Source organism: Hordeum vulgare, chromosome 2H (assembly GCF_904849725.1).
Source record: "Hordeum vulgare subsp. vulgare chromosome 2H, MorexV3_pseudomolecules_assembly, whole genome shotgun sequence".
NCBI classification, from domain to species: domain Eukaryota; kingdom Viridiplantae; phylum Streptophyta; class Magnoliopsida; order Poales; family Poaceae; genus Hordeum; species Hordeum vulgare.
In genome coordinates, this window is record NC_058519.1 from 654,239,575 (window position 1) to 654,311,663 (window position 72,089).

Sequence of the window (72,089 nt, forward strand, 5' to 3'; positions counted from 1 at the left end):
CAGGCTAGATTCCTATGGCTTAGGATCGGGGTCCCGACAATGTTCATCTTCTTGCTCAACTCAAACGACCACACTTGCGTCTTCTGGTTCATCCAATGTAATGATCGATAAGAGATGTCCCACACACATTTTCATCACTGAATGCCTCGAAGCATCGAACGCCGCCTCGCAAAACAAGTAAGCCACCGTCATCACTGTTGATACCGTGATTAATTAGGAATCATAGGCTAATTATTTTATATATATATATATGTATTTTAAATATCTTAATTATTCGGGCGCGGAGGACGTATACTCCGACTGAATGCTGATAGGAATTTAGAATCTTAGTGTATATTGATATGAAATATCAATTATATGGGCAGGGAAGACCCCTCCTCAAAAAAAATGCAGCATGTATGCGTACGCATATCAATAGCCAATGCACACACATGTGCATGTTTCCAGCCAAGTATGCCCGCATACACATATCAGCAGGCAGTGTACGGGCACATGCATATCCAAAGATTGTAATATTCTTGAAGATTAAAGTCCAAGACAAAATCATGACGAAGAAGAAAATCAAAAAAGAAGACAATGTCACCTCCATTGGCAGCCAAGACACGGTGTGCAAACCTCTCCAACATGCACTCAATACCCTAGAAAGAAGAGCTATAATGGCTACAAAGCCTATAAAGCCTAAAAGGCCTAAAAACTAGGTGCATGATGGACAAGGAGAAAGAAGGAGGAAATAATAGAGGAGCCTTCTCCCGGAAGCCATCCAAGAGGTGCTCTCTTGCCTATAAAAGGAGGAGCCTTGCTGCGAAGAGAGACACCAGACGGAGAAGAACCAGCCAGAGATAGAGCAGAGAGTTGCAACTCAGCTAGCAAGCTCTTTGCTCAAGTAGTAGTAGTAGTAGTACTTCCTCATCGTGTAATAAAGAGCTATAATATTTAGAGCATTTGTAAGCTCGCGAAGGTAGTTAGAAGGTAATTTCTTTATCCTTGTGTAAACCCTTCGGGGGTTCCCGAAAGGGAAAACCATATGTAAATTATGTTGTGGAAATGATGTAGTTTCGTGTTTCACTTGGTATTTTATTTTTGAATTTATGGAACGAGTTCTTATGCTAGGGATCCTATAGGAGAAAACTCTGCCGGTAGTTCTCTGTGTAGCCTTTTATGGCATTTGAATGAGAACCTTATGGTCGTAGAGAAGTGTTCCCTTCGGGTGGAACTGCCTGGGAAGACGATAGGAATTTACTCCATAAATTTGAAACTAAAACATCAAGTGAACGAACTTAGCTACACCTGAAACAACATGATGATAAATATGGTGAGTACTGAGTAGGATATTACACCACTGCGTACACCTCAGTCGTCTTGTTAGCCTCGACAGCCCCTCAAAGATCCTGCAATATAAGCGAAATAATTTAAAAACACTTCATATTAAAATAATATAAAATAAATAAATAACTTTGTATTTACTTTAATAACTCGTATACGTAATCACGTATATCAACATTAAAACCTGAATTTGTAACTTAATATAGTTTAGATTTATTATAAATATTTTATATATTCTGTATATTTGGTATCAGGTCCAGCGTTTTGAACATTGATAGGTTAAAGTATTTAAATTTAGAAGTTAGCGCAGGTAAGGTAATAAATACTAAAGAGAATATTAATATAAGGTGCTGAAAAAATCCTTCTGAAGAGCATACCTCGCATACATCTCATAGCCAGCTAAATACAATTGTCGATTTGATATATAACTTTTACATATCTTGGGGGAAAAGACAAGATAATTTAGACCAAAAATTTGAGAGTTTATCCAAAGAATACCAAAAGCTTGCGGATAAATATTCTGGTCTGAACAATAAAATCGATCTCGCCTTACATAAGCTAGAAGAAGCAAAGGCCAGGCAGAACGTACTTTGCAAGAATAACGATTATATTAAAGAAGAAGTGTTGTCAATTGGCCGTTACCTAAGTAAAGGCAAAGACTCACTCCCTTGCACAGAAGCAAGACAAGATATACTCGATATAAAGAAGTTGCTACAAGAAGTTAAAACTTTGATTGTCTCATAATCATATGACTGAATATAGCCAAGCATTAAACGAAGTAGCCAAATACTTGTCACCTCCTGTAGGATTTTCTGATCACGACTCACCAAAAGAAGACTCTAAAATTATAATAAGACAAAATAATACAATTCTTCAGCTATTAATTCAAGTTTTAGACAAGCTAAAAAGTGTCCAAAACAACAAAGAAATTGTGCTATCGTCATCTGGAATCGTAACATCATCAAGAAATATTAATTCAGAAAAATGGACATATCTAAAGGCTTCCTTAGAAGAGATAAAACCCTCCAGTTAGTAAGGCAAGACTCAAGACCACTCGCAATGAAGCATAGATTATCATGTAAAGCCGATGATATTGATAGTATTGAAGAAGTTATAGATATTCAAAGAGACCTCGAAAGATATCAAAAGGATACCCTAAGAAAAATAAAACCGCAACAGGTATATCACATGGGTATGTTTGAGAGTAAGAGCGGGTTATACCGAATATCAAGAGAAGTAGAACTAAATGTGTTAACACACCCAGTTGATTTAAGAATAGTAAGCAAAAATATTGAAAATGAACTAAAATATTGTGGTTACAAATATATTCATCAAGGTATGTATATTATAGGAGTTAAAGGTATGACAAGAAAGAAATTAGGAGCAAAGGTGCTTATAACTCTATTAGATCGAAGGTGGGAATCAGTAGATAAAGCAGCATTAGGATTTTTAGAAGGAGACATGAATGAAAATAGGTTAATAACCTATATAGCTCCAGACCAAATGATGCCTGTAAAAGAATTTATTGAAAAAATGAGTTTTGGTTTCCAAACTAAGGGATATGAAGATTTTAAAGGAACAAATTTGTTAGTAAGCATAGAATTTATAGGAAGGCTTACTAACAGAAGTAACTCTAGATATAGAGTTAATGTGAGCGATGTAATTGATAGTATGCAATCAAAGGGTATTAAATTTATGAATCCACTTAAAATTGGTTCTGAAGAAAGAGCGGGAGAAGAGTGGAAGATTGGTGAATTAATAGAGAAAAAAGAATTAAAGCAACCTGAAAACTATATAAGTTATCAAAATTGTGAAGGAAGTAGTAGCATTAGATTTATGAACTATAAATCGGCATCAATAGAAGACGCAGAATCCTTTATGTCAGAAACAGAATCTATTGACGATAAGAATAAAGGTGTGACCGAATGCATGGAAAAAGCTAATTTAGATGATGAAATAATTCACTGGGAAAATAAGCTAAAGCATATAGATTGGGAATATAAAAATTCTATGACAAAAGATTGGCCTAAGATAAGAGAAAGAGAATTGTTTATAATTAGAGAAATTGCAAGGTTAAAAAAACTAAAAAATGAGAAAAAGTTGGTAACTAGTAGTTCAATTATGCCAAATACATCATCAATTGAAAGGGGAGAACATGCTGGTAGTAATAGTGATGCTATCACTAATAGAGATAAGAATATTGCTCAGGAAGAAGAAGTTATTAGTGAAGAAGAGCAATGGGATATAAATAATAAGTTATTACTAGAAAGTTATGAAGAGGAAGAGGAATTAGTAAAAGATATGTGGTTAGAAGATGAAAATTATAATGATTCGGAGCAGAATAGTGATTTTTATAACTCACTAGATGATGTGGGACTACAAAATTTAGACAATGCAATGGAAGCTATGGAAGCAGAAAGTAGTAATAAAAGAAGAAAGGGATATGGCGAGTCTTCGGTAAAAAGAGAAGGAGAGAGAGAGACCTACCAGATCAGCTGGACAATGGCCTCCAGAAAAGGATGATTATCAACCTACATATATCCCTGGACAATATAGATATATGGGTGCTAAAAGAAGAGATTTTGAAAAGCCAGCGCAATTTCAAAATTATAAGAATGATGGCACTATTTTAAACCTAGCAGCTCATGACCCGATAGATTGGCCGAATATAATCAGCATATGGAAAGGTTTAATAGTTCAAAAATATATACAAAACCAGTATAATATAGGAACTAAGGTAGAAGATATGTTAACATATCTTGAAACATTTTTAGGAGAATCTGTAAAAGTTCTATGGGAACAATGGGTAGAGACATATCCTAATCAGTATGAAGAATTAAAAAGGGCTGGAAGTAACCCTAATAACTTTGCAAATGTTATTTCAAATATGATCATCGCAGAAGACCCGGAATTAGGATATACCTCACTACAAAACGAAAGGTTGAGAGAAATAGAAAAACTAACATTAACTAGCTGGAAAGGAATAAAAGAATTCTCTCAACATTATTTATATAATGCTACGACTGCGAAGCAAGGGTTTAATGTAGGTGTTGTAAAAAGATATTTTAATAAGTTGCCAGACCCTCTAGGATCCATAATATTTGAAGAATATAAAAAAGAAACAGGCGGAAACGTGGTAAATATATCTCAAGCCATAACATTTGTTTTTAAACAATTAAGAAAGGTATGTACAGGCATACAAGCCCAAAGGTCTATGAAGAAGTCAGATTACAATTTCTGCAATAACATTGTCCAAATACCGCTTACGTATGGAGAAGAAAGGCATCGGAAAAACAAATATTATAAACCACAAAGGAGAGATAATAGAAATTTTAGAACAAAGAAAAGATATTTCTTGAGAAGGTCCGATAATAGAGCCCCATTCTTGCATAAAAGAAATGTAAGAAGATATAATCCTAAGAAATCATATGATAAAACATGCAGGTGTTTCATATGTAACTCTCCCGATCACTTAAGTAGAACTTGCCCTAATAAAGACCAGAAAAGGTACTCTAGCAAATATGAGGAGCAAGAGAGAGTATTAATAGTAGATAGTGTTAATGAGAATATTTTGGTATGTGATGATGAAATAAAAGACGACGAGCCAATATATTCAATCATAGAGACAGATGAAGTAGAAAATGAGACTCCAGAATATGAATCAAGCGATGATGAAATAGACCTAATTGATGAATTAGCCGGTTTAAAGATCGAAATGATGAACCAAGTAGATTGTGAACATGACTGGATTAAAGGAAAAGGGGATTATAACATAAAATGTGCCTTCTGTATATATTATCCTAGCCAAGATAATAGATTCACATGTAGTTTATGCTTAAAGCAAGCATGTACCTCCTGTCTAAAAGTCAGTAATCAAAAATGGAGACAGGAAATAGAATGGGAGCCAGAAGAAAGAATATTATCCAGCAGGGTTAGAAACTTAGAAAATAGAATAAATAAGCTAGAAGCAGAATTAGAAAAGCTAAAGGATGAATTAGAAGATAATAAAGAGCAAGATAATAAGGTTGCAAAAATCACAGAGATGAAAGAACAAATGATAACAATAAGGGATAAAAAAGGAGATAAATTAATACAATTAAAAGATGCAATAACTAGTTTTGGAAACAAATATATTGTTCGATTACCATTCAAAGAAGTGTTAGGGATAAGAATCCCAGTTAGAATAGTTCTAAAGCCAAACATTTCTTATAAAGTGTTAGCGCTACTAGATACAGGTTGCACAAAGAACATCATACATGATAAATATTTCATGAGATGTCCAGAAATAGTTGAAACTATAGATAATAATAAAGCTGAAGTATCTACCGATATGTCAGGAATAAAGAAAATCCACAACCAGTTAGCATATAATATTGAAGCATACATAAATGACACGAAATATATAATAGATGAAATTACAATAAGATATTTATCAGTAATAAATGATGACATGATAATAGGGTTAAGGTTTTTACAACAGTCTTTACAAACTACAATTATACATGAAGAAGGGGTTACATTTATCCCTTATCAAGATAATCTCCCATACATATCTGAAGTAAGAAAGCAAAGAAAAGCTTTGCAAAATGTAGAGATATCTAATTTGGATGGAGAATATAGTACAAGTCCAGAGGTAGCCCTTGAATTCTGTAAAGATGAAGAACTTAGTGAGACCATAGAAGAATATCATATAGAAAATACTAGTACTGAATGCATAGCATTACAATCATTTTCACCAAATTGGTATAGAGACATAAAATCCAAAAAAGATATAGATAAGATAGTGCAAAGATTAGAAAACATACAAATTATAGGGGAAATACCGATGAAACATTGGGAAAGGAACTCTATAGTTTGCAAAATAAATATTATAAATCCAGACTATATCATTAAGTCAGGGCCAATAGAAGCTACTCCTAAAGATATTGAAGAGTTCAAAATGCATATTGAAGAATTATTAAAATTAAAAGCAATTAGAGAAAGTAGAAGTCCTCATAGGTCTGCTGCTTTTATAGTGAGAAATCATGCTGAAGAGGTGAGAGGTAAATCCAGAATGGTAATTAACTTTAAAAGGCTTAATGATAATACGGTAGATGATGCATACAACATACCTAATAAACAGGAATGGATCAATAGAATACAAGGAAGCAAATTTTTCTCTAAATTTGACTTAAAAGCAGGGTTTTGGCAAGTGAAAATGGCCGAAGAATCCATTCCATGGACTGCCTTTACTTGTCCCCAAGGCCATTATGAATGGCTAGTAATGCCATTGGGTCTAAAGAATGCACCTCCACTATTTCAAAGGAAAATGCAAAATATATTTAATGAGAACCAAGCCTTTATATTAGTATACGTAGATGATTTGTTAGTATTCTCAAAATCATATAAAGAGCATATAGCCCATCTCGAAGTGTTCTTTCGCAAGGTAGAACAAAATGGGCTCATATTATCAAAAAAGAAGATGGAAATTTGTAAAGAAAGAATAAATTTCCTTGGTCATGAAATAGGAGAAGGAAAAATATATTTGCAAGAACACATTGCAAAGAAAATTTTAGAGTTTCCTGATAATATGAATGATAAAAAAGTTCTACAACAATTCTTAGGAATTGTAAACTATGCAAGAAATTACATAGATAACCTAGCAAAGCTAGCCGGACCTTTATATGCTAAATTAAGAAAGAATGGTCAGAGATATTTTAATTCTGAAGATATAAAATTAGTAAAGGCCATCAAAGAAAAAGTCAAGAATTTAAAGCCCTTAGAATTGCCTCTAGAAGATAATTATTTTATTATTGAAACAGATGCATCTAAAGTAGGATGGGGTGCTATATTAAAACAAAAACCTAATAAATATTCCCCGAAAGCAGATGAAAAAATATGTAGATATGCTTCAGGAAGTTACAAGTTAAAAACGGTAAATAATATTGATAGAGAAATCCTTGCAGTTGTAAATGCAATAAATGCTTTTAGGTTATATCTAGGATTCAAAGAATTTACAGTGCGAACTGATTGTGAAGCCATATGTCGATATTATAATAAAATTAATAGTAAGAAAAGTTCAACCAGAAGATGGGTCTTATTTGAAGACACCATAGCTGGGAATGGTTATAAAGTTATTTTTGAGCATATTAAGGGAAAAGATAATACTTTACCTGACATATTTTCTCGTGCATCAAATTTGCAGAAATGAAGAAAGGATTATTCCCCACCAGGGACGAATGCTTCTTCTTTGGAGAGGAGAACAGGCTGAAGATATTTCAGCCAAATACCTTCAATTTCAAGCCAAAGGCCCATATCAAGCTTGATGAAATTCAGAGGTGCATACTGGACAATTTCTGGTTCCAATATACCAATAAGAGAGATGAAAAAGGATATATGCTATCAATTCTAAATAGCTTGGCAGAATATTTTAACCAAATGAATATGAAGGCGGCAAAACTAGAAAGGGCTGAAATACAAAAAGGAGAAATATTATATGTTTTGTTTGACGGAAATAAACCCGGAATATATTTGACATGGGAAGACATCATGATAGAGAAACTAGATGCAAAACGAATGGGACAAGACTTAACATTCAAAAAATATGAAGGTATTGATGAGGCCTTGTTTTGGGCAAGAAAAATGATAGGGGAAAACTATTATATTGACCCCAAGGCTAAAGATTATATCCAGAAGAGAAAGAATGCAGATAACAATGCATCTAATATGCCAATATTTAAAATAACCAAGGGAGAATCATCAGGAAAGAATATAAAGGAAGAAGGTTCTCCAAAAAATTATACATATAAAGAATGCCTTCTGAAGGGCCTAGACCCTTTGGATAGTGAATATATAGATCAAGAAATGGACAAAAGATTTGAAGAATTGTCAAAAATAATGAAGAAAGAATTAAAGGAAGAGATATTAGAAGAAATAAGGGTTGAAATGAAAATAAGATTTGAAGATATAAAGAAAGAATGTGATATGAAGTATGATTTCCATCTCTTAGATGAGGATCATATGGATATCGCAGGGCATGGGCAGCCACCTGAGTAAAACCCAACTTCAAATGTCACTGAATTTGAATTGATATTACTATCAATTATTCGGGCGCGGAGGACATATACTCCGACTGAATGCTGATAGGAATTTAGAATCTTAGTGTATATTGATATGAAATATCAATTATATGGGCAGGGAAGACCCCTCCTCAAAAAAAAAATGCAGCATGCATGCGTACGCATATCAATAGCCAATGCACACACATGTGCATGTTTCCAGCCAAGTATGCCCGCATACACATATCAGCAAGCAGTGTACGGGCACATGCATATCCAAAGATTGTAATATTCCTGAAGATTAAAGTCCAAAACAAAATCATGACGAAGAAGAAAATCAAAAAAGAAGACAATGCCACCTCCATTGGCAGCCAAGACACGGTGTGCAAACCTCTCCAACATGCACTCAATACCCTAGAAAGAAGAGCTATAATGGCTACAAAGCCTATAAAGCCTAGAAGGCCTAAAAACTAGGTGCATGATGGACAAGGAGAAAGAAGGAGGAAATAATAGAGGAGCCTTCTCCCGGAAGCCATCCAAGAGGTGCTCTCTTGCCTAAAAGGAGGAGCCTTGTTGCGAAGAGAGACACCAGACGGAGAAGAACCAGCCAGAGATAGAGCAGAGAGTTGCAACTCAGCTAGCAAGCTCTTTGCTCAAGTAGTAGTAGTAGTAGTACTTCCTCATCGTGTAATAAAGAGCTACAATATTTAGAGCATTTGTAAGCTCGCGAAGGTAGTTAGAAGGTAATTTCTTTATCGTTGTGTAAACCCTTCGGGGGTTCCCGAAAGGGAAAACCATATGTAAATTATGTTGTGGAAATGATGTAGTTTCGTGTTTCACTTGGTATTTTATTTTTGAATTTATGGAACGAGTTCTTATGCTAGGGATCCTATAGAAGAAAACTCTGCCGATAGTTCTCCGTGTAGCCTTTTATGGCATTTGAATGAGAACCTTATGGCCGTAGAGAAGTGTTCCCTTCGGGTGGAACTGCCTGGGAAGACGATAGGAATTTACTTCATAAATTTGAAACTAAAACATCAAGTGAACGAACTTAGCTACACCTGAAACAACATAATGATAAATATGGTGAGTACTGAGTAGGATATTACACCACTGCGTACACCTCAGTCGTCTTGTTGGCCTCGACAGCCCCTCAAAGATCCTGCAATATAAGCGAAATAATTTAAAAACACTTCGTATTAAAATAATATAAAATAAATAAATAACTTTGTATTTACTTTAATAACTCATATACGTAATCACGTATATCAACATCAAAACCTGAATTTGTAACTTAATATAGTTTAGATTTATTATAAATATTTTAAATATTCTATATATTTGGTATCAGAGTATATATATATATATATATATATATATATATATATATATATATATATATATATATATATATATATATATATATATATATATGCCCATGGGTCTCAATCAATACAGCAAACTATTTCACCAATCCCCTTCTATCCGTTCTACATGGTGTCAGCCTCACCTAGATCCAAACCCTAGCAATCGCCTCCGTTTCTCCATCACGCCGTCCTCAGGGTGGTCGGTCTTCCTCGGGTCCGGTAATGACCATGGAGATCGACCATGTGAAACGCCAATGCCTTAGAGTTACCGTTCATCATAAATCCATCAATGAAGTTTGGCGACCATAAGTTCAGCACCATTCCATTAACAAGGTTGTAAAATATGACAAGGCTGCCAGATCGGCCATCACATTCCGATATATGTAAATAAGAGCTTAGCTTGCTTTTTTCTAAATAAGGGCTTGATTAAAAAAATTGTTTTGTTGGGGTCCTTTTTACTTTTGTTCCTGGACAACTATCCACTCTTGACGTTTGCAGGGTTTTCTGTGTCGGTTTGGTTTGTAATCCTTTGACTAAATAATATGAGCAGGTACCTTCTAAAAAAACTCAATTGCCTTCGCTTTTATTTACATGTGATTCACACAAAAAACCCACTTTAACTCTCACCCGGCCTTGGAGGTCCAAGAGCTCTTGAACTGTCGTGAACCAGAGCATTCCACGACTGTTCCATGCCAAAGTTTTCATTGCTCTCCGATCTTCTTGGAGTGTACCCTCCCAGGCCGCCGAAATCACACTCTGGTTGTTGGAGGACAGAAAATAAATCTCGGTCGGCAACGCCAATGAAGGACAAAAAACGCTCTCGATCAGCCGCGTCATTGGAGGATAGAAAACCTTAACTTTCAATCGCTAGAGGACATTAAATTCTAGAAACAAAACACCCTTCGGAAATGTTTCGCAACTAAGACCGATCCTACTTCATGTGATGTTCTTCATCCATCAAACTCGTCCCATAAGAAAGAGACCAACGTGTTTTATAGTATTTCATCTGTTTCAAAATAAATATCTTAATTTTATATTAACTCTAATACAAAAATATACTAAAATTAAGATATTTGTTTTGAGACGGAGGAACTAATATATAATGCGTACGGTAAAAAAAGGTCAAATAGTGATTTTAGCCCCAACGTGTGTCCTACGTGGGTGAGTGGATACGAATCAGTGCCCAATCAGCGACCGCCATGTCGCCGGAAGCACGTCGAGGCGGCTGACGTGGGGCCCGCACCGACCCGCGTGGGCCGACGTCATCCCCGCCGTCGCCGTCGCCGTCTCGTGGCCTCGTGGGAGGATAGAGGAGGAGCCCCGGCGCATCTGGATCCGCGCCGCAAAGCTGACTTCTTTCACCGCCGCACGCATCCTCCACCTCCTCCTCCTCCCCGCGACCACCCCGGGGGCGCTATATCACGCGGCCGCCGGGAGGAGGTGCGCCGCCCCGTCCCTTCTTCTTCTCCTCCTTCGTAGCAGCTTCAGCAGCGCCGGCGGAAGAAGGATGGCGGCGGCGGGGAAGAGCACCGGTGTGCTCGCGCTCTTCGACGTCGACGGCACGCTCACCGCGCCCCGCAAGGAGGTGACGCCGGAGATGCTCGACTTCATGAAGCGCCTGCGCGAGGTGAGGCCCGAATGTGACCCTCTCCTTCTCTCGTTTCTGTTTCTTTTCTCTTCCGTAGTATTTTCAGGCCATGTCGATTGCTCACTGTGCTCTGGGTGTGGCTCTCTGGTTTTCTTCAGAATGTGACCGTCGGCGTGGTGGGGGGATCCGATCTGGTCAAGATCTCCGAGCAACTCGGCAAATCAGGTATCCAGCACTGCTTGGATTCAGCAGTACACTCTGCTTGGATCCAGAGTTCGTCATGACTCCATTGTCTGCTCGTCTTGTCTATAAGTGTAAGCAGTTGCAAGCAATTTCGTTTGATGTTTATTCTCTCCTCTGCAGTCATCACCGACTACGACTACGTCTTCTCCGAGAACGGCCTGGTTGCACACAAGGACGGCAAGCTCATCGGGACGCAAGTAAGTGCCCGTGCCACATAATGCGTGCTGTTTTAGCACGAGCATGCCGAGTTTACCGGAGATGTTGCATAAGTATCCACAGCTGAATTTTGACGGGTGTTCTTCACTCTGCAGAGCTTGAAAACGTATCTTGGAGATGACCAGCTTAAGGTGAGCCTATGTTGCGTGGCCTTGTTTCTTGCGCTGTTGTTGTAGGTGAATTTTGAGGCCTTGGTAGTGATGTTATGCGTTCTTTGCAGGAATTCATTAACTTCACTCTTCATTACATTGCGGACTTGGATATCCCAATTAAAAGGTCAGTGCAGAATCCTGTTCGAGAATTCCCTTGGGTGCTAGCCCTTTACTGACCGGGTAAAGTAAATGTTTGCTCAGGGGTACATTCATAGAGTTCAGGAGTGGAATGATCAATGTGTCACCTATAGGGAGGAACTGTAGTCAAGAAGAACGTGATGATTTTGAGAAGTATGATAAGGTACAGATTGCCTTATAAGAACAAGTAATTAGTTATAATTAGAAAGGGGAAATAGCTATTAGAAAAACATGGAACTGAACCGACTCGTTTTTTTTAGGTACATAATGTTCGGCCTAAAATGGTGTCAGTGCTTCGCGAAAAGTTTGCACACCTGAACCTGACCTTTTCTATTGGAGGGCAGATCAGTTTTGATGTAAGTGTTCTAAACTCTTAAATACCTGCTAGGAATATTCAGTTTGGTATTTACTACTGCATCACTGAATTCAGGTATTCCCACAAGGCTGGGACAAAACATACTGCTTGAGATATCTCGAAGAATTCAAAGAAATCCATTTCTTTGGGGACAAGACCTACAAGGTAAAGAAATCCCCTTTTCTTTTTGTGAATTACCTTTCTGCACACAAGATGATGTTTAACAGAGTTTTCGAGCCACTGTTAACGATATCCCATTTAATTACTACAAACTTAACTATAATGTATCTTTCGTGCGGTATTTTTCTGATTTGTGCTTCTTCTTTTTTCCTTTCTATTTGATAGGGTGGAAATGATCATGAGATATTTGAATCTGACAGAACTGTTGGTCACACAGGTATGCTGGCTGTATGTTAAAAGCTAACACTCTCATGCTTATGAAACCAAGAAAATCCATTTGATAAGTTTAAGTTGACATCCCTGAATTAGCAATTGTCATGATAAGAAAGACCATAGGCCATAACTTAATAGGAGATTTCTTGGATGGCCCTTTAATGAACAGGAGACAGAGAACATCTTTGTCCAACTGTACAGATTATTACTCTTAGATATGAAACAAATGAGCATGCATATTTGGCATGGTGAAACAACAGTATTGCGGGTTTTCATCATCATATTATTTGCATGACATTCTACTCTTTAATCATCTGGAGTAGCATTTTTAGGTCATATTTCTTGAGTAGAGTATTGAATTGAACACGCATCATAGCATGAATGCACCTTCAGAAATATAGCAACCTCCCGTTGTGATTTAGTTGTGAAACATTACCCTGTTACTTGTTAGTGAGGTTAAAGCTGGTGTCTGGTTCAATTTTCAAGCCAAAGCTCAGCCCATGATTTGTTATCATCTAGCTTTGGTGCTGACTGACCGTTTACATGTGCAGTTACCAGCCCCAATGACACGGTGCAACAGTGCAAATCCATCTTCCTGTCGGAGTGATCGCCGGACTACCATTCATTTGTTCACCCCGCACCCCTCGAGCGCTCCCCGTTTTGGAATAATTCCTCTGTAGATCTCCCTTTGAACTCGGTACATCTTTTGCGTTCCTCCCCGTTGGGAGTAGTTTATCGCTATTGTTGTTGTAAACAGAACTATACTGGTATACATACATTCACAAACAACGGATTTTGTATGGGCACATTTGGCGCAAATGTATGAGGGAATGTTTGGTAGCCTACATGATGTAAGATGTTTCCTGCTCGGCCCACTTTTCGTTGTTTCTTCATTTGCAAATGTATGAGGGCATGTTTGGCGCATTCCATTGATTACCAAATGGGGTTCAGAAGCAAAGGCAAGAGGAAGCTAGGGGTTGGTTCATCAACCCAAGTGCAAACATGAGAATTTAAAGAGACAGATTCACAAAAAACTGTTCACCAGTTCGGAAAAGTATCCCAGCGGGACGGCCTTTTATTTTATTTAGATTTTTCCCATACGTCTTTATTTTTTGGCAGGTTCTATTTAATTTCAGAAATGTTCACTAATTTGGGAATTCAAAAAAAATTCATTAATTCACAAAAATGTTCACCAATTCAAAAAATGTTGGCGAGTTAAAAAATATTCGCGGATCCAGAAATTGTATTTAAAAAATGTTTGAGAGTTGGAAGAACATGTTTGTTACTACAAAAAAACTGTTCACAAATTTGTAAATATGTCCATGAGTCGAAACATTGTTCACAAAATTGAGAAAGTTTGCGAACTAAAAATATGTTAATGAATTTGAAAATGTTCATAGTTTAACGAGGACCCACGAAATTGAAAATGTTCGTGTATTCAAATTTTTTCATCAACTAAAAAATTGTTCACGCAATTGCAAAAGTTGTTGAACTCAGAAGACGTTCATGAATTTTCAAAAATGATGACGCGTTTAAAAAATAGAAAATTCGAAAATGTTTGTGGATTGAAAAAAGTTCGTCAATTCAAAAATGAATCACAAAACTGAGGGAGCTACCAAATTCGAAAAAATGTTTGTGTATTATTTTGCAGATTTCGTGGGCCGAAAACGGCAGCATGCGGGCCTGTGCCCAGCAAGGCAGCAGCCCGGTCCCATCACTTCCTCTCCTCTCGCTCAAAAACGAAGAAAACATAAACAGTTCCTCTCCTGTCGACAGAGAGAGGCGAGGCGCCGCCGCCGCCGCCGTCGGCCGCTCCCGTCCCTCCGCCGTTGTCCTCTCCCGTCCCCCGCCAGACGTCGCCGGCTCGCTCCCCGCTCTCCTGTATGCTGTCGCGTAGACGCCGACCTGCCTTGGCAAGTGAAGCAAGGTGCAATTGACCTTCCTGCGGATCTGGAAAGATGAAGCTGAATAAAATTGATGCATACACTGCTTCTGCTTATACTGCCATGGATGTCAGCCGTACAATTGGTGTCGATTCATGTCCATGCCATTATCTCCATTGATGCAAATCATGCAATCATGCTACCTGCTTATATACAACTGAATAATTTGATGCCATTGCGTCCAAATTTGCGCATGTGGAATGTATTTCCTCAACTGGAATGTTTTGCAATGGAAAGGGGTTGTTTGTCCGGCTCAGGAAAAAAAACTCGAATGCTGTGCGACTTGATTAATTGACCTATTTATGTTATTCTATTGTCGAATTTTCGTTGTAATTTCTAGCCTCCCAAGATGGCGGAAATGTGTTTACTAACAACGGTTGTTTGTAATACTAGCAGGAAGATGGCGCGGCGGCACGCCGCGTCCGTTGATCACGTGAGGGATGAGCTACAATAAAGGTAGGACGCCATTACAGCTATGACGATGATGGCTTAGAACTTTACCGGTACATGACGGATCAGCTACAAAAGAAACGGATAAACAGACACATACGGATGAGAAGTTCAGTCTCAAAGATGTACGCATATATTTACATTACTAAGAGCGGTATTTCTCCAAGCATCTTCCATTGCCCAAAGCGTACTTCGTTTGGTTCTAGGATCTGTTATGTTGTATGTCATTCATAGTCCTTTCCAGCAAATTTTACAATCCATATACATCCAACCAAGTTTTCTGTAAATTCAATTAAAAACATGCTTAGGTCTAAGTATTAAATACTGGTAGCAATCATAGTTAGATAGATGTAAAGTACCAGAGTGTTAGCAGGGTCTATTCCTTCTAGGGAACTGATGGTTGTCTCCACTTTCTCCCACGGAGTTTGTCCGGGATTGAGTACTTCAATTCGTATGGTTGGTTTCTGACTCTAAATGATAAGAATGCGCATTATGCCGTAAATACATTGAAATGTAAAATAATCAGGGTAAATTTTGCACTATGGTACGCACCTGTCCAACATTGCTTTCATCCTGGGAATATCAACATTTACGTGTCATCTTGTAGATGGTGTTCCTACATAATATATGTTTTTTTTTGTTTGAGCAACCCGTTTGAGCTTTTTGAAGGGAAAAAAGATTAAAGAAAGTCTGACAATTCTCCTATACCTGCATACTGATCGAGCATCATGAGAATAAACATTATGATAACTGGTTCTCTCTTTGATAAAGTGCATAAACTCTCTGCATCAAATTTTTGTGCAGATTCACCCAAAAGCGTGACAGTAGCATTTTTTCTACAGAAATTAAAGTTTGTAATGAAGTAATTGTTTGTCCTACAATATGATAATGTGTATAAAGATGGTGAGCACACAAAGCCAGAGGATGAGAGACATATTTTCCATCAATGATAGTTATCTGGCGCCTTGGTTCCTTGGCAGCACCAGTAGAAGGCAATAGTCGATAACGGTAACCATCAGACCAATAATATTCAGCAATTTGGACACATATAATATTAGTTGAAATCAGAATCGCATGTATACTTAAAGCTTATGCAGAAGGCTAGCTAAAGAGTAACTTGACATCAGCTCCTTGGATCCAATATGTTTTTCGAGCTCTGAAAATGGTAATGCATTATGAGTAAGTAAGGGGAAACCTACTCACAAGGTAACAATAGGAGCAACAATTGTTGTTTTTATGAAGGAGAGCCTATGTGGATGATCTGTTGCTCTGTAAGTATTTTTGGGCCTTTCTATGAGGTAGTTTTGAATCTTGTACACCGATCCCTCATTGATGCTTTTCTTAAACTGCTCCACTCTATCTTTTGGGACAACTCCTTCGTTTACTCCTCCTACATGATCGACTTGACAAAAGAGCTTAAGATGTCTTCACATCTAAAAGAGGAGCATATTTTAAAGAAAGCAAACTAAAACACTCGTAACTAAATCAGGTTGATCAGTATGAAATCGTCCACTTTCATATGAAAGCATATCGCAAATTTCTTCCCATTTATGAACATGTAAATATAACAAAAAGATCCGGAGCTCCATACCCTCAACAAATAGCCATTCCATCATGATAGTTTTGCACCATATAACGATTGCCACCGGTAAAGCAGGAATGCAACATACTCTGTACATCCAGATTTTTTCCAGTAGTACTTCCTTAAACCATGGCATCTATGATACCTTGATATGTTTCAAAATACTGCTCATCTTGTTTCAAAAAATGATAAGATAGGAGACTTGCTTCCGCACAGGAATAAAATTAGCTGCAACTTGTTGACAGAGTCGTCCACAACAAGTATACCGATTGGTCTCATTTCTTCGGTAATGAAGATAATAAGCATAATCTGTAGCATGGTAACATGTTTACGGGCTGATGAAAAAGAAGAAGCTTGCCTAGAATTTTGACGATGCCTTCGGCTAGCTGCCCGGCGCCGCAGTGCTGATATTCAATACTAACCTGAAAACTTGGATCACCATATGGAAACAAAAATGGATACTGAAGAGGCATAAGTGATGGATTCAAATAGGAGATATGCTCTAGTTCTCTGGAAGTAGCTTCTGCTATAACATCAAATTTATGACACTGAGGTCTCAATTCGCCAGCAATGAGATTTGGCCAGAACATCTATCCCCATGAGCAGCACCCTCATGTCCAAAAACTGAATTGTAAGATTTGGTGCATCAGCATACTTTAACCTCTGGCGAGCCGTTTTGTACAACTTTTAGTCTTGCCTGATCGATGCATTCAAAGGAACTTTCTCTTTTTCCTATTGAAGGCAGCTTGCACAGGATCAACATACGGCATGGGAAACACTAAAGAAGAAGGTGCACATTAACCAAAAAGAAGGCAAAAGACCTATGAAAACATGACTAAATCATGAAAAACAAAATGAGACAGGGCATACCCAAAAAGAGTGGGATGGGCACATGATAGGCCGAAAACCAGAGATAAACGATGGTCCAGCTGTGCAAGAAGAATCCATATGCTATAGCAAGGAAATATGCCTAAATGATGGAGGCAATGGTAGAAGAAGATGCCAACAATGCAGAAAGTGTAAAAAAAACAAAGAAGAATCAACATGAGGCAGTAATGCAAAATTTAAATATCACAAAGAAACAAAGAGAAGAAGTCAATCTGAAGAAGCCAAGGGAGCACTTTTCCTAGCCGGGTTCTCTACGCTTCCCCTGACGAATATCTCGACGCCAGCGCCGCGCTTCAGCCGGATCCCGGATGGACGGCCCCATCTGCAAAAATAAAATCTTAGACATATGAAAAGAAAACTAAAATAGATGTAGATGTAGACATACACAAAGCAAACAACTGTAGCAGCAGCTATACGAACAGAAGGAGCAGCCGCAGTGCGCACATGGAGACCAGGAGATGAAGAACGGGACATAGAGGAAGAATCGCTGCCCACACTCATAGTGTCCGCCGAAGAACAAAGCAGAGAGTTTGTGTACAACTTGGAGCAGCGGATGGATTAATGGGCGGCGAATGACGACTGACCGATGCCTCCTACAGCACCTCCACCAACATGAGAAGGCACATCAGCCAATCGGTCAGGCGAAGAAAATGAAGAAGTCCCACCCGGAGAAAATCAATCGACGGATCAAACCAGCAAAATAGGAGACTGAGAGGAAGCAAGAAACGGGGGATCAGACCCGTCGACCCCAACATGTGCACGGCAGCACGGCCGCGCGCTCCCAGCGGCAAAAGAGCAGTCGATCGCCCATGCCCACCTCGAACAGGTCAATCAGCGGCCGCGACCATGGAGCAACCGAACATAGAGGAAACTACACCACCCCTCGAGTGCTACGCCGAATCCTCTAGGGCTTGGTATAGTAGGATGGAAAGCCCAAAAGGAAAAGGGGAACCCAGCCAAAACGTGGCAACATGCAAAGAAGGGTGTACGATCCGATCCACCGCATGAGGGGAAAACCAGCCGGCCTAGCACAGTAAAAAAAAGAAACCTGAGGAAAATCGTGTAAAAAATCGGGAATACGTGTCAGCACCTGGCAATCCATCGATAACATGGTGGGTGAACCTGGAGGGAGCTTGCTTAGTACCTATAATATATTGTATTATACTTCTTCCGGGTCTATTGGCTCCCCTTATGTTACTTTGACCATTTATATGACTATAAGAAAATATGATTTATATGCTGCAAAAGGTATTACCGTTGGATTTTTATCTAAAAGAGGATTCCCACCGTATAATTTGTGACATATAGCTTATATTTTATTAGTTAAATTTATAGAAAAAATTTATACGAGGAGGTCTAATAAACCGGGACGAAGTGAGTACATAATAATATCATGTATGGAACTCTCTTTCTTGTCTGGTGTCATGTATGGATCTGTGTTTCTCATCTCATTGTGTGTTATTGCGAATGATTCCTGTGATTTTACCAAGAGAGTGCCAGCTCTATGCGTAATTTGACTGTTCTCTAGATTATTATTAGAGAAAGGTGTAACAGCATCCGGATGCCTAGACACTCTCTATAAACAAAATAATAAAAAATAATAATAAAAAAAAATATGAAACTTTTTGCAACATATAAGATGATCAAACTTTGTAGGTTCTTACAAGTTTTCATGTCAAAATATCATGTAGAGAAAGGTGTACAAACAAGTTTCAGATTTGGTGCTAAAAGTGCTCAAAATTTGAAGTACTAATTTTTTTTCTTGTGTTGAGCTCCTCAAATATTTTTTTGGCACGAAAACTTGCAAGCATCTAGAAAGTTTGATCAACTTTGATCTTGCAAAGTTTCAGATTTTTTCAATTTTTTTCTAGTTGTTTCGGTGTTACTGTTCATAAAGGGTGTCTAGTCATTCATGTGCTGAAAATCCACTCTCTATTATTATTGTGTGTTTAGGATGCGGTTTAGTGCTTCCAGCCTGTCTTAAAAGCAAGGGATACTAGTGTTCACTTGCAACTGGATATGCAGAAGTTCTATGTAATCTCTACTTGTGTCGTCGTGATGGTTCAACCTCCGCAATGGTTCGACCTTTCGATCCCACCTTCCTTCGTTCGACCTCCTCCTTCCATGTAAAAAAAAAACGGCAAGAAAAAAAAAACCATCGAGAACACCCTGCTCGCCTCGCCTACGCTAGAACCGCTCCCCTAGCTAACAAGAAATGCTACTGTAACCCTCCCCTGAGCTGCAACCGCTCCCGACGTCGCTCGGTGTCGCCCCCGCCCCTGCGCGCTCGCCGCCGCTCCCGACGTCGCTCGGTGCAGCCCCCGCCCCCGCGCACTAGCCGCCGCTCCCTGCGCCGCTCGATCCCGCCCCCGCCCCCGCCCTGCCCCATGCGCTCGCCGCCGCCCCCATCCCCCTCGAGATCCGACCAAGACCAACATACACGAACCACCAGCCATGGACGCAAGCTGGAGCGGCGGCGTTAACCTGAACGCCCCTCCGCCCGCCGGAGGCGACTGGCGGTGCGCAGCAGGGTCCTCTTCCCCTCCCCCTTCCGTTTGGTTTGATCACTGGCATTCAATTGCGCGCGAGGCGTGGCCCGTGCTCCGATCGCGCGGCGCGTATGGCGCTCCCCGGCGGCCCCGCCACGCCGACGCCGGAGCAGCCGGAGCCGCTCAGGCTGGCGGAGGAGGAGGTGCGAGAGGCGGAGCTGTTCGAGGATGCGGTGGACGTCTCGCCAACCGCCTCCGCGCACCCGGTGACATGGCGCGAGGGCGAGGCTGCACCGTCGTTGTCGCCGTCGATGTCGGTGTCGATTCCGCCGCGCGGCGAGGCGGGGGCCGCGGACGACGAGGAGGAGGCTTACGAGTCACCTCCGGCGTAGGGAGCGTCGGGGCCTCCGGGGATTGACGGCGCGGGCTGGTCGCCTTCGGTTTCCGAATCGCGAGAGGGCAGCGCCTCGCCGTCGGGGCAGCGCCTCGCCGTCGGGGCAGCGCGCGAGGGACGCGGAGGAGGGGAATGGGGGGCCCTGTCGGGGGCAGCAGGCTCGCCAAGGATGGAGGACTCGAGGTCTAGGTCCTCGTCGGCACCGCCTTCGCCCGGACCGTCGTCGTCGCCTGCGCCGCATATCAGGCCGCACCCGCGCCACGTGCGGACCAGCAGCTTACAGCGGTTCCGGCAGCAGATGCAGCGCCCGTGGAAGTGGGGCCCCGTCGGAGGTGGAGGAGGCGCCGAGAGGAGCCCCTGGGAGCAGTTGCTGCGCACTACGGTCAACATTGAGGCTATGGCGAACCAGAAGCGGCAGTGGTGCGGGTACAGTGCCTGCTGTTATGTTCAATCCTGCTCATCATACTTGTGCATTCGGATGCAACTTTTGTCTAGCCGGGTGATCTGCATAGATAAATGATAGATGTAGTGGTAAATCAATGCAACTAGCTCGAGAGTCTCCGCGTACTTAGAAATGGGCAGGTTCACACTGTAAGAAGATGTAAAACAGCAGCTGACAGATGAAGTTCTAACACTTTCTTTTTTTATTTTCACTGTTTGTTGTATACGGTTCAGCAACAGTCACTGGTCAGATTGGTAAGCAGATGATCGAATTACTATAGCATACTTTATTGTTTGGGGCCGCATTGGAGAATTTTTGCATACTCTTAGCAATGCAGTATGCGCGATGATGTTTTCTATTCTCTTAGTACATTTGGCATCCATGAACAGTTTATCTTTGAGGTATTTGAGTGTGTGATTGCAGAGCAGCCAAAGTGAAGTTATCTCTTACTGCTTGGATATAATTGCTAAATATGTCCAAGCATGTTTTCTTGAGAGCATATGTCCAACTACAAGCATGCTTTCCTGGTGGAGTGTGGAATTTCTCCTGCAATTTTAAGTTTATAGAGATAGCTTTGAGACTTAGATACGTTCACCTGCTCCTTTAGTTTCTCTTGCAGTTTTTATCTGTACTTAGCTGAACTTTCCTTTTTAAAAGCTATTTTTTATGTCTCTTGCAGGATCAGAATCAGTTTAAGGAACCATCATCGCTCTTTGAACATTTTTTCGTAGTTGGACTCCATTCTTATGCAAATGTTGCAGTAATTGAGGATGCTTTTGCAAAAAAAAAAAACTTGGGAGTCTAATGTGGCATGTTCAGAGGTTGTTGATCTTAGTAAAATTCAGTACCATGGACCAATACCAACCATGGAACCACAGGTGGGATGCTTTGTTGACTAGGTGTTCTTCTGCTTTAGGGGAAATTGTCTATTAAAGCCCTGTCTATTTTGCAAATGTTATTTGTAAAATAAAAGTTTAGCTGAGAATACACTCGGCTTCTCTAGATGATTCGTTGTAGTTATCTATCCTCTTATTTATCTTTTGGTTTTCTGTACATTACCTGTTATGCTAAAATGTAGTGTGTGACTTTTGCGAGTTGATTAGGACATACTTAACATTAAGAGAGGTTTTTGATCCTATTGGTTAGGAAGCTGGATCATGTCATAGTTGCATATTTTCAAGGACACCGTTCATCCATCCGTAAGTTTATTACTCACAGACAACAAAGGATACATACTAATTATCTCCAAGGTCCGGGCAGTAATCAATTGTAACTGTATTTATTGGTAATGTGCATGTAACTGTTATTTCCTATTTTGTAGGTTCGTCCTCATCCTCCCCCTCTTCTTCTTCTTCCATCTTTATTTTCTCCTTTTGTCTTGGTTAGATAGTAGAGTTCTGTTTCATATCCATGTGCTTATGTCGCAAGTCCGTGTTTAGACGGGCTAGGTAATGGGGGTTGTGAACGACATAGTAGTTGTATTGGCATACTTCACAATTTTTTTTTGAATGAAACTGATTTTTTCAGTCAATTCTTTCGGCTGTTGACATGAGGCACACAATTCTCTCGTACATAATTTATGCTAAATAAGTGACACAAACCGAGTTTTGTAGTTATGTGCTAACTCATACAAACATATTCTAGCAAAATGGAAAGAAGGTACTAAAAAGTAAGCCATGACCCTACAGTTTCTCAAGATGCGTGTCAGTTTGGCGGCACGACTGATAAATGTGTCATTTCTTATTTTTTTGAAGTGAAACATTATGGTTTTTATATGAAACTCTAATAATATGTATATATATTTGGTATGCAGATAACATTTATGGTCAAGCCACGGCCAATTGAATGAAGGTCAGTATTAATCTGGGCTTAAGATCTCAAACTTTGTTATCTAGCTATTGTTGAAACTTAAGGAAAAATAACTCACTGCCATCTCATTTCATGCAAGATTAGTGACTAGATATACATTCCTAGAGGTAAATAATATCAGTTATTTACCGAGTGAGCTATCAGCTTTGGGTCCTTCCAAATTGAAGCTCAAATTTGTTGGCATTTTCAGGTGTCAGGCAATTCTCATGTCTAATTTATGCATGGTTCAAATATATCATTGCTTGATCTAGCTATATGGTTCTCAATTATTTTCTCTTGCATTGACTACAAACCCTACGCACTACGTATTCATGAGAAGAAAAGCTGGTAGATAACTACTTACTATATTTTGTGTGGTGTAGAAAAATAATTTATGTATGCTAATATATCTCATGGTATCAACTTAATTATCTGTTTCTACCATTAGTGTTACTATTTCGATAACCAGTATATCTCGGGCATTGCAATACACTGCACTCGGATGATTTTGTTGACAAAAAAATTGAAGCACGATGATTTGTGCAAAAAATTATGTACGTCCTAATTTTTTGCATCACAATTTTAGTATTTGTGTTGAACATGAGAAAACCTAAAAATTGCTTCAGAGACAAACTTGTAATATAGAAAAGTAGCACGTAGACAGAATCAAATCCGTTCGGAGAAGCCGATGGTACCTTCTCCCCGGTTGCTTGGAGAAACATATTTAGAGGAAAGCATGAGATAGACATGAAGTACTTGTGACAACATAGTCCTAAGCATGTGATCTACACACTGCATATAATGATATTTTGATATATGTTGCCATACATAAGTTTGTTGTTTCATGGAAACGCACACGCATTCAACTAGATTTATCTTTCTTGGACTAGGAATAAATCGGGAAGAAGGTGGCGTGGTCAGGTTATTTTTTACCTATCGGGACAACAAGATGACGACACAGAAGTTACATGCAGAGTAAAGGGGCAATATAGCATGACTAATGTATGAACAAGGAAGATGAGGGACGACAAGTTCAAGGAGAAATACCGGTTAGAGGGGTGCTTCATGTTTGTAAGAATAGAGAGAAGGTGCTTGTATTTGTGTTGTGATTGAATATTCCGTGCAATGTGATATTTCATGGGGAGGAAAATGAACATTTGTTACAAATTTATTTGTTGGCCTGTGGCAACGCACGGGCAGTCTACTAGTAAATTAGTAAGTGCTCAAGGAAAACATACTAAAGTGAATACATGAACTGTTAATCTTTTTCTATAGATATTGAGGAAAGAGCTTAATGGTCAGGACAAACCTTTTTTTTTTTGTAACTAAATGAAGTCGCATGTACTCTCTTCATTTAGTATCGTCTTGTAATGTGTGATCACGAACGCAGTTGCTTCTTGATTGAAATCATTTCATGTCTAAGTGTGTATCTAGGATTTCTGCAATGTGTATACCTGTGATTTTGATTATTTAGCATTGGTCTTACCCTTTGTGGATTCATGCAGTCGTTTTGTTGATGAAATGTCGACACCAACATCCATTCCCTGTTGTTCCAACAGTGCGGGAGGCAACACGAATGGTGCCGACAGGCTTAGCAGCCCGTCCGACGATCTGCTCCACCATGTGATGTCCTTCCTGCCGATGCCGGAGGTCGTGCGCACAAGTCTTCTCTCACCAAGATGGCGCTATCTTTGGTGCTCTACACCATTCATCTGCATCGACCACAAAGACTTCATGGATAAATTTAAGCTGGAGAAGTTCGGGGACCGCTTGCTGCTCTTGCGTGACGGTACTATTTCCTTGGATGAAGCCCGAATCCATGCCTACTGTACTGATAGTACCACGTGTTCCGCATGGATTCGTCATGCCATTATGCACAAAGTTCGTCTCCTTCATATTTCTGGATTTCTCTATTTGGATAGCACAGCAATGTTTCCTTCTGAGCACCTCAAAACAATCAGACTCCAATCTGTCACGTTGAAACATGGGTTATTTAGGTCGCTGAACTATGACTGCCCTGTTCTTGAACATTTACAGCTGGGGTTCTGCAGTGTCTGCCACCATGAGGAGATCTCATCGAGGTCACTCAAGGTTCTGGATATCAGTCACTGCCTCCACTAGTGGCGAAAGGGGTATTACAACCGTTGGTAAGGGCCTTTGAACCCGGATACACATCCGGTGGTACGTATCCGGGACTAAAGCCCCCCCCCCCCCCTTAGCACCGGTCTCTTACAAACCGGTGCTAAAGGCCTCCACGTGGGCGTCGAAGAGTGCGCGCAGGCGGAGGACCTTTAGAACCGGTTGGTAACACCAACCGGTCCTAATGCTTTTTTTTTCTTTTTTTTCCTTTTCTTTTCAGGGTTTTCGATTCCGTATTTCGGTGTTTCCGTGTTCCGTATTTTCAGGGTTTCCGTTTACGTGTTTCCGGTTCCGTATTTCCGTTTACGTCTTTCCGATTCCGTATTTCCGATTCCGTGTGTCCGTGTTCCGTTTTTTAGAACACGGAATCGGAAACACGTAATCGGAAACACGTATCCGGAAACACCGATTCCGTGTTTGCGGTTAAGTGTTTCCGATTCCGTGTTTGCGGTGAAATGTTGATGCACCAAATAAAAGTGCATATATACATGTAACACGAAGTACTCGACCGATTATCATTACATAATTTAAAGTTCGTTTCCTATAGCTGTATACTTGCATAGAGAAGGGAGCTGGCTATTGGTTCATAGGATGGAAAAATTCTCCGCCTTCATCTATGACTTGCGTGAGGAGAAATCCTGCCAATTCCTATGCAACTGCCTTGCAACGTTGGATTGGTCTGAGCATCGCCCGCTTTCGTTGCAGCTTTAAAAGAAGTAGATGAAAACAATTAAGTTATGAACAAAACTAAACATAATTGATGGCAACATAAATAAAGTTGTGAAGATCCGGTTACGTACCTCTAGATTTCTGGAAGTACGGGATTTTTCATTGATAATCATGTGAATGTACTCGCAAACGTAGTATCCACAATAATCAGTGCCCGGTGGTTGTTGGTATTGAAACCAGGGTACGTAGTACTACTTACTTTATTAATTTGAAAGTGGAGCTTGTCTGCCCATGTACCGGGTTCTTCCTTGATGAACATTTGCCAAACCCTTGCCGACAAAGAAAAATGAATACAAGAGTTAATTATTACTTACTTGATATCAGGAAATGAACGAAAAAGAGGCCGATGAACGAAAGAGGCCGATATATATATACCTTTGAAGCATCTGACGCGCGCTCTTCCATGTGTCAGCGTCCCAGGTTAACGGGTCCCAGACTTCAACTTGTCCTTGATCGATTCTAATGATGAACAATATGAAGTGGGACCTGCGCACGTGTACACACGCAGTCATGCATACTCATCAATTACACTTAACATCAGGTAAGCAAAATGGAATGTGTACAAGACAGTAACACTCACTTGAATCCGTAGGGCCAAAGTATTTCTTTTTTGGTACTTTGTCGCTTCAAAAACCTTAGCAAATCATCCGGTGTATCCTTGTTGAACTTTTCTATTGTCTCTTGATAAAACGAATACGGGTCAATGAACCCAAAGTCCCAGATTCCTGCCAGCCTGCATTCACGAATCTTCGTTCTGCATAGTAGCGTACAAAAAGAATGTCGTGAGTGATAATTATACGGGCAATGAACGCGAGCTTAACTAAATAATTAAATTACAGAAATAAATCACTTACAAACAGTAGCAGCTGAGGATAGCTTTGTCGAGGGCACGTTGATTGTACATCTGGAAAAAATCATCGAACCCAACCTCCACACCGTACTATCCGAAGTAGTGTTGATCCTGAACTGCCGTCATGATACAGTCTCTCTTTTGCCTTGCGGCCTCCAAGTACCAAACATGTAAATTCCATAGTTGGGTTGTTAGAGCACTAGGATTTTCGACCAGAGGGTGCTCGGGCTTATATTTATATACCACATCAGCAATAGCGTAACCTACGTCGCCCATGCGTGGACCGGACACTGAAGCCTGGTCAGATAACACCTTGAGCGGGGCAATTGACTGTGCTTCTTGTTGTCCGAGCTGGGGAACTTGTTTCCCGCATTTCGTCTGCTCCGCCTGCTTCATCTGCTCCACCTGCTTCATCTGTGCGGTGTGCATCTTTTCAATGTATCGTTCATAGTCTGAAAGGGGCGGCGGTGGCGGCGGTTCAGGATAATATAAGTTGTCGATGGTGCGCTCAATTTTCCACTTTGGTATGTTCTTCAGAGTTTCCTTCCAGATGTCTGGAGGGGGCTTCAGGGGAAACCGTGCGAACCATGCTTTGTTTTGGCTTTCACGGCCTCGTCTAGTTCCTCCGGAGTCATCAGGCCTGGTAACTTCGGGGGAGTCTTGACTTTCTTGGGTTTCCTTTCTCTCTTCTTGGGAGGAGTCCCGTTTCTTCTGAACTGCAGCTTCCGCTTTGCCGTACCCGTAGTGGGCGCATCCGTCGGCTCACGGGAGTGCACGGGCGATGGACTCTCGGCCTCGGGCTCCCAATCTTCGTTGTGGGGTGGACTTGGAGGTGCATTGGGGGGTGGACTTGGAGGTCGTGCATTCTCTGTACGAAAGTGAAAAAACTATTAAAAATAGGCTTACATGTGGTGCAACATTCAGTAATTGTTGGAGGTGGTGCATTTGTACCTGGAGGAGTCGGTGGCCTTGGCGCCGCGTTAGGAAACACGATGTGTTTCTTCTTCCACAAGATGATACCAAGCTCCATTTCTCCCAGTGTCTTCTCGCCTTCACCTCCAGGAATATCAAGCTCAATTGACTGGCATCCCGGTGTAATTGTTGACAACCCGACACGAGCATGGGATGCTGGAATCTGACCACCATGGTAGGTTGCTCCAGGTTGATTCGGTAAAGCATAGCCTGACGCCACCATGAAGGATATGTTCCCCATTGGCATATGTATCTCACAGTTTGTCTTCTCCGTGATATCATCCACGGGGTAGTGAGGCGCCGACTGTTCGACTGCAGGACCGTCTTCTAGCTGCAGCTGCGTGGAACCCACGCTGCTTCTATGCTGAGATGGGACGGCATCTGCTACAGGATCGTCTTCTAATTGCTGCTGATCAGCGTCAGGTGCAGGATCTTCTTCCTCCTCTTCAGTGTCAGGTACAGGGTGTCCCCCTTTCTTCAAGAGAAACGCCACCTTTTCTTCTAATGTCGATGTCCGTTCCAGCGCCTTCCTCTTGCTTCTACCACGGCTTCTGTAAGTGCCAAGGTCCGCCGGAAACCCTTGGTTCCACGGGGTAGTGGCTCCAAAGCCTCGTGTTCGTCCCCACTTTTCGGGGTTCCCGAGTGCCTTCGTCAGCTCGTCGTTCTCTCTATCAGGAACAAAAGTTCCTTTTCGAACAGCTTCTATTGCCTTCTCTAGATCTGATACGACTTGTGTTATTTTTTCCGACCATGGTCCCTCCGCAACAATCATCCCAGTCTCAGCGTCCAACGTTGCCCCATGCGCGAACAACCAGAACTTGGACCTATCGGGCCAGTCATGTGTCTGTGGAATTATATTTCTTTTCAGAAGCGCATCTTCATAACGTCGCCACCTAGGCAGGGCAGTCATGTAGCCACCTGACCCCAAAATATGGTGATATTTCTTCTTCTTCGCATTCTCCGTATTTGTGGCTGATCGGGATGTAAAGACACCCGATTTCTTGTACGCCTTAAAATCAGGCCAAGCGTCTCTTATCTTCACTAGGTGCCCGGTGAAAACTGGATCTTCGTCCTTATATTTCTTTCACAAGTCTTTCTTCCACCTCTGGAATTGTGTGGCCATCTTCTTCAAAGCCCACTCCTCGACTTTCTTCTTCTTATCTTCCGCTACGCTGAAATTTAGCCAGACCGTGTCGCAAAGCACTCTTTTCAATCTGTCATCGACATAAGTAGCTCCAACGTTGGCGCCGGTCTTCGGCTTATTCCATTCTATTAAGTTGATCGGGACCAGGTCTCTTACAACAACTCCGCACTGATTTACAAATTTGCGATAAGTTTCTGGGGGTTCCAGTGGTTTGCCATCAGCAGCAACTTTATCGATCGAGTACCTTGCAGTATCTTTCAACCTTGCGGCCGGGCCTCGTTTCGACTTTGTCTCAGTACTTGCGCTAGCTGTTCCGGAGGGCGCCTAAACGGGAAAATAATGATTCGTTAGTAAGTGCAATACAAATTAATTGTTGCGTCAACAGTGACTTGAGATATACATTGGCAGAGTTTGTTCCGGAGGGCACTTCTGCATCGTCGACGTTGTCGTCGTCGTCATCTACTACATCTTCTATATTCTCAGCTCCGTCACCGGAGTCGTTCAAAAATTGATTGCTAAGCGCCTGTCCACCGTCGTCATCATGATATATGGCCGTTGCATCTTCAAAAATCATCTGGCACATGTATCTTTCCTTCTCCGCCTCACCCATTCCCGCGAGCTGATCGGCGTGCGGATCATGTATCATTACGGCAGGGGAGGCCGGGGAGACGACGGCGCCGGAGCAGCGAAGGCAGACGGCGTGGGGGCGGCGGACGACGGCGTGGGGGCGGCGGAGGCAGACGGCGTCGGGGCGGCGGACGGCGTGGGGCGGCGAGGCGGACGTACGGCGTGGGGGCGGCGAGGAGGCGGCGCGCGGCGGCGTCGAGGTCGACTCGGCCGAGGTGTCGAGGGCGCGCGGCGAGGCGGACGGCGTGGCGGCGTCGAGGTCGACGCGGCGAGGAGGCGGCGCGCGGCGGCGTCGAGGTCGAGGCGGCGCGGAGGTCGAGCACGGCGGCGGCGGCGTGGAGGCGGACGTCGAGCGGCGGCACCGGAGAGGTCGAGGCAGACGACGACGGCGGCGAGGAGGCGACGGCGGCGAGAAGGCGAGCACGGCGGCGTGGCGGCGTGGACGCAAAATCGGAGCAGGGCTTGCCCGGGAAGGAGAGAAGACGCTCGAAGATTTTTCGGCAAAGGGACTAGAAAACGCCGATGTACAAGCCTTTAGCACCGGTTGGTGTTGACAACCGGTCCTAAAGACCCTTTAGCACCTGTTGTTAACACAAACCGGTACTAAAGGTCCAAAAATTGGGCCACATTCAGAATGCGCGAGCGAACCCACCTTTAGGACCGGTTGTTGTTAAAAACCGGTCCTAAAGGTTTTTTCCTTTTTCTTTTTTCCTTTTTTCTGTTTCCTGTTTTCTTTTTCTTTTTGTTTCCTTTTTCTTTTTCATGTTTCTTCTTTTATTTTTCTTTTTTGTTTCCCTTTTCTATTTTCTTTTACATTTATTTATAAAATCAAAGTAGACTCAAAAAATTGTAAAATCAAATATTTATAAAAACATATTTATATTTTCTCATATTTTGTGTAAAAATTGTCTAAATGTCATTTAAAACAAAAAAAATAAGATATTTATCAAACTAATTTGAAAATATAAAGATATTTTTTGTTTCCTTTTTCTTTTTCCTGTTTCTTCTTTTATTTTTCTTTTTTGTTTCCCTTTTCTGTTTTCTTTTACATTTATTTATAAAATCAAAGTAGACTTAAAAAATTGTAAAATCAAATATTAATAAAAACATATTTATATTTTCTCATATTTTGTGTAAAAATTGTCTAAATGTCATTTAATTGTCCAAAATAGACTCAAAAATTTTGTATAAACAAAAGCTTTTGTAAAATCAAATATTATAACAACATATTTATATTTTCTGATATTTTTTTTACAAATTGTCTAAATATCATTTTAACACTTAAAAAATAAAAATGATATTTATCAAAATGGTCAAATTTAGTGGAAACTGATCAAATTTTTGATATTTATTAAAATGGTCAACACAATTACATAAAAGGTTTAATACATTATTACACATCACCAACAACACCCCCTATCTATTTTTCTTCTTGCCTTTCTTCTGATTGCGCCGTAACCATGGAGTATCTTCATCATTTAACGGGATGCTTGGATCATCTTTGACTTTGAAGGGAGGAATTTCATCAAATTTATTGTAATCTTCTGACATGTCTGTCTTGTCCTCGACTCCCACGATGTTTTTTTTTTCCCTGAAAGAACTATGTGGCGCATTGGCTCATCGTCTGATGTATTCGCTTCCTTATCTTTTCTTTTTCTCGGTCTGCTAGACATGACCTTCACATAGAAAACCTGAGCCACATCATTAACTAGGACGAATTGATCATTGCCGTACCCAAGATTCTTCTGATCCACTGTTGTCATTCCGTACTTCGGGTCTACCTTCACGCCTGACAGGTTGAACCATTTGCACCAGAACAAAGGGACCTTAAAGGAAGGTCCGTAGTCAAGTTCCCATATCTGCTCTATGTAACCATAGTATGTGACCCTTTGCCCGTTGTCGTCTTTTGCATCAAACCGGACGCCACTGTTTTGGTTGGTGCTCTTTTTAATCTTAGTCTGCCGTGTAAAATGTGTTACCATTTATCTCGTACCCTTTATAGGTCAATACAGTCGAAGATGGTTGCATGGCCAACAAGTATAGCTCATCTTCAACAATGTTGTCATTAATGAGACGTCTTTGCAACCAACCGCCGAAAGTCTTCGCGTGTTCTTTAGCAATGAAATCTTCAGGTTGCTCCGGGTATTCCGAGCGTAAAATATCCTTGTGTTCCTGGATATATGGAGCCGCCAAGCTGGAATTAACTAGAACTGTGTAGTGTGCTTGAGTGAAAGATTGCTCGTCCATACATGTTGTTGATTTCTTTTCTAGCGTGCCTTTTCCACGCAGTCTCCCCTCATGGCGCGACTGAGGAACACCGATCGGGTTCAGGTCAGGAATAAAGTCAACACAAAACTCAATGACCTCCTCTGTTCCATAGCCCTTGACCATGCTTCCTTCTGGCCTAGCATGGTTTTTAACATAATTCTTCAAGACTCCCGTGAACCTCTCAAAGGGGAACATATTGTGTAAGAATACAGGACCGAGAATGGAAATCTCTTGGACTAGGTGAACTATGAGGTGCGTCATAATATTGAAGAAGGTTGGTGGGAACACCAACTCGAAGCTGACAAGACATTGGACCACGTCCTTCTGTAAACTTGGTAGAGTTGCTGGATCGATTGCCTTCTGAGAAATTGCGTTGAGGAATGCACATAGCTTCACAATGGGTACTCGCACGTTTTCTGGCAGAAGCCCCCTCAATGCAATCGGAAGTAACTGGGTCATGATCACGTGGCAGTCATGAGACTTTAGGTTTTGGAACTTTTTCTCTTCGAGGTTTAGTATTCCTTTTATGTTCGACGAGTAGCCAGACGGGACCTTGATACTGCTCAGGACTTGGAAAAAGATCTCCTTCTCTTCCTTGGTAAGAGCGTAGCTGGCAGGACCTTTGAAATTCTCTGGATTCATCAGGTCGTCTCGTTCGTGCATACGTTGGTGGTGCAGCCGTGCTTTTGGTGTATCTCTCGACTTCTTCCCATGCACGCCCAATAAGTTTAGCAGGTTCACGCAAATATTTTTCGTCACGTGCATCACGTCGATCGCAGAGCGAACCTCTAGGAATTTCCAATAGGGTAGTTCCCAGAATACAGATTTCTTCTTCCACATGGCTACGTGGTTGTCGGCGTCATTCGGAACAGATTGTGCGCCAGGACCCTTACCAAAGATTACTTTTATATCTTTGACCATGTCATATATATCAGTACCTTTAGGGAGGGTTGGCTTCCTCCGTGTATCTGCCTCGCCTTTGAAATGCTTTCCTTTCTTTCTTACGGGATGCCTGTCTGGAAGAAATCGACGATGCCCCGGGTACACATTCTTGCCTATATGTATACTTTCGGTCTCGCCTAAACAGTGTGTGCATGCGCTGTATCCCTTGTTTGACTGTCCTGAGATGTTACTAAGAGCGGGCCAATCATTGATGGTTACAAACAGCAACCCTCGTAGGTCAAATTCCTCCTGTTTATACTCGTCCCACACACGTACACCTTAGTCAGCGCACAACTCTAAAAGTTCATCAACCAGTGGCCTCAGGTACACATCAATGTTGTTGCCGGGTTGCGACGGGCCTGGGATAAGCACTGGCATCATAATGAACTTACGCTTCATGCATAACCAAGGAGGAAGGTTATAGATACATAGAGTCACGGGCCAGGTGCTATGACTGCTACTCTGCTCCCCAAACGGATTCAGGCCATCTGTACTTAGACCAAACCTTAAGTTTCTTGCGTCACGTGCAAAGTCCTCGTACTTATCGTCGATGTTTCTCCACTGCGACCCATCAGCGGGTTGTCTCAGCATATCGTCTTCCTTACGGTCTTCTTTGTGCCATCGCAGCAACTTGGCATGCTCTTTGTTTCGGAACAAACGTTTCAACCGTGGTATTATAGGAGCATGTCACATCATCTTGGCAGGAACCCTCTTCCTAGGGCGATCGTCGCCCTCAACATCACCAGGGTCATCTCGCCTGATCTTATACCGAAATGCACCGCATACCGGGCAGGCATTTAAATTCTCGTGCTGACCGCGGTAGAGGATGCAGTCATTGATGCATGCATGTATCTTATGCACTTCCAATCCTAGAGGGCAGACAACCTTCTTTGCTTCGTACGTATTGCAGGGCAGCACGTTATCTCTTGGAAGCATCTTCTTCATTATTTTCAGCAGCTTTTCAAATCCCTTGTCAGATATTCCATTCTCTGCCTTCCATTGCAGCAATTCCAGGGTGGTGCCCAGCTTTTTCTGGCCATCTTCGCAATTTGGGTACAACAATTTTTTGTGATCTTCTAACATGCGCTCCAACTTCAACCTCTCGTTTTCACTTGCGCAGTTTATCTGTTCTTCACGAATGACCTGACGAAGATCATCATCAGACTCATCAACAATGTCCTCAAGTTCAGGCTCGTCTTCCCCCATTTCAGTATCACCGTGTTCACCGAACATAGGATAGTTATCATTATCCTCTTCTTCTTCATTGTCTTCCATTACAACCCCTCTTTCTCCGTGCTTGGTCCAACAAAAATAACTGGGCATGAAGCCTTCTTGCAACAGGTGGGTGTGTATGGTTCTTGAGTTAGGGAAATTCCTCTTATTCTGGCATTTTTTACATGGACAAAAAAAATCCATTCTGCCTGTTTTTCTCAGCCACATTGAGAAAACTATACATGCCATTAAGGAATTCGGGACGACGTCGATCACTGTACATCCATTGCCGGTTCATCTGCATTATATAAATTTATCAAAAACCATTATGCTAAATCATCATGACTAAATTAATTAATTAATACAAAAAGTTCATCACACGTTAAAACCAAAGTAGCGTAGTGACCATACATATATAGTTCTCATAAAAACACACACTGAAACCAACCATAAAAACTCTCTCTAATTAATGCATTTAAAAACAACAACAAATGCGATCAAAATCGCAACAAAGGTAACAATTGACCCGACGGCATAATGATACCAAGCCTCTTTACTAATTGCATATTTTCTAATCTTTCTAATCTTCAGACGCATTGCGTCCATCTCGCTCTTGTGACCATCGACGACACCGGCAAGAACCTTTTCCAAGGTCATCTTCTCTCTTTCAGTTTTTTCCAACCTTTCTTCAGTTTTTTTCAATCTTTCTTTCAGGCCAACATTTTCTTGTTCAACTAAGTGTAACTTCTCACCAATAGGGTCGATTGGCATTTCCGGTTCCACTACCTCCTAGATAAAAATATCTATGTCAAGTTGGTCGGCGTAATTAATTGTCATATAATCAGGAAATGAAAATATGTAGTTATAAAAGATAATATACCACATCCGAATCATAGACTGGACGAGGGCCAACGGGGACGGATATCAAAACCATGGCGCTATACATATAAAAAAAATCTTACACAATAAGAAAAATATATACGAGTATATATGTAAATCATACAAATCAAAATTTGTTTTGGTAAATAAAAACAATAGGCTCACCAAGGTTGTGTCGGTGACGGGGCGATCGACGGCGGTGAGGAAGGGGACAAGGCGCGCGACACTAAAAAAAACCACAAATCATAATTAAATTTGAGCTCAAATTGCATATGTATACATAACAAATGATGAACTCTCTCTAGCTTAGGCATTTCATCAAACACCTAGCTAGCACAACAAAAATGAAATGAGCAAAAAAACGAGCAAAACTTGCAATCCCGGAAGAGGGAATGTTGATGCTAACCGTAGGACCGATGGGTGCCAACAATCTTGACAAATGGTGGAGAAAAATGGGGATGGATTAGAGCTCCCAAGAGGAAGGAGAGAGCAAAAATGGAGTTGAGCTCGAGCTAGAAAAAATGGAGCTAGAAAAAATGGGGTGGAATATAGGGGTGCTCGGGGAGGAAGGAGAGGAGGGCTTTAGGACCGGTTTGTGTCAAAAACCGGTGCTAAAGGGTCTGACAGCGGGGCCCCGCAGTTGCTGCAAAAATGAGAAAACCTTTAGCACCGGTTTGTGATACAAACCGGTTCTAAAGGGTCTGTCCACTGGGCCCCCCTCCCTGCAGCAAACGGTCCAAAAACCTTTTTGCTGCAGGGAGGGGGTCCAGTGGACAGACCCTTTAGAACCGGTTTATATACAATCCGGGTCCAATGTGGTTGGCTCAATGCCCTGTTTTCTACTAGTGCTCATTACCTCCGGTCTTCTGATTTGTGCTAAGAACCTTACCCATCTCTCTATCCTTGAACCATGCGGTGATGGTATAGTAACTAGGGATCTGTCTTCTCTGGTAACAGCTTCGATTAGTCTAAGGTCCAAATCTTTTCTTCATATGGGCACAGTAATGGATCATCATCTACTTGATGGCCTTTCGCATGCCACAACGTTGGAACTGCATGCGCCATTACATGAGGTAAGCATGAGTTCTTTTCTTTTCTTACCCATACAAATGTAGGTGAATGTATTTGCTTTGCTGCACTTGAACTTATTGTGCGGACATGGTGGTTGCTTTATTTATAAAGCGGGGTGAAAGCCTATTACGAAAGAGAATGTATTTGCTTGCCTAGTTAGTCTGCTTCTCGGTTCAAAGTTAAGGGACAGTCTTGTTTTTTAAACTGACTGTTTCCCCTCGTATATGTTAGTATTATATTTTCTTTGTTACATTGTAACATGTTGCTTTCGTGTCTGATGGATGAATTTGAAGCCCGCATTTGAGTAAGGTGTGCGAACATGCCCAATGTTCGGCAACCTGACAAGATTGGTGCTGGGCGATTGGGTCATGACTGCTGACTTCTACTCATTGCGCCACATTCTCCAGTGTCAGGGTTGCCCCTCGCCAACAGTAGCTCTCCTACGCGCTCTCTCCTCGCCAGCTCGAACCGGTGGAAGGAGAAGGAAGAAGTGGGGGTAGACGAGGGGTAGACTTAGGGTTTCCGGCGCACGAACGCCACCTCGTGTATTCCCTGAGCTCGAACTCAATACACGCCCCGCTGTCCATTACAATCACGCGAGGGAGGAGTGTTTATACCCGCGATCGCAGCGCTCCACACCACGCCCACGACGCGCACTCACCCCACGTCCCTGCGCTCTGGCCCGCGCTCCCGCCGCGCGCGCACGCGATCCGCGCGGCCAGTTCCAACGCCACGACGCAGTCCATCCTCGCGCCCGTTGCGCCAACAGACACCCTGCACACGCGACACCTGCATAGACATGCCCATGCAGCTCCTACACGCACGCACGCACACCTACGTCGCGGACCCGACGCGTCCAGCGTGCCCGGCGCGCGCCCGTACACGCGCCCGGCTCATTCGACGCCTCGCCGCGACTTATTTCCCAACATTCGCGCCCTAAGTCGCGGCTCAAAGCAGCCTGGCGTCCTCGACGTCGGCGTCCATCCGCATCGCCTGCTCCGTCGCCGCTGCTTTCTTCCGCTGCGGGCACTCCCGCTTGAAATGGCCGCGCTCGTTGCAGTAGTAGCAGCGCCCGCGCCGCTTGTTCCTGCCGCCTGACGCCGTGCTCGCCGCGCCGTCGTCGTCGTCGTTGTAGCCGCCTCCTCCGTGACGTCGCTGCCTCGCCTGCTACTGCGCCTCCGTCAGCATGAGCTGTTCGCCCGCGCGCTCGCCGCCGCTCCGAGCACGTCGACGCGTCCTCTCCTCAAACGCCTTCAGACGCCCGACAGCCTCCTCGAAAGGCATGTCATCAACGTCACAAAATTGCTCGATGCCGGCCACCGCGGCGTACAGCCTGTCCGGCACGGTGTCGAGCAGCTTTTTAACCATCGCCGCGTCGTCAAGCGTCGAGCTGAGTCCGGCGTACTTTGTCGCCATGCTGCTTACCTTCCCGGCGTACTCGTCAAGGTCGTCGGCGTCGTCCATCTGCATGCGGTCAAACTCGCCCCGGAGCGTCGCCAACCGCGCCGTCCGCACTCGGCTTGCCCCGACGAATCGGACTTTGAGGGAGTCCCACACCTCCTTCGCCGTCGTTTTCGTTGCGACCTGCATTAGAAGATCCTCCGGCAACGCCGCAAGCATCGCCGCGCGCGCCAGCTTGCTCTTGTTGGCTCGACCTCCTCGCCGTCCGCCGGAGCCACCGCACTCCACAGCGCGTGGGCGTCGAGTATGGCCTCGGCCTTGATGGCCCACGATGTGTAGCTCGTCGTCGTCAATGGTGGCAGGTGCACCGTCACCACTCCAGCCACTGCCGCCGCCACTCCAGCCCCGCCTCCGCCGTGCGGCACCACCGACTTCATGGCCGCCGCCGATCACCACCGAAACCGTGGCTCTGATACCAATTGTCAGGGTTGCCCCTCGCCAGCAGTAGCTCTCCTACGCGCTCTCTCCTCGCCAGCTCGAACCGGTGGAAGGAGAAGGAAGAAGTGAGGGTAGACGAGGGGTAGACTTAGGGTTTCCGACGCACGAACGCCACCTCGTGTATTCCCTGAGCTCGAACTCAATACACGCCCCGCTGTCCATTACAATCACGCGAGGGAGGAGTGTTTATACCCGCGATCGCAGCGCTCCACACCACGCCCACGACGCGCACTCACCCCACGTCCCTGCGCTCTGGCCCGCGCTCCCGCCGCGCGTGCACGCGATCCGCGCGGCCAGTTCCAACGCCACGACGCAGTCCATCCTCGCGCCCGTTGCGCCAACAGACACCCTGCACACGCGACACCTGCATAGACATGCCCATGCAGCTCCTACACGCACGCACGCACACCTACGTCGCGGACCCGACGCGTCCAGCGTGCCCGGCGCGCGCCCGTACACGCGCCCGGCTCATTCGACGCCTCGCCGCGACTTATTTCCCAACATCCAGCACTCAGACAAGCTGAAGGAGCTAACTGTGAAGCTCAAGATGGTACTTACTCAGAAGTATATATGCCCAAGTACCAGTTGGTCTCCTAGAACTCGCATTTTGTTTTCTATTTTTTTTTATTTTACTGTTCATAGAGGGTGGCACCCGGGAGCTATCACACCTTTCTCCTCTTACTGACACTACCACCTTCACATTGATTTTCTGCAGGAGGAATGCAGCACATGCAAAGCCTTGCTGCCAACAAGGAGAGCGCTGCCGTCGGGCTCAGGCAGCTACCCTTGCATCGAGAGGATCAAAATCTACTGCAGGAAAGTTCATCCGAGGGTTGGTGAGTTGGTGCAGGCGTTGCTGCTGATTTCGGGCAATGCAAAGATCAACATTGAGCAGCCCTGATCAATGCTAAGCAAAGACCTCGTTCGCAAAGTTGATTTGTTGAGACAGTGTTCTGGAGATGCCGATCGTACCCTGGTCCATGTGTGTGATGGCTGCTGGATCTGAACTGCTTTGTCAATGTAGGCTGGTTGATGGATTCTGGTGGGTATTCAGTCTAGTTTCCGAATATTTTCCCCAACGGCTGAGAAAATCTTTTCGAATGGAATGTGAGCTTCCGAATTATTAGCGAATTTATGCTTCCCTGGTTATATTAGTTATCAACTTCCATAAAATAAACTAGCTAGGTTTTGCAATCTTTCAACTTACATGTGCTGGGGAAAGAAAGAATATGGATATGGGCTTCCGTAAAAGATAATATGGGCTTTCACCTTGTACATCAAAGGATTCTCTCGTGCTTTCAAAAAATGCTGCTTTTCGCTAATACATTACTGATCACAAATATTTGGATATCTTTTATAGCTTAACAGTTACAAATATTAGGTGGTTTGTTCTTGTAATAAAAGTGTTTTTTGTCGATTTGCTGACACATGCAGGTAGACTATCATGTGATAATTAAACCTCCCATGGCATCAACTGTTCCTAAACTTCGATGTATCTCATCTCATCTCTCACACGATGCATCTCTGATCACATACCTCCACTAATCTCCGTTGACATGATGATTCCATGTCCTGCGTTTTTGTAGAACACCTTCCTGCATTGCATTAAGAAGAAAACCAGACCCGAAAACCTAACATTCTCGACTAATCAGAAAAATCGAATGGAACCCAAAAAGAAAAAGGAAAAGAAAACAAAAAAAAAGGAACTAGAACTTAGGAATAGGGACAAGACAAATGCAGCATCAAGAGACATCATTGGAGCCAGACACCAGAGGGCCCAAAACAGTTAGACAAGACTCAAGTGCAACCAAATCAACGTCCGCGCTTCTCCGACTTGAAAACTCCCAGGCCAAAAGGCTGGGCTGCTGATCCGCAATCCAGAGCATTTGGGCTTTGGCCCTTTAGCGTTCAAACTACGCTTTATCTCTCGTTTATGTGTTAAAAATTTCGATAACCCATCTCTCAAATGATGGCGAAACTATCTATCCCACTGAACACTAAAGAGAACAATTGTAAGTTTTTCATCAACGTTCTTGACGTGTTAGAGGAAGACCGACCTCTCCCACCCCCTGAACTTCCTCTCCAAAAAATCGTTAATCAAAATTTCAAATCCCTCCAACAAAAGGTGAGAGAAAATGTGGCATATTGGTCCAACATGGCAAGCTTCGCTCTGCACTTGTCGAGGACGGAAACACAAGATATTTCCATGCATCTATGTGTGCACATTTATGACGAAGCAAGATATAGGAACTCACTATCGACGGAGTCAAAATTTTCATTTTCCTCGCAAAAAAACGGAGTCGGATTTTTCTCCCATGACGCCAAAATCTCAGTCCTAACAAATTTGCATGCATTAGTTCACCCTGCACCCCTCAAACGCTCCCCATTTCAGAATAACTCCTCAGCAGATCTGCCTTTGAACTTGTATTTTTTTTTACTCCTCCCCTTTGGAAGTATTTTATCGCCATTGTTGTTATATAAGGGCATGCCCAACATGGACGCTAGTGCAAAGGCCCCAGGATATCGATCCTGCTCAACTGGCGGTTGAGTCATCGATTCCCGATCGATTCTTGGCATCGGGTGTGGCATCGACGCAGCAAATTGCATCCAACACTTGGGCATTTCTTGTCGTGTGGGATGAATCGCTGTTACACAGGCTAATTTTCTATTCCTAAATAGCTATTGCCCATTAGCTATTTTTCCTAGACATGCAACTATGCCACAAGAGCAAGTCATGCATGCAAATCGTAAATTACATTGTTTTTGCATACTCTATGCATGCAAGCATCACATCAATAATTCATGCATGTTAGCCACAAGTTATTTTTTTTGCATTAGTTCTTTTATTGAAAATATATCTGTTCGTCACTTGCACCATACCTATGTAGTTTACATTCATATTTTCTTTTACAAATGACATTCTTTTAACAGTAGTTCCTTTTCATTATTTTTATGCCCTTAGTATTTTCTTAATTTTTAAGCTTAGTTTTGCTTCACATTATTATAGATAATTTTTAGCAACTTTCATAGATTTGTTAGCAAGTTTTCCGCAGCAACGCGCCGGGGCATCATTTATTATATTAGCGTCTGTAACCAGTGCTTGGATGTTTATTTTTTTCTTATACATTTTTTTTATTTCTCTAAGCGCCTTTGTAAGAGTCGTCTTGCATTGACGATGCCCTAAACAGAACTGTACCAGTGGCATGCATTCACAAATTGCGATTTTCATCGCGCGCATCTGGTGCAAATGTATGAGGGTATTTTTGGTAGATGAGTGATCTAAGATATTTCACGCTCGACCCATTTTTCATTGTTTGGTACGATGCATAAGGTTTAATAAATAGCTTTTTTCGTCGAAAAGTCTTCTAGCGCATTCTATTGATTATCAAACAGAGTTACATGGTTCAAAAGCAAACGCAAGAGGAAACTGGGTGTTCGTTGATCTAAACGCAAACTTCATCGGAATTTGAAGAGGCAAACCTAGCTACCTCATTTGTCGTCGTGTCGGCTTGCGCAAACCGGATTTCATAGGAACATTTCGCCATCTAGCATTGTATGTGTAACTGTATCCACAATCAGACCATAGGATGATTTATTTATTTTTGAATTCCCAATTGCTCGGCAAACCATAGAACATGGAAAATCCTATTTGCCGCTCTGTGCGAAGCGGTGTCGAGGCTTCGCACTGAGCGGGCGGGGGATTGGGCTGGCCCAGGTAGCAAGCGAGCCTTGCCCGGTATTGGGAACCTTCTAGAGGTTTCAACCGTTTTTTTCTAGTTTTGGGAAACTTCTAGAAGGTTCCCCGAACCGTTTTCTTTTTATTTTTCTGTTTTTCTCTGTTTCTGTTTTTGTTTATTTTTTTCTATTTCGGTTTTCAAAAATGGTTCTGAATTTTAAACAATGTTCTGGAATTGGAAAAAATGTTTCATAATTTAAGAAAATGTTCCTGAATTTGAAAAAGTGTTCAAGATTTTGTAAAAATGTTCCGGAATTTGACAAAATGTTCAAGATTTTCAAAAAATGTTCCGGAATTTGTGAAAATGTTCCGTAATTTAAAACTGTTCAAGATTTTGAAAAAATGTTCCAGAATTTGCTAAAATGTTTCGGAATTTGAAAAAATGTTCAGGAATTTAAAAAATGTTCCAGACTTTCATAAATTACTATTCAAATTCGAAAAAAATGTTTTTTGCTTTTAGAAAAATGTTCTAGATTTTCAAAAAGTATTCTGAAGTTTCAGAAAAAAAAACAGATAAGGGGAAAAACTACAGTCGTTGTGCACCTTTTGGGCCGGCCCAGTCGGGGGTCGCCCTGTGCGAAGCCCGACTGGTTGCCGCACTGAGCAGCGAAAATAGTTCATAACAATTGAAAAAAAAGTTCACCGAATGTTAAAAAAAGTTTATCTAATTTAAAAATAGTTCAATGCAATTGAAAAAGGAAAAAGCTTACCATCATCCGGCGGATAGCATGGCCGCATCCGCCACCTTCTTTATGTGACACGCGTTCAAATAAGGGTCGTGTCTTCGTCAAATACGTTACTGCAAGTCTGCAACTAGGGTTGTGTTTCTGAAACATATGCGATGTTGCAATGATTTACGATTGGTTTATGTTTTGCAGCAAAATCTATGTTTCAGAAATTTTCCACAACAAGACCCTAGTTGCAAAAAAAAATTGCAACAAAACCCGAGTTGCAGATATTTTTTGCAACAAGCCAACCGTTGCAAAAAAGTGTGCAACAAGACCTGTGGTGCAAAACTAATTCTGCAACTAGGTATATGTTGCAATGGTGAAAGCAAGCTTGGCCGCTCAATGCGGTCAGATCCAATGGTTCATGATCCGGCTGATCTTTTTAAAAGATCAGCAGGTGGACGCATAGCATGCCCCATTGAAAAAACGTTCACTAAATTTTAGAAAAAGTTCGTGAAATTTGAAAAAAATTCAACGCAATTGAAAAAACATTCACTAAATTTGAAAAAAAGTTCATGAAATTTGAAAAAAGTTCACCGAATTTTAAAGAAATTCATCAAATTTGAAAATAGTTCAACACAATAGAAAAAAAGTTCACCGAATTTTAAAGAAGTTCATCAAATTTGAAAATAGTTCAACGCAATAGAAAAAGGGTTCACCGAATTTTAAAGAAATTCATCAATTTTGAAAATAGTTCAAAACAATAGAAAAGAAGTGCACCGAATTTTAATATTTTATTATCAAATTTTAACATAAATCATTAATTTAAAAAAGAAATTTTCACGTATTTTCAAACAATTAAATGAACCAGGATTAATAAAAAATTAAAAACAGAAAAAAAAGGCTAAATAGGCCAGCCCTTGAAAAGCAGCTGCAGGCGCCGGTTTGCAGCGCTAAATAGGGTTTGCCAGCGAGACGGGCACACAGCCGCAGCCGCCGCCGCTCCCCTCCGTCGACCGTCGACCGCCCTATCCTTCCCCCCGCCGCTAGCCCGCTGCCATCACGGCGCCCGCAGTCCACACCATCGCTGCCGACCTGCCTTAGCAGGTTTGCAAGGTACAATCGATCTTCCTGCAATTCTGCTGAGCAGATCTGGGAAGATAAAGATGTATAATTGATGCATACAGCGCTCCTGCTTATATTGCCATTGATATCAATTCATGTTCATGTCAACCTAGTGAGTACTCAAGGAAAATATACTAAAGCGGGTACATGAACTGTTAACTTATTTTACAGATATTTCCATGCTCTGCATCTAGCACCATTCTTGCCTCTACTGTTGAGCTTATGTCAAGTGTTCTAATTTAAACTGGAATGCTTTGAAGAATACAAAATACTTTTCCAAGCAGTGATTATTGGATTATTTCAGTACCTTAGAGAACATAATTGCTTGCTCCTATTAGTGTGTTATTTATAAAAAGGTGCTACCCGGTTGATTTGAATTTGTTTAAATTTCTTGTTTACCAGTTTACTCTAAGCAATGTCGTAAACACACCTCTCTAAAAGGGTGGTGGTATTTGCAGCTTAAACTTTCTACAGTTTTTCGCTCCCTGAACTATATGCGTTTACATAAGGTTGCATTGTATGATTGCCAACATGGTTGCTTCATGATTGAAATCCTTTCATGTCTTTGTGTGTATCTAGGATTTCTGCAATGTGTATACCAGTGATTTTGATTATTTATCGTTGCCCTTGCCCTTCGTGGATTCATGCAGCCGTCCTGTTTGATGAAATGTCGGCACCAACATCCATTCCCTGTGGTTCCAAGAGTGCGCGATGCAGCAGGAATGGTGTCGACAGGCTCAGCAGCCTGCCCGATGATCTGCTCCACCATGTGATGTCCTTCCTGCCGATGCCGGAGGTCGTGCGCACAAGTCTTCTCTCGCCAAGATGGCGCTTTGTTTGGCGCTCTACACCATTCATTCGCATTGACGGCGCAGAATTCATGGATAAAAGCAAGTTGGAGAATTTCGTAGACTGCTTGCTGCTCTTGCATGACTATACCGCTTCCTTGGATAAAGCCCGAATCTCTCTCCACTGCATTGATCATACCAAATGTTCCGTGTGGATTCGTCATGCCATCATGCACAAAGTTCGTGTCCTTCATATTTCTGGACCTCTCAGTCTGGATAAGACAGCAATCTTTCCTTCTCAGCACCTCAAAACAATCAGGCTCCAATCTGCCATATTGAGACATGGGTTATTTAGGCCGTTGAACTACGACTGCCCTGTGCTTGAACATTTAGAGCTGGAGTTGTGCAATTTCTGTGACAACGAGGAGATCTCATCAACGTCACTCAAGGTTCTGCATATCAGTCAGTGCTACCTTACCACCAGTCTCCTGATTTGTGCTAGGAACCTTACCCATCTCTCTATCCTCGACCCATACATTGGTGATATAGTAACTAAGGATCTGTCTTCTCTAGTAACAGCTTCGATTAGTCTAATATCTTGTTCTTATTATAAGGACACAGTAGTAATGGATCATCATCTACTTGATGGCCTTTCACATGCCACAACATTGGAGTTGCATGCGCCATTAAATGAGGTAAGAATGGGTTCTTTTCTTTTCTTACCCATATGATGAAACATGCCCAATGTTGCTATTAGTCTAGGAATGCCTCGTATATGTTGGTATTATGTTTTCTTTGCAACTTTGTAACATGCTGGTTTCGTGTGTGATGGATGAATTTGAAGCGTGCATTCGAGTCAGATCTACCAACATGGCCAATGTTCAGCAATCTGACAAGCTTGGTCGTGGGCAATTGGGTCATGACTGCTGACTTCCACCCACTGCACGGTATTCTCCAGCGCTCGGATAAGCTGAAGGAGCTAACTGTGAAGCTCAAAATGGTACTTGCTCAGAAGTATGTCCAAGTACCTGTTGGTCATGACTGCTGACTTCTACCTTCATGTTGATATTCTGCAGGAGGAATGGAGCAGCTGCAAAGCCTTGCCGTCAACAAGTATAGGGATGCCCTTGGGCTCAGGCAGCTACCCTTGCATCCAGAGGATCAAAATCTACTGCCGCAAAGATCATCCAAGGGTCGGTGAGCTGGTGCAGGCGTTGGTACCGACTGCCTGCAATGCGAAAATCAGCATCGAGCGGCCCTGATCCATGTTAACCAAGACATTGTTCACAAAGTTGATTTCTTGAGACAAGAGTGTTTTGGAGACACTGTCGTTCCCTGCTCCATGTGTGTGATGGATGTTGGATCTGAACTGCTTCGTCAATGTAGGCTGGTTGATACTTCTGGTGCTTGAACAATTAGACCTGGAGCATTGCCTTGCCTGGACAACGGCTGAGAAAATCTTTTCGAATGGAATGTGAGCTTTCGAATTATTTGCGAATTTGCGGTTCCCCGTTTATATTAGCTATCAACTTCTAGGCTTCCACAAAATAAACTAGCCAGTTTTTGACTAATCTTTCAACTTTCATGTGTTGGGAGCAAAAAGAAGAACAGTTGGCTTCTGTAAAAAAACAATGTGGCTTTCACCTTTGTAGAATAAAGAATTCTCTCATACTTTCGGAAAATGGCGATTTTGGCTAATACATTACTGATCACAGATATATGGGTAAGTTACAAACATCTAGATGCGTCTTCAAAGGTTTGCTAACACATGCAAAGCCTCCTTTTTAATCTAACTATTCAGAGCTAGCTAAGCCTGCTGTCCTGTGCCAAGACTTTTTGAAAGTCTAGAAAGATTTTGCCACCCATGATTACAAATTCATGGCCACAAATTACTCATAGAAATACTAAATTAAGAATAGTATAAACATCATCAAACACTGAGAAAAATTATTGACAAAATTAAAGGTTAACAAAGGAATCAAAAAACTGAATAGCTTGCTGCAAGAAAACAGGGCTCTACTTCAACCAGCTCTGCCTTCAGAATAAGAGCACCTGGAGCAAAATTCCCAACACATTTTATCAAGAGATGAGCTACACTGAAACTTAGGAGAGCTAGAAATGGCAGTGCTGAATGGAGCAGTGCAAACACCAACACATGGAAGAAAAACTAGTTGAAATCCAATTTGAAAAATTAGAGTTGCGGTATTACGGACCGTAAAACATAATCACTATTTCAGTCAAATGAAGAACAAATGACATGATTTCTGTTCAAAGATCTCCGGTCGAGAGCACACAGATCCCCAACACAAAACCAACATCTTATTTGTAGATTTTTAACTGGAAACCGGATGCTCTCTCCTCTTCTGAAAACAGAACAGAACTCATACTTGACTGAATAAACACTACTAGCATATTTAAAAGTTCAGAAATCATAATGCATCACTCCAGCAAGCAAGCATGGAAATGGAGCCATCAATCGTCTTAGCTGAAGTCGAGGCCATCAGCGGGCATCACAAATAAGTAACCATGCAAAGCTGATATACGCATGCAGGTTAATTAATAATACGAGCACGCTGACAATTAACCGTCTTCATTTTACCAGCCAGCTCACCCTAATTACCATAGTCTACTACTGCTAGTTAATAAGTACTACTAGACCACAAGTGTCCTGAAGGAAGCTGATGGTGCTAGACGACCGAACGCCTCTTCTGGCTGCCTCCTGACAGTGCCAGATGGACCTTGGAGCAAGGCTGGGAAGGTTTCATCGTGGCGGCGGCATCTTTCTTCTTGGGGACGGAATGGGGCTCGAAGCCGGGCGGGCCAGCCCAAGGTACCACTGACGGCGGCGGCTGAGGGGTTGAGACTGCCACATGGGGGGGCTCGAAGCCAGGCGGACCGGCCCAGCCTGCTGAAGGCTGCTGCTGCTGAGAACTAGTGTCGGCGACATGGCTTGAGAGCTGTTGCTGAGAAGTGTCGGTGAGATGGCTTGAGACAGGAGACCATTCCATCTCAGCAAATGAATTGGCTGATACAGATTCAGGTGGCTGAGATGTTTGAGAAGCAGCGTCGGTTCCCTGGCCCTGGTTCTCTGCGGCGTATGCTGCTGCTGATCCGGCAGCACAATGGTATGGCCAACACGACGATGTTGGTATTCCAATCGCCGTTGTTGAGGGGTCAGGGACTCTGAACTGGGAGTAGAGATGCGCCAGGTAGCTGCCCATAGCGCTCTGATGGACACCGGCTATCCTAACCTCCAAGATGTGCCCCTCCAGTGTGTAACCGTTCATGTAACTGAGAGCCACGGCAGAAGCAAAAGTATCAGCAAATTTGACAAATCCATATCCCTTGCACGCACCAGTGCATAGGTCAGTAACTGCCTTGGCTTGAGTGACTTGGCCGCATGGCAGAAAGAGTTCGGTCAGCCTTTCAGTGGTGATGTAGGACGGGAGATGGCAGACATATAGGTTGGTCATGTCGATTTGTCTCTGCGGCCCATTGGGAGGCCACTGTTGCAGTTGTAGTGTTGGGGGAGCATTTGTTGTGGCAGCGTTGAAATCCATGGGACTTGTTGCAGCAGCATTGGCAGGCCTCCGTTGTAGTGTTAGAGGAGCGTTTGTTGCAGCGTTGAAATCCACAGCATTAGGAAGGCCTGATACTCTCACAGCCAGGGTACTTCCTCCAATTAGGTAACCGTCCATATGATCAATTGCAGCAGCTGCAGACGAAGGGTTTTCGTACCTAACCATGCCATACCCACGAAACATCCTAGATTGCACGATTTGCCCGAATGGCCGGAAAAGCTCGACCAGCTGATCGCCGGTCATCGTCGGCGGGATGCTGGCAACACACAAGTTGGCCATATCAATCTCTCTCATGGGCTTGGCAGCTGATTGTGATGAAGCATGCTCTGCTCCATCGGTTGCACAAGAGGAGTCTGATCGCCTGACCACTAGCCTCTTTCCACCAATTAGATACCCATCCATGCGTTCGACAGCCTTGATCGCAGACGCTACATCTGCATAGAACACTAGGCTATACTCCAGATTGATAATGACTTTGCTGATCTGACCAAAGGGCATGAAAAGTTCAACCAGCTTATCAGCGTTCACGGTCCGCGGAAGGTTGGCGACGTACAGTCTAGATTTGTTGATTTCTGGAGAGGCAATTGGTGAGCCTTGTAGAGCTGAGCTGGATGATGTCGATGAAAGGCCTGCAACTCTGACAATTAATGTCTCCCCTTCAACCAGTGATCCATTCATCAGTGCAATAGCCTCGGCAGCACACTTAGAATCGGCAAACTTGACGAAGGCATATCCTTTGTCTGCTGCCACTCTAGCATGGGTGATCTTACCAAATGGCGAGAAAAGCTCAACCAGCTTATTTGTGTCAATGGATGCAGGAATGTTGCAGACATATAGATTGGCCATGTCAATTTCCTTGGGTCTGGGTGGAGTGGTATCGTACACTCGGACGTCAATCTTTTTACCCTCAACCAGAAATCCATTCAAATGGATGGTGGCCTGAGCTGCATGATGGGAATCAGCGTACTTCACAAAGCCATATCCTTTGCTTAAACCTGTGGTGTGATCCCTGGGCACCCTTATATCAGTTACTTTCCCGAAAGGCAGAAAATACTCGAGTAGCTTCAGCGTGTCCATGGCTAAGGGGAGGTTGCAGACATACAAGTGGCTCGGGTCGATTTCCTTTGAGGGCAGACCCCAAGATTCTGACACGGACTGCATGAATGGATTGGATACTGATGGTGGAACTGGAGCTGCAGCTAATCTAACCTCTAATGTTTTCCCATCAACCAGGCGCCCATTCATGCGTTCAATAGCTGCTGTGGCACTACGAGGTTCAGCATACTTCACAAAGCCATATCCCTGGCTTACACCGGTGAAACGATCATCTGCAACCTTTGATCGAACGATTCGTCCGAAAGGTAGAAACATCTCGATGAGCTTGTGATAAGTCACAGAAGTTGGCAAGTTACCCACATACAGGTTAGTCTCATCCACTTCTTTCAGCTTGACACCGTCCTGAGGCAAAGAAACTCTGTGTTCTTGCCTCTTACACAAGTGGCTGTCCTGGTCATCAAACTGAGCTTTCCGTTTCTCCAACTTGGCAGCACCAAAACTTTCAGCACTGTATGTGTAACAAGACACATCAGTAGCAAACCTGACAGACAATCGCTTCTTGAACGGCTTCAATTCAATTTCATCAGTCACTGGTACCGACTTGTGCTCATGGCTGCTGCCCTTTCCTGGTGCCTGTTTTAGGACCTCTTCCTCATTTTGTTCCTTCTTGATAGCCTGAACAGGACTGGACTTCTTCCTCACAAGTTCCTCCTCGTGAGCCACCTCAACATCACATGGCTCCACTTGACAGAGCTGATCGGTGAAAGGTTCCGCATAATATGAGTCCTGCTCGCCACTGTCTTCTTCTTCATAACAGAGTTCATCAACAAATGGTTCATCGTAACTGACATCCTCATCTTCAATAGGGGTGGCGCCATCGCAAGGTTCCTCTTCACTAGCTTCCTCTTCTTCTGCCAAAGGATCTTCACAAGGATCCACAGCTTTTGTTTCTGGCTCAGCCACATTGTCGTCGTAATCATCATCATCGTAGAATTCACGTTCAAATGGTTCCTCTTCTTCACTGCCTTCTTCATATTCAGCAGCAACAGCACTCCACAGCAGGTCAGCCAGGTCACCTTTGCACCCCATTCTCGCGCCGGCCACTGGTTCACGGAGTAGGAAGATTAGTTAGCAAAGTAATACAGGATACATCATCGATTTTCTTAACACAAGTATTGGATGATGAGCAAACGTATATCACAGGTATCAAAAGACCAGCACACATATAGCATCAGCGCCTCGTAAAAAAAAGGGAAATGCGCCCCGGGTAGAGACCTTGAAATCTAGTGCAAGCCACATGGCATGTTTTCTACTCCCTCCGTTCCTAAATATAAGTCTTTCTAGAGGTTTCACTAGACGACTGCATATGGATGTATATAGACATACTTTAGAGTGTAGATTCACCCGTTTTACTCCGTATGTAGTCCCTTAATGAAATCTCTTAAAAGACTTATATTTAGGAACGGAGGGAGTACACTCTTAGTTGGCGTCGAGTCACACAATGCGCTGCCTGCAGTAACAAGCAGTAAAATCGCTTGACCGATACCAAGTTGCGTGATTTGATTATTAGTCACAGAACTAAAAGGAAGAACACACGTAAACAAGTGGCACTCGCGTGTACCGCAACCGCGACTCCATGGGAGGCCTCGGAAGTGTGTGGAGTAGGCACTTTCCCCCCATGTTGGCCTTGTTTGATTTGGTGCTGAAACTGTGTTTCCCTCGTGGAGCTGCATTGTACTTGCTACAGTAGTTTTCCTATACTCAAGCATAAGCTGCATAACATGCATGATTCCTACACTCTTGAGCATAATCAAGCCACGCAATGCGTTGCGCGCGTGCACTTTGGTAGCCATCCATCCATCCACAAAACTAAGGGTGTATTTGGTTTGAGGGATAGCCTAGGGTGGCTGTGGGTATCCCCAACCAGGTGGTTGGGGATAACCCTTTTTTTTGTTTGGTTGGGAGGCTGGGGTTATCCCATGTTTTGTTTGTTTGGTTGAAAGGATGAAAAGGCTCACACACACACACACACACACACACACACATACATAGATAAATGAGACAGCCTTGTTTGATTTGGCAGTGCACTGCAGCTAGTCCCCTCCCCTCCTCTCCCCTTGGGGGTTCAAGTGGTTCTAGAGGGTGCCATGTATCTGCAGATACCCCCCCCCCCCCCCCCCCCGCTATCTATCAGTGCAGATCGGAAGCTGCACCCACCAATCATGCACAGCGGCGCACCGAATCTGCACTGCAGTTTGTTCTCAACACCAGCAGGCAGGCAGCAGCAGCAGCAGCGACCCATGGGCAGATGGAATCCGCATCCCGGCATTTCCGTGGCACCGTCATGTAGTACAGTATTTAATCAAATTTGCAGGTGCACCTTATAGTTTCTTTCTTTCAGTCAGTGAGATGATGATGTTGATTTTGGTCCGTGCTAAAATAAAATACAACGAAAAAAACCCCGGCAGGATATCCAAATCGGAGCGCTGTGGTGCAGCGGGAACCGCAGCAGCGCAAAATCTCCCCCCTTTCGTGGCCCAACCCCCCCCCCCCCCCCCCCCCACCCCACCCCACCCCACCCCACCCCACCCAGAATAAGAAGGATCGGCTAAAACGAGGGAGGGGTCCAAAAACCCCAATGCGTGCCTGCACCGCGCCGCTTGCAGGAGGATCGGCCGCGGAAAGAGCAGAGGAGCCCAAGAAGAAGGCGGGCGGGCTGATCTGCCGGGGAAGAAGCGGCCATCGGAGATGAGGAGGGAGAGGGAGGGAGAAGAAGCGGCGGTGCTACCTTTCTTTCTCTGCCGCCTCCGGGGACGGACGGCGACGGAGCCTGCCGTGCGCGCGTGAGGGGAGGGTTTCCGTCGGCAATGCGGGCGTGGGGAGGGGGGCGGATGGATGGATAGGGGCGGGCGAGGCGTGGAGTGCAGTGGCGGAGGAGTTGGAGGAGGCGTGATGGTGGTGGGTGATGGTGAGCAGAGCAGAGGAAAAGAAGGGGTGGGAAAAAGCCTGTCTTTTGCAGGTGCGGACGAGGGAGGGAGAGAGAGAGAGCAGGTGGAGGAAATTGCGGGGAGGTCCCTGGCCGAGGCAGGGGAGGGGTGGGGGGAATTTGTGGTTATCCCAGGGGCTTCGGTGGGAGATGGCACGGGGGTTTTCTGCTGCCGCGGCTTGTCTTGGTCTTGGTCTGCGCCCACCCGACCCGACCCGACCCGACCCGAACGAACGTGTGCCCCTGACCGCGCGTGAGGATAGGGGAGAGGGAGAGAAGATCGTGCGAATCCCACTTGCCCGCATTTACATACCTATCTGCCTTTTGTTTTTTCACGGGTACGCCATTTTTATTAATAAAGAAAAACGGTTAGATCAATTCCAACCGGGTGACCCATTTTGTTTGGTTATGTGTTTTTATGATCACGGACAAAAATGATGGCCCAAGACAAAGACCCGTTTTTAAATAATGTCCGCGTCGATCCATTTCACACCTAGGTTTGATCCACGTTTCGTTCGAAGGCAGACACAAAGCGGATGTTTTCTACGTCCTCTTTGTCCGTCGTTGTCTGCTGCGTACGCTCTGTTGCCCCATCCATCATCCATCCCGTGTGGTCCTCTCTTTTCTCTCTCCTCTCCAACCATCCGCCTACCAATCCCGTTGTACGCATCGGCCGATCTAATTTAAAAAACAAAACGAACACGAACGAGCGGATGGACGATCCAAACGGACAAAACATGGATAAAGCACGTGTTTATTTGGGTTGCACGGTTACAGTTGCTCTTAGGTTGTATGGAACCGTCGCTTCATAGATCAAAGGGTTCGTTTGCTAAATGACAATCGAATTCTGGCGATTCCGAGAAATACCATTGTGATTTTCAAACTTCAAAAAATGTCATTTACTCTCTAGCGATGTTTTTTTAAGTTTATGAAATTTACAATGATATTTTTCAAAGTTTAAAAATTGCAGTCTCGTTTCCTGGAATCGTCATAATTCGAGTGGCATTTATCGAATTAACCCTACACCAAAATATCAACACTTCATCGGTTCTCCTACAGATTGCAACTTCCTGTGTTTGCACATGAATTACGACGTTTTCTCTTTTTATTTTTATTAATCCGTCCTTCCATTCAAGAAACGAGGAGGCCATGGAGAAGGATCTGTGGTAAAAAGAAGAAATGACAGTTCTCATGGATGACTCCTTTACGCTGCAGATTATGATTTTTTGGGTACGTGCTAGAAAAAAAATCTTTAGCCTCTTCCCCGCTTTGTGACGGTTGACTTCGTTTTGTTTTTGCCGTAACCACGCTTCATAAAAAAAGGATAGTCGATATCAGCTCTATTTCTGCCGTATTTTCGTACCTAGAATCCGAATATCAAACACTCCAGTTTTCCTATAGATTGCAATTCCATGTGTTTGCACGTGAATTACAATCTTTCTCTTGTTTTTATTCATTTTCCCTAAGTAGGGACATGAGGCGATCATGGAGAAGGATTATAGCAGAAAGATGGGTTTCGTGGTAAAAATAAGTCTCTTCTCATGAATAACTCTATTACATGATAGATTATGAATGTAGATTAGAAAGAATATCTTTAGTGCCTTATCTTGTGTTTCCCTCAACTATGACACTACTCCTTGTAAATTGGTCATTGATATAAACAACCAATCAAAAGGATATGGTTTTGTTCATTTTGCAAATGAGATAATATGCCAAGGATGCTATCAATGTCTTAAATGGCATGGTGCCCAATGGCAAACATATTTTTATTGGTCAACCCATTAGCTTGAGAAGAATTTAAAATTCTATATTTATGCCTACTAATAAAGCAAGGTGTGTTTCTTTGATTTTTCATCCGTTCATCGCTTAAAATTATTTTTTCTATCCGAGGTGTGCGTTCGTTTGCTAGAAAATAAAAAATAGTTTGTCTAGAATTTTTTTTGTGGGCCGCATGCTATGGGCTAACGAAACTAGCCCCACTTATTTCCCTGCCCATGCAGCTAGAAAAACCCTATTTTGGAGCAAGAGTTTTCTCCACTTGCACATTTTCAAGGAAAGTGCATGAGAGTGCAAAAAAGTGCAACTTACAGTTTTCAACAATTTTAGTTTTTTCCTGAATCAATCGGTAGCTAAAATACAATCAGCTAATTAAGACACACACAAACCCGAAGACATACAACTATACACGGGCTATGAGCTCTAGCATGAAAAAGAAAAGTGCAACGGGTGACAAATAGGCGGTCTAAAATGGAAGGTAAACTTGATATTAGTTCATGTACCATTGTAAGAATAAGGCTCATCTTGGTGTTGTGGCCTATACGGGGACTGACCCGGGTCTTTGTGCTAGGGTTCCTCCCTTTTTGTCGAAATCCCTTGTCCTACCTCCTCTCTCTCGTCTCCCCTTCCTCAGTACAACTACCATTGTAAGAGTAAGGCATGCATTTTAGGTTAGTAGTTAATACATTTTCGTTGTGTACATGCCTCGGGGCGATGCCTTACTTACAAGGATTTTTTTTCCACACACATTGTGCTAGTCCCATCATTCATTTGAGGATAGTAAAATTACATCATATTACTATGTTACATTAAATAATGTAATTGCTAGAAGAAATGAAAAAATCGCATGTCTTCCATTTCATCATTTTGGACTACTCAATCTCACTCTTTTCTACTAGGGGCTACCTTGACATGACAGAAGCATTTTGACCATAACCTTACCTTCGTGAGTGCTTGGCCAACAGTCAACACTTTGCCATCGCTTGGCTTATTAAGCATAATGATAGGTGCCAAATTTATCGAAGATGGGGTTCTAGGTGGGAAATTGACACTGTTTCTTTTGTTTTGAAGTAGACCTGGTGAACAATACATAACACCACATCATAACCATGGATAGTGGATTTCAACTCTACATCTACCTTACTTTGATACGGCTTGTTCCACCTATCTTTGTCAGACTTTTAGACCAAAGTTATTAATCATGTTTGTAGTGAAACTGAATTGAATGTTTGACATTCACAAATTCGTCATATTATATTTCATTGCATGACGCGGCTAGCAAATTTGAGGTTAATCACAAAATTCATAATTGTTAATGTTTTAAGTGCCAAGTGTGTGTGTGCAAGCAAGCAACCTCGCAAATATCATATGAGTGTTGAGGCATCGAATTTCACACCACTAGAACTCATACATTCGGATCTTTGTGACATGAATTTTATTTTTTCAAAAGGTGGAAAAGGACATTTCATGACCATGATTGATAACTCTTTGCCCCAATCATATTGTTGTTGTTGAAGATTTTTTATCTATCGGATCAGTCGTAACAATTTCAAATCAGCTGATGCGCGTACAATATTGCAGAATACAATTTTGGTTGTATTGGAGCAAACAGAGGATAAAGTGCATGCTGTTACCATATCAAGGCCATCTAGTCTATTCGTCATGGGTCATTTCAAGTAGTAAGTTGATCATTCATGCACGGAGTGTACATGAGCGCCTTATATATGTGAGGTAACATCCCTCCAGGTACTCATCGAAGTTGTTGGTCTCCAAAAAAAAAGCAATCCCCTTATTTGGATGGTACCCCATAAATTGTGTTTTGTGAAATATAATATATGTTTGTTCATCTTCATTTAATTCTTCAATCTCTTCTTCTTACTTAGAATCATCGGTCTGACATTCACCACTAGAGGTCAGTCCATTCTCTTCTCTATCAACCAACCACATACTGCTTGGAAGAAATGTCGTCGAGTATAGGGAATGAGGTCACACTGATAATTTATCACCTACTCATTCACTAGACACGGTTTGCATTCCTCGAAATAGCACCCATGCTTGAAGTTGGGATCGATAGATGGTGGTGCAGCATACTCCATGCTCTGATTTCCCAAGATGCATTTCATGCTCGCACACAATAATGCATTGCAACTTCTTCCAGGGTTAAGATGACTAGATAATTCTTCTTCTCCAATGAAAACTAATGCACATGTATTGTCAAAATCCACTTAATGGCTATACAAAAAGTACAACATTAATTAGATGATTGTAGTATTGATACGACCACTATTTGTGTACCTTATGACCACAAGTTTAGCAACTAAGAGCCCAAATATCAACATTTCCATTTTCCTATAGGTTGCAATTCCATTGTTTGCACATAAATTCCAATATTTCTCTTGTTTCAATCCATTTGTTCTAAGCATGAATGGAAATGGTTCTAGAGAAGGTTTATAATGCGAGATTGGGTTTTGTGGTAAAATGTATCTTTTCGTAAATAACACTTCCACATGACACTACTCCTTCTTGTAAATGAGTCATTGAGGTTGGCTTTGCTTTGGTGGTATAGATTTGTAAATTCTTATCAAGATAATATGATGACCAGAAAAAAAAAATATGTTTACCATTGGCCAACATACCATTTAAGACATTACACTACTGGAAGTTTCTTATACGCCAGGTGCTAGGCTCTTCCCGAGAGCCAAAACACGGACACTCGACAAAGTAAACAATGCAAAGAGCAGCACTCGACAGACCTGGCTTCACGACAACTAACTATTGTTGTTGTCACGTGCTCACGGCGAACAAGTACCACACGACAAACGAGTTAGATGCCGAGAGCTACACGCGGCAAAGAGAAGCCACGTGGCATGCCCATTCAGAACTTACGGCGCCGTCATTTGGTTTACCTATATCGAGAGCAGCGACATCGTCCTCGGTAAAAACACGTCACAGAAACATTTTTCTACATGACATGTGGTCCCACTGGTCAGATTTATTAGTAAAAGTTTTAAATTATTTGCTGAATATTTAAAATCAATAATATGACGATGTCTTTGCCTAGAGATGTTCTCGATAATGCTCGATATACTACTGTTGACTAAACCAGTGGGACCATGTGTCCCACATGGCAGCTGACATTTTACCGAGAGTCACAGCCCTCGGAAAAGAGTGGCACCATTATAGTAAATTGCTGAGCTGGTTCCTTTTCCGAGGGCTACACTCGGAAAAGGAGTGGCACAACAGTAGTTTCAGTTCAAACGACCCCTTTTCCTAGAGCCGCTCTCGGTAGTCTATGTATTCCTGAGTGTGGCTCTCGGAAATATGTCCCATTGCTTCTGTTTTAAGCTCTTTCTTATCTGATCCCTGGAACTGAAAACAACTACAGTGCAATTTTGTATGTATATGAAGTGTAGAAAATGTTATCATAACAAATGAATGTGGAAGCCCCTAGCTCCCAAGAAGTTCATCGAGTAACACATCACACACATAGGCATAATTTAAAGTAGTCCACATATATAGGCGAATGTTTCATACTAGTACACATCACACACAAGTTTGCAAATTCATACATATGCTTAACTTATGGAAGTTCACTACTTGCAAAACACGTGCATGTCACATAGAAGTTCACATGTTCATACAACATCTTAAGGAGGAGGAGGGGCATCATTTTCATCGGGTTAAGATTCCGGAGGAGGAGGAGGAGGAGGGGCATCATTTCCACTGCTTCGAGATTGCATAAGACCTATAAGAGTATAGTCGCGTGAGCATTGTTTGTTGCTATATAATGAATGTTCTACTCTAGTTTAGAGAATGTTCTACTCGTAGTTGATTCTCGAGCAGCTTCAACCTTTCGTTCATGTCTGCTCGTTCCATATTTCTGCTCTCCTGCTCAGCCAGCCGCCTTTGCTCCTCTTCAGTAGCCCACTAGTCCATTAATCCTGTAATATGGCATTAGGCTCATTTAGGTTGCAACGGTGCTATTTCGAGGCATGGACATAAATGAATGGTTATGATGCTAACATTGAGACACGCTATCTCACGTGACCCGACAGTTGGGCAACAACGTATGGACGGAGTTGAGCCGGTGCTCGACAGGCATATCTCATGCAGCTTGCGATGCGAGGAGGTGGCGATCACTCCATTCCAAAGGAGGTACCGTCCATGGCCCTTCCCCTCGCCAACAATGATGAGCAGCTCAAGATCAAGGGCTTGGATGTAGTTTGGTGTCCTGCCCGTGCACCTCTTGGAAGACCTTTTGAAGGTCATGTACTTCTCCTGCGCTGACAAGATGCAGAACTCCGCGCCATCCTTTCCCTTGTGGCCTTCTTTCCAGGAATCCACGATGTGGACCGGGCGACCAAGCATCGCCTCCTGCAAAATTAACCATCAAGTTTAATGAACGGAGATGCATCGTGCGAAAAAGTTAACATATTAATCCACATACCACGTGTTGCTTCGCAGAGGTTAGGTTTCGGTGTTGGGTAACGTAGCATAAATTCAAAATTTTCCTACGCATATTCAGATCTTCCTATGGAGAGACCAGCAACGAGAGAGGGGTAAGAGCATCTTCATACCTTTGAAGATCGCTAAGCGGAAGCATTGCTAGAACGCGGTTGATGGAGTCGTACTCGCAGCAATTCCGATATAGTGCCGAACTACGGCACCTCCGCGTTCAACACACGTGCAGCCCGGTGACGTCTCCCGCACCTTGATCCAGCAAGGAGGAGGGAGAGGTTGGGGAAGAACTCCAGCAGCACGACGGCGTGGTGTCGATGGAGAGACGAGGTCTCCCGGCAGGGCTTCGCCAAGCACCGGCACAGAGGAGGAGGAAGAAGGGCAGGGCTGCGCCGAGAGAGAGGCAAAAGTCTAATCTCCAATGGCCAAAAGTGCCCACTATATATAGGGGGGTGAGGGGCTGCGCCCCCTTGAGGGTTTCCCTCTCCTGGGGGGGGGGGGCGGCAGCCCTAGATGGGGCTGGTGCGGCGCCCAAGGGGGGGAGGAGGGGTGTGGCGCACCCCTGGTGGGCCTTAGGCCCACCTGGCTTAGGGTTTGCCCCCCCCCCCCCCTTTTCTCTCCCCCATGCATTGGGCTGAGTGGGGAGGCACACCAGCCCACCTAGGGGCTGGTTCCCTTCCCCACTTGGCCCACCTTACCTCCCGGGGTCGTTGCCCCCCTTCGATGGTCCAGGTGGTCCCGGTACGTTACCGGTGATGCCCGAAACACTTCCGGTGTCCGAAACCATCCGTCCTATATATCAATCTTTACCTCCGGACCATTCTAGAGCTCCTCATGACGTCCGGGATCTCATCTGGGACTCCGAACAACTTTCGGTAACCTCGTATAACAATTCCCTATAACCCTAGCGTCACCGAACCTTAAGTGTGTAGACCCTACGGGTTCGGGAGACAGGCAGACATGACCGAGACACCTCTCCAGCCAATAACCATCAGCGGGGTCTGGATACCCATGGTGGCTCCCACTTGCTCCACGATGATCTCATCGGATGAACCACAATGTCAAGGATTCAATTAATCCCGTATACGATTCCCTTTGTCTGTCGGTATAGAACTTGCCCGAGATTCGATCGTCGGTATACCTATACCTTGTTCAATCTCGTTACCGGTAAGTCTCTTTACTCGTTCCGTAGCACGTCATCGTGTGACTAACTCCTTAGTCACATTGAGCTCATGATGATGTTCTACCGAGTGGGCCCAGAGATACCTCTCCGTCACACGGAGTGACAAATCCCGATCTCGATTCGTACCAACCCAACAGACACTTTCGGAGGTACCCGTAGTGCACCTTTATAGTCACCCAATTACATTGTGACGTTTGATACACCCAAAGCACTCCTACGGTATCCGGGAGTTGCACAATCTCACGGTCGAAGGAAAAGATACTTGACATTAGAAAAGCTTTAGCATACGAACAATACGATCTAGTGCTATGCTTAGGATTGGGTCTTGTCCATCACATCATTCTCCCAATGATGTGATCCCGTTATCAATGACATCTAATGCCCATGATCAGGAAACCATGATCATCTATTGACTAATGAGCTAGCCAACTAGAGGCTTTCTAGGGACACATTGTGATCTATTTATTCACACATGTATTACTGTTTCCTGTTAATACAATTATAGCATGAACAATAGACGATTATCATGAACAAGGAAATATGATAATAACCATTTTATTATTGCCTCTAGGGCATATTTCAACAGTCTCCCACTTGCACTAGAGTTAGTAATCTAGTTACATTGTGATGTATCGAACACCCATAGCATTATGGTGTTGATCATGTTTTGCTCGTGGAAGAGGTTTAGTCAACGGGTCTGCAATATTCAGATCCGTGTGTACTTTACAAATATCTATCACTCCACTCTGGACATGGTCCTGGATGGAGTTGTAGTGGTGTTTGATGTGCTTCGTCTTCTGGTGAAACCTGGGCTCCTTGGCTATGGCAACGTCCCCAGTGTTATCACACAAGAGTGTCATTGGACCCGACGCGCTTGGAACCACTCCAAGGTCGGTGATGAGCTCCTTCATCCAAATTCCTTCATGAGCTGCTTCTGAAGCAACTATGTACTCCGCTTCACATGTAGATGCTGCCACGACTTCTTGCTTGCTGCTGCACCAGCTCACTGCCCCACCATTCAACACATATACGTATCCGGTCTGTGACTTAGAGTCATCCGGATCTGTGTCAAAGCTAGCGTCGACGTAACCCTTTACGACGAGCTCTTCGTCACCTCCATAAACGAGAAACATTTCCTTAGTCCTTTTCAGGTACTTAAGGATATTCTTGACCGCTGTCCAGTGTTCCATACCGGGATCACTTTGGTACCTCCCTACCAAGCTTATGGCAAGGTTTATATCAGGTCTGGTACACAGCATGGCATACATTAGAGAGCCCACGGCTGATGCGTAGGGGACATAACTCATCTTCTCTCTATCTGCTGCCATGGTCGGCGACTGAGTCTTACTCAATCTCACACCTTGCAAAACTGGCAAGAACCCTTTCTTTGAGTTTTCCATATCGAACTTCTTCAATATCTTGTCAAGGTATGTACTTTGCGGAAGACCTATGAGGCGTCTTGATCTATCTCTATAGATCTTGATGCCTAATATGTATGGAGCTTCTCCAAGGTCCTTCATTGAAAAACTTTTGTTCAAATAGGCCTTTATGCTCTCCAACATCTCTATATTATTCCCCATCAATAATATGTCATCCACATACGGTATGAGGAAAGCTACAGAGCTCCCACTCACTTTCTTGTACAGACAGGCTTCTCCGTAAACCTGTATGAACCCAAACGCTTTAATCACCTCATTAAAGCGAATGTTCCAACTCCGAGATGCTTGCACCAGCCCATAGATGGAGCGCTGGAGCTTGCACACTTTGTTAGCACCCTTAGGGTCGACAAAACCTTCTGGTTGCATCATATACAACTCTTCCTTAAGGTTCCCGTTCAGGAACGCTGTTTTGACGTCCATTTGCCAAATTTCATAATCATAAAAGGTGGCAATTGCTAACATGATTCGGACTGATTTCAGCTTCGCTATGGGAGAGGAAGTCTCTTCGTAGTCAACTCCTTGAATTTGTCGAAAACCCTTTGCGACAAGTCGAGCTTTGTAAACGGTTACATTACCGTTTGCATCAGTCTTCTTCTTGAAGATCCATTTATTTTCTATGGCTCGCCGGTCATCGGGCAAGTCCACCAAAGTCCATACTTTGTTCTCATACATGGATCCTATCTCGGATTTCATAGCCTCAAGCCATTTGTTGGAATCCGGGCCCGCCATCGCTTTTTCATAGTTCGAAGGTTCACCGTTGTCTAACAACATGATTTGCATCACAGGGTTGCCGTACCACTCTGGTGCGGAGCGTGCCCTTGTGGACCTTCGCGGTTCAGTAGTAACTTGATCCGAAGCTTCATGATCATCATCATTAACTTCCTCTTCAGTTGGTGTAGGCGCCACAAGAACAACTTCCCGCGCTGTGCTACTATCCTGTTCGAGAAGGGGTGTAATTACCTCATCAAGTTCTACCTTCCTCCCACTTACTTCTTTCGAGAGAAACTCTTTCTCTAGAAAGGATCCGTTCTTGGCAACAAAGGTTTTACCTTCGGATCTAAGATAGAAGGTATACCCAATAGTTTCCTTAGGGTATCCTATGAACACGCATTTCTCCGCTTTGGGTTCGAGCTTTTCTGGTTGAAGTTTCTTCACATAAGCATCGCAGCCCCAAACTTTAAGAAACGACAACTTAGGTTTCTTGCCAAACCATAGTTCATACGGTGTCGTCTCAACGGATTTAGACGGTGCCCTATTTAAAGTGAATGCTGCAGTTTCTAATGCGTATCCCCAAAATGATAGCGGTAGGTCGGTAAGAGACATCATAGATTGTACCATATCTAATAAAGTGCGATTATGACGTTCAGACACTCCGTTGCGTTGCGGTGTGCCAAGCGGCATCAGTTGTGAAACGATTCCACACTTCCTTAGGTGTGTGCCAAACTCGTGACTCAAATATTCCCCTCCACGATCAGATCGCAAACATTTAATTTTTCTATCACGTTGATTCTCAACCTCACTCTAAAATTCCTTGAATTTTTCAAACGTCTCAGATTTTTGCTTCATTAAGTAGATATACCCATACCTACTCAAATCATCGGTGAGAGTGAGAACATAACGATAGCCACCGCGAGCTTCAACGTTCATTGGACCACACACATCAGTATGTATTATTTCTAATAAGTCGGTTGCTCTCTCCATCATTCCTGAGAATGGAGTCTTAGTCATCTTGCCCATGAGGCACGGTTCGCATGTGTCAAATGATTCAAAGTCAAGAGACTCTAATAGTCCATCAGTATGGAGCTTCTTCATGCGCTTAACGCCGATATGACCAAGGCGGCAGTGCCACAAGTATGTGGGACTATCATTATCAACTTTACATCTTTTGGTACTCACACTTTGAATATGCGTAACATCACGATCGAGATTCATCAAGAATAAACCATTCACCAGCGGAGCATGACCATAAAACATATCACTCATATAAATAGAACAACCATTATTCTCTGACTTAAATGAGTAGCCGTCTCGCATTAAGAAAGACCCTGATACAATATTCATGCTCAAAGCTGGTACTAAATAACAATTATTAAGGTTTAAAACTAATTCCGACGGTAGATGTAGAGGTAGTGTGCCGACGGCGGTCACATCGACTTTGGAACCATTCCCCACGCGCATCGTCACCTCGTCCTTGGCCAGTCTCCGCTTATTCCGCAGTTCCTGCTTTGAGTTGCAAATGTGAGCAACAACACCGATATCAAATACCCAGGAGCTACTATGAGCGCTGGTAAGGTACACATCAATAACATGTATATCACATATACCTTTAACGTTGCCGGCCTTCTTGTCCGCTAAGTATTTGGGGCAGTTCCGCTTCCAGTGACCTTTTCCCTTGCAATAGAAGCACTCAGTCTCAGGCTTGGGTCCATTCTTTTTCTTCTTCCCGGCATCTGGCTTACCGGGCGCGGCAACAGCTTTGCCGTCTTTCTTGAAGTTCTTCTTACCCTTGCCTTTCTTGAAACTAGTGGTCTTGTTGACCATCAGCACTTGATGCTCTTTCTTGATTTCTACTTCTGCAGACTTGAGCATCGAGTACAACTCGGGAATGGTCTTTTCCATCCCTTGCATGTTGTAGTTAAGCACAAGCCTTTGTAGCTTGGTGGGAGAGACTGGAGGATTTTGTCGATTATAGCATCATCCGGAAGTTCGACTCCAAGTGAAGTCAGACGACCGTGTAACCCAGACATTTTGAGTATGTGCTCACTGACAGAACTGTTCTCCTCCATCTTACAGCTAAAGAACTTGTCGGAGACTTCATATCTCTCGACACGGGCATGAGCTTGAAAAACTAGCTTCAGCTCCTGGAACATCTCATATGCTCCGTGTTGCTCAAAACGCCTTTGGAGCCCCGTTTCTAAACTGTATAACATGCCACACCTAACTAGAGAGTAGTCATCACTCCGCGTTTGTCAGACGTTCAAAATTTCCTGGGTTGCTGCAGGAGCGAGAGGGTCACCTAGCGGCGCATCAAGGACATAAGCCTTTTTAGCTGCTTCAAGGATGAGCTTCAAGTTGCGAACCCAGTCCGCATAGTTGCTACCATCATCTTTGAGCTTGTTTTTCTCTAGGAATGCGTTGAAATTGAGGTTGACGTTGGCCATCTACAATATTTATAAAGACAACTTTTAGACTAAGTTCATGACAATTAAGTTCATTTAATCAAATTAAGTATGAACTCCCACTTAAATCGACATCCCTCTAGTCATCTAAGTGATACATGATCCATGTTGACTAACCCGTGTCCGATCATCACGTGAGACGGACTAGTCACCATGGTGAGCAACTTCATGCTGATCGTATTCAACCATATGACTCATGTTCGACCTTTCAGTCTCTTGTATTCGAGGTCATGTCTGTACATGCTAAGCTCGTCGAGTCAACCTAGGTGTTTTGCGTGTGTAAATCTGGCTTACAACTGTTGTATGCATACGTTAGAATCTATCACACCCGATCAAAACGTGGTGCTTCGAGACAACGAACCTTCGCAATGGTGCACACTTAGGGGAATATGTCCTCGAAATTTTAAGAGGGATCATCTTATTATGCTACCGTCGTTCTAAGCAATAAGATGTAAAACATGATAAACATCACAATGCAATCATATAGTGACATGATATGGCCATTATCATCTTTGCTCTTTCGATCTCCATCTTCAGGCATCGCATGATCATCATCATCACCGGCATGACACCATGATCTCCATCATCATGATCTCCATCATCGTGTCTCCGTGAAGTCGTCACGCCAACTACTACTATCACTACTACTATAGCTTGTTGGGTAACGTAGCATAAATTCAAAATTTTCCTACGCATATTCAGATCTTCTTATGGAGAGAGCAGCAATGAGAGAGGGGTAAGAGCATCTTCATACCTTTGAAGATCGCTAAGCGGAAGCGTTGCTAGAACGCGGTTGATGGAGTCGTACTCGCAGCGATTCCGATCTAGTGCCGAACTACGGCACCTCCGCGTTCAACACACGTGCAGCCCGGTGACGTCTCCCGCACCTTGATCCAGCAAGGAGGAGGGAGAGGTTGGGGAAGAACTCCAGCAGCACGACGGCGTGGTGTCGATGGAGAGACGAGGTCTCCCGGTAGGGCTTCGCCAAGCACCGGCAGAGAGGAGGAGGAAGAAGGGCAGGGCTGCGCCGAGAGAGAGGCAAAAGTCTGATCTCCAATGGCCAAAAGTGCCCACTATATATAGGGGGAGGGAGGGGCTGCGCCCCCTTGAGGGTTTACCTCTCCTGGGGGGCGGCAGCCCTAGATGGGGCTGGTGCGGCGCCCAAGGGGGGAGGAGGGGTGTGGCGCACCCCTGGTGGGCCTTAGCCCCACCTGGCTTAGGGTTTGCCCCCCCTTTTCTCTCCCCCACGCATTGGGCTGAGTGGGGAGGCACACCAGCCCACCTAGGGGCTGGTTCCCTTCCCCAGTTGGACCACCTTACCTCCCGGGGTCGTTGCCCCCCTTCGGTGGACCCCCGGGGCCACCTCCGGTGGTCCCGGTACGTTACCGGTGATGCCCGAAACACTTCCGGTCTCCGAAACCATCCGTCCTATATATCAATCTTTACCTCCGGACCATTCCGGAGCTCCTCATGACGTCCGGGATCTCATCTGGGACTCCGAACAACTTTCGGTAACCTCGTATAACAATTCCCTATAACCCTAGCGTCACCGAACCTTAAGTGTGTAGACCCTACGGGTTCGGGAGACAGGCAGACGTGACCGAGACACCTCTCCAGCCAATAACCATCAGCGGGGTCTGGATACCCATGGTGGCTCCCACTTGCTCCACGATGATCTCATCGGATGAACCACAATGTCAAGGATTCAATTAATCCCGTATACGATTCCCTTTGTCTGTCGGTATAGAACTTGCCCGAGATTCGATCGTCGGTATACCTATACCTTGTTCAATCTCGTTACCGGTAAGTGTCTTTACTCGTTCCGTAGCACGTAATCGTGTGACTAACTCCTTAGTCACATTGCGCTCATGATGATGTTCTACCGAGTGGGCCCAGAGATACCTCTCCGTCACACGGAGTGACAAATCCCGATCTCGATTCGTACCAACCCAACAGACACTTTCGGAGGTACCCGTAGTGCACCTTTATAGTCACCCAGTTACGTTGTGACGTTTGATACACCCAAAGCACTCCTACGGTATCCGGGAGTTGCACAATCTCACGGTCGAAGGAAAAGATACTTGACATTAGAAAAGCTTTAGCATACGAACAATACGATCTAGTGCTATGCTTAGGATTGGGTCTTGTCCATCACATCATTCTCCCAATGATGTGATCCCATTATCAATGACATCTAATGCCCATGATCAGGAAACCATGATCATCTATTGACTAACGAGCTAGCCAACTAGAGGCTTGCTAGGGACACATTGTGATCTATTTATTCACACATGTATTACTGTTTCCTGTTAATACAATTATAGCATGAACAATAGACGATTATCATGAACATGGAAATATGATAATAACCATTTTATTATTGCCTCTAGGGCATATTTCCAACATTCAGCTCCCCTGGACATGAGCCGGCCTAGCATTTTGGTGTGATCGTTTCCCTTCTAGACATGGTGCGCCTGCCATGTCGGGTCACACAACAAGTCAACTAGGGCCTCCCAACAATCGGCCTTCATCCAGAGTTCCCTAACCTAGTCATACACAATCGAATCATTTAGTAACAAGAGGCGGATGAATCAAAGTACTAGCAACCCATGTGGTCACTTACCATTGACAAGTATTCCTCTCGCTCCAAGTTGGTCCGACAAGCAGTCTTCCTCGTCATCTTAAGCCCCTTGTCATCGAGCGGTCGACACAGCATCACGGCTTTGTACTGCCGCGTGTGTTTGGTGTCGAAGAGTTCCAATATTTCTCTTGTTTTAATTCAATTGTTCTAAGAATGAACCGAAGTGTTTCTAGAGAAGGAATATAACGTGAGGTTGGGTTTGGTGGTAAAATGTCTCTTTTCGTAAATAACACTTTCACATAACACTATTAATTCCTTCTCATAAATGGGTCACTGAGGTTGGCTTCGGTTTGCTGGTATAGATTTGTAAATTCTTATAAAGCTAATGTGTTGGCCAGCAAAAATATGTTTTCCATTGGCCAACATACCATTTAAGACATTGCTAGCATCATTGGCATATTATCTCATTTGCTTGCTTGCGTGTGCAACCAAGCAACCTCGCAAGTCTCATACGACTATTGAGGCATCGAATTAGGAAACACTAGAACTCATACATTCGGAATTTTGTGACATAAATTGTATTTTGTCAAAAGGTGTAAAGTATATTTCATGAAAATGGTTGATGACTCTTTGCCCCCGTCGTTGTTGTTCTTGAAGCTTTTTGATCAATTGGATCCATCGTAAAAATTTCAAACCAGTGATGCACGTACAATCCGGCACAGTACAATGTTGATTGTACAACATTGTACTAGATTAAAAAGAGGAGAAAGTACATGTTGTTGCCATATCTAGATGGTCTAGTATATTCGTCATGGGTCGTTGCAAGTAGGAAGCGGATCATCCATGCACGAAGTGTAGATACGCCCCTTATGTAAGGTAACATACTAAGGATTAGAACATCCATGTTGGTACCCATCGAAGTTGTTGGTCTCGAGAAAAGCAATCCCCTTATTTGGATGATACCCCATAAAGTGTATTTTGTGAACTATATTTTATGTTTCTTCATCTTCATCTAATTCTTCAATCTCTTCTTCTTCCTTAGAATCATCGGTCTGACTTTCACCACTAGAGTCCAATCCATTGTCTTCTCTATCAACCAACACTACTGCTTGGTAGAAATATCATTGAGGATAGGAATGAGGTCACACTGACACTTTATCACTTACACTCATGCACTAGACACGGTTTGGATTCGTCGAAGTAGCACCCATGCTTGAAGTTGGGATCGATAGATGGTGGTGCACCATAGTCCATGCTCTGATTTCCCAAGATGCATTTTAGGCTTGCACACAATAATACATGGCAACTACTTCCGGGGCTCTGATTACTAGATACTTATTTTTATCCAATGAGAACTTATGCATATATATTGTCAAAAGCATTTTAATTACTATACAAAAAGGACAACATAAGTTAGATGAGTATAGTATTGATATGACCACTATTTGTGAACCTTATGACCAGATGTTTGGCAACCAAGAGTCCAAATAACAACATTTCCATTTTCCTATAGGTTGCAATTCTATTTTTTGCACAAAAATTCCAATATTTCTCTTGTTTTAATTCATTTGTTCTAAGCATGACCCAAAGTGGTTCGAGAGAAGGATTATAACATCAGGTTAGGTTTGGTGCTAAAATGTTTCGTTTCGTAAATAACACTTTCACATGACAATATTCCTTCTGGTAAATGGGTCGCTGAGGTTGGCTTGGGTTTGGTGGTATAGATTTGTACATTCTTCCCAAGATAATGTGTTGACTGGCAAAAATATGTTTTCCATTGACCAATATACCATTTAATACATTGATGGCATGTGCGTGCAAGCAAGCAACATCGCAAGTCTCACACGATTGCCGAGGAATCGAATTAGGCACCAGTAGAACTCATACATTCGAATTATGTTACATGAATTGTATTTTGTCAAAAGTGGAAAACGATATGTCATGAATATGATTTATGACTCTTTGCCCCCATCGTAGCAGTTGTGCAAGCTTTTGAATCTGTTGGATCAACTTCAAACTAGTTGACGCATGTACAATCCTGCATTGTGCAATGTTGATTGTACATGATTAAAAAAGTACGAAGTACATGTTGTTTCCATATCAATATCATCTAGTTTATTCTTCATGGGTCATTCCAAGTAGGAAGCATATAATCCATGCACGGAGTGTAGATGAGCGCCTTACGTAAGTTAACATAATGATAATTAGAACATCCCTACTTGTACCCATCGAAGTTGTTGGTTTCCAAAAAAGCATACTCCTTATTTGGATGGTACCCCACAAAGTTTATTTTGTGAAATATAATATATGTTTCTTCATCTTCATATTATTCTTCAATCTCTTCTTTTTCATTAGAATAATTGGCCTGACTTTCACCAGTAGATTCAAATCCATTATCTTTTCAATCAACCAACCCTACTGCTTGGGCGAAATATCGCTAAGGATAGGGAATGAGATGACACTGACACTTATCACCTACTCATGAACTAGACACGGTTTTGATTCCTCAAAGTAGCACCCACGCTTGAAGTTGGGATCATAGATGGTGGTGTACCATAGTCCATGCTCGGATTTCCCAAGATGCATTTTAGGCTTGTAGACAATAATACATGGCAACTACTTTGAGGGCTCTGACTACTAGATACTTATTCTTCTCCAATGAAAACATATGCATATATATTGTCAAAAGCCTTTTAGTTACTATACAAAAAGAACAACATAAGTTCGACGATTATAGTAATGATATGACCACTGTGTACCTTATGACCACACGTTTGGCAACCAAGAGTCCAAATATCAACAATTCCATTTTTCTATAGGTTGTGATTCTACCTTTTGCACATAAATTCCAATATTTCTCTTGTTTTTAATCCATTTATTCTAAGCATGAACTAAAGTGGTTCTAGAGAATGGTTATAATGCGAAGTTGGGTTTGGTGGTAAAATGTCTCTTTTTGTAAATAACACTTTCACCTAACACTATTAACTACTTATAAATGGGTCACTAAGGTTGCCTTGGGTTTGGTGGTATAGATTTGTAAATTCTTATAAAGCTAATGTGTTGGCCAGCAAAAATATGTTTTCCATTGGCCAACATACCATTTAAGACATTGCTGGCATCCATGGCATATTATCTCATTTGTTTGCTTGTGTCTGCAACAAAGCACCCTCGCAAGTTTCATATGACTGTTGATGCATCGAATTAGGAAACACTAGAACTCATACATTCAGAATTTTGTGACATGAGTTGTATTTTGTCAAAAGGTGGATAGGATATTTCATGAATATGATTGATGACTCTTTGCCCCCATCATTGCTGTTCTTGAAACTTTTTGATCAATCGGATCCGTTGTAAAAAAAATAAACCAACCGATGCACGTGCAATCCTACAGAGTGCAATGTTGAATGTGCTGGATTAAAAAGAGGAGAAAGTACATGTTGTTGCCATATCAAGATGATCTAGTATATTCGTCATGGGTCATTGCAAGTAGGAAGCATACCATCCATGCACCAAGTGTAGATGAGCACCTTATGTAAGGTAACATATTAAGGATTAGAACATCCCGGCTGGTACCCATCGAAGTTGTTGGTCTCCATAAAAGCAATCCTCTTATTTGGATGATACCCCATAAAGTGCATTTTGTGAAGTATAATATATGATTCTTCATCTTCATCTAATTCTTCAACCTCTTCTTCTTCCTTAGAATCATCGGTCTGACTTTCACCACTAGTGTCCAATCCATTGTCTTCTCTATCAGCCAACCCTACTACTTGGCAAAAATATTGTTGAGGATAGGGAATGAGGCCACAGTGACACTTTATCACTTACTCATGAACTAGACACAGTTTGGATTCTTCGAAGCAGCTCCCACGATTGAAGTTGGGATCGATAGATGGTGGTGCACCATAGTCCATGATCTGATTTCCCAAGATGCATTTTAGGCTTGCACAGAATAATGCATGGCAACTACTTCCGGGGGCTCTGATTACTAGATACTTATTCTTCTCCAATGAAAACTTATGCATATATGTTGTCAAAAGCATTTTAGTTACTATACAAAAAGGACAACATAAGTTAGGTGATTATAGTATTGATATCACGACTATTTGTGTACCTTATGACCACATGTTTGACAACCAAGAGTCCAAATAACAACATTTCCATTTTCCTATAGGTTGCAATTCTATTTTTTGCACATAAATTCCAATATTTCTCTTGTTTTTATTCATTTGTTCTAAGCATGACCCAAAGTGTTTCTAGAGAAGGATAAGATTATGGACGTGATGACTATATACACATGATCATTGTCGTGAATATCACATAACTATCTGTTTTTCAGTCAATTGCCCAACAGTGATTTGTTTACCCACCGTATGCTATTTTTCATGAGAGATGCCATTAGGGAAAGCTATGGCCCCAGGTCTATTCACAACATATTGATAAAACCTTCAATACCTAGCTGCCATTTACTTGTTTTTATTTTATCTTGCTATCTACAATTATCTACACACCTCACTCGCTTGCAAATAATGAGAACAAGGGGATTGACAACCCTCTTGCCCGTGTTGGGTGCAAGTTGTTTCTTCTTTTGTGTCCATCCACTGAAGACAGTTCTGGTTAATATTCCCATTGGTTTGATAAACCTTGGTTTCATAACTGGGGGAAATACTTACCAAATTGTGCCGCGATAACCCGTTCCTCTTCATGGAAAATCCAACGCAGATCACAGGTATCGGCGATGAAGATGGGAAGTTGTGTGATCCTTCTATTAGTTCTATAACCTTGGTTCTCACTTAGGTAAATACTTATATATACTATGCTTCATCCCCTCTTCTTCGGTGTAAAACCCAATGCAGATCACAAGTATTAGCCAACATACCACTTAACACATTAATGGCATCCTTGGCATATTATCTCATTTGCTTGTTTGTGTGTACAAGCAAGAAACCATGCAAGTCTCATACAACTGCTAAGGCTTTGAATTAGGCACCACTAGAACTCATACATTCGGAATTTTGTGACATGAATTGTATCTTCTCAAAAGGTGGGAAAGGATATTTCATTAATATGATTGATGTCACTTTTCCCCCTTCCTTGCTCTTGTTGACGCTTTTTGATCTATCGGATCTGCCATAATAATTTCAAACCAGTTGATGCACGTACAAACAATATCGATTGTACTGGATTAAAAAGAACATAAAGTACATTTGTTACCATATCAAGATCATCTAGTCTATTCTTCATGGATCATTCCAAGTAGGAAGAAGATCATCCATGCATGGAGTGTAGATGAGCGCCTTATGTAAGGTAACATACTGAGGATTGGAATATCCCTGTAGGTACCCATCGAAATTTGGTCTCCAAAAACGCAAATCCCTTATTTGGATGGTACCCCATAAAGTGTACTTTGTGAAATAAAATATATGTTTATTCATCCGTGTGAATTTCACCACTAGAGTCCAATCCATTATCTTCTCTCTCAACCAAACCTACTTCTTGAAATAAATATCGTCGAGGATACGAAATGAGGTCACACTGACGCTTTATCACCTACTCAAGCGCTAGCCACAGTTTGGATTCCACAAAGTAGCACCCTCCCTTGAAGTTGGGATCCATAGATGGTGGTGCAGCATACTCCATGCTCTGATTTCCCAAGATGCATTTTATGTCACAAACAATAATGTATGACAACTTCTGGGATTCTTATGACTAGATAATTCTTCTTATCCAATGAAAAGTTATGCATATATATTTTCAAAAACCTTTTAATGACTATACAAAAAGAACAACATAAATTAGATGATTGTAGTATTGATACGAACAATATTTATGTACCTTATGACCACTTGTTTGGCAACAAAGAGTCCAAATATAACCATTTCCATTTTCCTATTGGTTGCAATTCTATTTTTTGCACATAAATTCCAATATCTATCTTGTTTTAATTCAATTC

The 72,089-nt window shown here is 43.0% G+C and overlaps 3 protein-coding genes, 1 long non-coding RNA gene and 1 pseudogene across 5 annotated transcripts; 3 read left to right on the forward strand and 2 right to left on the reverse strand.

The window, feature by feature from the left end:
• Window positions 1-10,898: 10,898 nt before the first annotated feature.
• LOC123428452 (phosphomannomutase) lies at window positions 10,899-13,657 on the forward strand. Its single transcript, XM_045112664.1, has 10 exons — window positions 10,899-11,354; window positions 11,474-11,540; window positions 11,679-11,755; window positions 11,870-11,905; window positions 11,995-12,050; window positions 12,128-12,227; window positions 12,325-12,420; window positions 12,495-12,584; window positions 12,765-12,816; window positions 13,364-13,657. Exons 1-10 carry the CDS (start codon window positions 11,235-11,237, stop codon window positions 13,417-13,419), a joined length of 750 nt encoding a protein of 249 aa, XP_044968599.1. The 5' UTR covers window positions 10,899-11,234; the 3' UTR covers window positions 13,420-13,657.
• A 1,907-nt stretch (window positions 13,658-15,564) lies between these two features.
• Window positions 15,565-15,940, reverse strand: LOC123431266. Its single transcript, XR_006623074.1, has 3 exons — window positions 15,914-15,940; window positions 15,758-15,821; window positions 15,565-15,675 (listed from the first exon to the last, which is right to left on the reverse strand). It is a non-coding gene; the product is annotated as an uncharacterized LOC123431266 (long non-coding RNA).
• An 8,429-nt stretch (window positions 15,941-24,369) lies between these two features.
• On the forward strand, window positions 24,370-38,481 carry LOC123431267 (annotated as a pseudogene).
• Window positions 38,482-42,969: 4,488 nt separating this feature from the next.
• On the forward strand, window positions 42,970-45,579 carry LOC123428454 (MEIOTIC F-BOX protein MOF-like). 2 transcript variants are annotated; one of them, XM_045112668.1, is made up of 4 exons: window positions 42,970-43,100; window positions 43,760-44,592; window positions 44,742-44,844; window positions 44,974-45,579. In XM_045112668.1, exons 2-4 carry the CDS (start codon window positions 43,777-43,779, stop codon window positions 45,096-45,098), a joined length of 1,044 nt encoding a protein of 347 aa, XP_044968603.1. In that variant the 5' UTR covers window positions 42,970-43,100; window positions 43,760-43,776; the 3' UTR covers window positions 45,099-45,579. The 2 variants fall into 2 exon arrangements, with proteins under 2 accessions (XP_044968603.1, XP_044968602.1); XM_045112667.1 differs by having other exon boundaries at window positions 42,974-43,100; window positions 44,742-44,897.
• A 731-nt stretch (window positions 45,580-46,310) lies between these two features.
• On the reverse strand, window positions 46,311-51,493 carry LOC123428453. Its single transcript, XM_045112665.1, has 2 exons — window positions 51,323-51,493; window positions 46,311-49,637 (listed from the first exon to the last, which is right to left on the reverse strand). Exon 2 carries the CDS (start codon window positions 49,621-49,623, stop codon window positions 46,585-46,587), a length of 3,039 nt encoding a protein of 1,012 aa, XP_044968600.1. The 5' UTR covers window positions 49,624-49,637; window positions 51,323-51,493; the 3' UTR covers window positions 46,311-46,584.
• Window positions 51,494-72,089: the final 20,596 nt, after the last annotated feature.

What these genes read in the sequence shown, in the direction of transcription:
- LOC123428452 (XM_045112664.1), top strand. Translation starts at nt 11,235, where the DNA reads ATGGCGGCGGCGGGGAAGAGCACCGGTGTGCTCGCGCTCTTCGACGTC. An exon ending in GCAAGCTCATCGGGACGCAA is followed by an intron (nt 11,756 to 11,869) that starts GTAAGTGCCCGT and finishes TTCACTCTGCAG; the next exon opens with AGCTTGAAAACGTATCTTGG. An exon ending in ATTTTGAGAAGTATGATAAG is followed by an intron (nt 12,228 to 12,324) that starts GTACAGATTGCC and finishes CGTTTTTTTTAG; the next exon opens with GTACATAATGTTCGGCCTAA.
- LOC123428454 (XM_045112667.1), top strand. Translation starts at nt 43,777, where the DNA reads ATGTCGGCACCAACATCCATTCCCTGTGGTTCCAAGAGTGCGCGATGC. An exon ending in TGCATGCGCCATTAAATGAG is followed by an intron (nt 44,593 to 44,741) that starts GTAAGAATGGGT and finishes ATGAATTTGAAG; the next exon opens with CGTGCATTCGAGTCAGATCT. An exon ending in TAACTGTGAAGCTCAAAATG is followed by an intron (nt 44,898 to 44,973) that starts GTACTTGCTCAG and finishes GATATTCTGCAG; the next exon opens with GAGGAATGGAGCAGCTGCAA.
- LOC123428453 (XM_045112665.1), bottom strand. Translation starts at nt 49,623, where the DNA reads ATGGGGTGCAAAGGTGACCTGGCTGACCTGCTGTGGAGTGCTGTTGCT.